Source organism: Rattus rattus, chromosome 2, assembly GCF_011064425.1.
Source record: "Rattus rattus isolate New Zealand chromosome 2, Rrattus_CSIRO_v1, whole genome shotgun sequence".
NCBI lineage: Eukaryota > Metazoa > Chordata > Mammalia > Rodentia > Muridae > Rattus > Rattus rattus.
Genome location: NC_046155.1, coordinates 9,284,834 through 9,342,510, shown reverse-complemented (window position 1 = coordinate 9,342,510; position 57,677 = coordinate 9,284,834). Strand labels below are relative to the sequence as shown.

The 57,677-nt window shown below is 47.7% G+C and overlaps 2 protein-coding genes across 2 annotated transcripts; both read left to right on the top strand.

The window, feature by feature from the left end:
• Window positions 1-3,200: 3,200 nt before the first annotated feature.
• On the top strand, window positions 3,201-23,749 carry Slc22a8 (solute carrier family 22 member 8). Its single transcript, XM_032891582.1, has 12 exons — window positions 3,201-3,360; window positions 4,888-4,967; window positions 5,590-5,946; window positions 16,655-16,758; window positions 17,256-17,410; window positions 17,940-18,108; window positions 19,830-19,953; window positions 20,140-20,255; window positions 21,118-21,332; window positions 21,648-21,756; window positions 21,893-22,096; window positions 22,183-23,749. The coding sequence occupies exons 3-12, from the start codon at window positions 5,614-5,616 to the stop codon at window positions 22,262-22,264; spliced, it is 1,611 nt and encodes a 536-aa protein (XP_032747473.1). The 5' UTR covers window positions 3,201-3,360; window positions 4,888-4,967; window positions 5,590-5,613; the 3' UTR covers window positions 22,265-23,749.
• A 5,477-nt stretch (window positions 23,750-29,226) lies between these two features.
• Slc22a6 (solute carrier family 22 member 6) lies at window positions 29,227-37,367 on the top strand. The gene is made up of 9 exons (XM_032895345.1): window positions 29,227-29,595; window positions 29,975-30,078; window positions 30,294-30,448; window positions 32,232-32,400; window positions 32,826-32,949; window positions 33,080-33,195; window positions 34,378-34,821; window positions 36,510-36,713; window positions 36,981-37,367. The coding sequence occupies exons 1-7, from the start codon at window positions 29,227-29,229 to the stop codon at window positions 34,652-34,654; spliced, it is 1,314 nt and encodes a 437-aa protein (XP_032751236.1). The 3' UTR covers window positions 34,655-34,821; window positions 36,510-36,713; window positions 36,981-37,367.
• The last annotated feature ends 20,310 nt before the right edge of the window (window positions 37,368-57,677 follow it).

The following is a 57,677-nucleotide window of genomic DNA, read 5'->3' as shown; positions in this document are numbered from 1 at the left end:
TGGACACAGGCCCCCCACCCCTCTCTCCAGCTCTTTATGCACACCCCCCCTTCACACACACACACACACACACACACACACACACAGGGGGGGGGGAGTCTGACACAGTCACAAATAGTCACACACACACACAGTCTGACCCAGCCAATTCATTCACACACCCTCAGTTCCTCAGCTTTGAAGTCCGCCAACCTTAGCCTACGGCCTTTGATGAGCAGAAAACGGTGTTGGGGGAACTGAGATGGCAGCATTTGGCGCATCACCGTGGAGCTAAGTACCTCAGCCTGGGATCCCCTCACTTGAGTTCTTTTTGCAGCAGTGGTTATTTTTGCTATAGGTTGCTGGTGATTCTTCAGTGTGATTTGTTGTTTGTGAATCTTTGAAGAGGAAGGTTTGGGTGGGGGAGTCAGGGGCTTGCTCTTTCCATTTGGTTGGTTTGTCATTTTTGAGAGTCTCGCCATACAGGTCAGGCTAACCTCATCCTCCTGAGTGCTAAGATTACTCGAGGGCAGCCCTCACACCAGGTCCTCTCTCTCAACTCCTCAGGGTGCTTGCCCAGTGCAGGAGCAGTCCTTACTCCCTCCAAACCCACACACACCCGTGCTGGGCAGCCTCCATCTTCACGGAAGAAGTGCAGTGTGTGATGGAAACCAGAAGGGGGTGACTCTCCCTGCCACATCTTTGGAGTTGCCCATAAAAAGTTACTCCTAGCCTCGCTCAGCCACCAGGCTCCTGTTGTAATAACATGATCTCTAAGAACGCAGGTCCAGGAAGAGTCCTGTAAACCTGCACTGTGCCAGCTGAGGTGACAGCTGAGGCCCAGAGTGCTTGGTCACATGGTGGACTCAGGAAGGAATGGCTGGGCCAGAGTCTATTTCTTCCGGGTGACTGGGAAGACCTCAAAGGCTCCAGTCTGTGCCTGGTAAGGCACCACTCTTGCCTACTAAGAACATTTTCTTCTCTCATTCTATGTAAGGCTCAGCTCTCCTGGGACCTGTTTGCTCAGGCCTGACCCTCAAACTGTTCTGTGGGTTTGGTTCTGTGGGTTTATATACTTTACATAAGACCCCAATTGTAGCCCCATCTTGCAGATAAGAAAATTGAGCTTTATTTGGTTGGTTACCCGAGTCCGGCTAGCAAATGGTAGTGTAAACCCATAGCTTGCCCTGTGAAAGCTTTCGTCCCTGGACTGTCTCATCCCCAGGAAGACGACTGTAAGATGGGTCTGTGGAGGGGAGAGGAGTTGGCTTTTAAGGACAGAGAACATCCTTTTACCCAGGTCCAGCATGAAGACTCTACACACAGATCACTTAGTTTTTGGAGCTGCTCCAGGGCAAGGGCTGAGTTTGGGGATCTCAAATTAGTTAGCGTTCAATCCCAGGACTGAGAGGCTCCCGCTCAGCCACTATAGAAATACAGCCCCCAGCCCTTGGGAGTTTAGCCTAACCACCTTCACCTATGAACATTCTAAGCAGCCGTGCAGGGGATGTACATGCTAAGTCCTGGCCTTAAACCTCTGAGTGGGTGGAACAGGTAGGCAGCAGCTAAGGGCAGCTGATCTGCCCATAAGATAAACACAAGAGGCAAGACACCCAGATGCTGAACTAAGTAAACTTGGGTACCACTGAGCTTGGCTCAGTCAAGTCCTCCTACCCTGATTCTTCATAGGATGCAGGCTTCTGACACTCTCCCTCTCCCACTCCTGGAGGACAGAAAAGTCCAAAGGGTGGCCAGATCCTCTGAAACTGTCACAGAGACATCCTGGCCCTGAGGTCAAGGCCACCACATTAGATAGAAATAGAGGTTCTACCCAGATGAATTCGCTCATTTCTCCTCTTGTTACCCACAACCACCCTATCCTCACTGCTCTCCCCACCCAAGTCTATCTATTGAACTCACTCTCTCCAGTCACCGAAGCCTGGAGATGCTGCCACCTCCTCCAGACAGCCCATTCCGATGCAGTTCTCCAGTCTGGTCACCTTAGACATTGACCTCCCTGGCGCTGTGATGATTTTTCTGACATGCTGTCCACTCAGAGAAGCATATGGGAGCTAAGTACAGCCATAGCATGGGGCCTCAGATGTACAAGCTCATGGAAACGTGACAGGAGAGAGAACTAAGTGAGTCCAGGTTGACTTAGTTCAACACCTGAGTCTCTCACTCACATGGGCATTTTAGCTGGCTGGCTGGCTGTAGTGGCTGCCTACCTGTTCTGTACCCACTCAGAGGTTCAAGGCAGAGAACCTCTGCATCCCCTGCTTGGTCACACATCTGGCCACAGACAAATTGGTGGGATCCCTACTTCCTTGTTCAGATTTCCTTGTCAGCAGTTCCCCTGCCTCAGGGAATTTAGATTTAGAAAAGTGACAATGAGGCTGGAGATCCAGCCTATGTTCCTTTGCGTTGGACCTCAATTCCCTCCCCCCAGATGAGATGAGGACAACGGACAAGTCCCACACCCCTGATGCGACCTGACAGGTAACAGAGGAACCTGAGCTCAGCTTCAGGTTAGAGGAGACTAGAAGAATTTAGATAGAAATGAAAAAAAGAAAGAAAAAGAAGAAGAACAATCTATTTCCATGTCGCAAATTAAAAATACATTGAATGTGTAGGATTTCTTAAGTACATAATTTCTTTTTTAAAAAAAGAAGTCAGTTTGAATACATTGAATTTAGGATCACAGCAGAGGCATCCTGGGACAGAAGACAGCAAGGACAAGAGTGAGTTAGAAGGTGATGGGGACACTCATTTTGGCTGCCATTTCTCCCTCCCACTTTAGCTGGAGCACCAACTCTATTATATACGTATGTACTCAATATACTATTAACTCAGAGGTTTCCGATGCTTTGCTTTTTTTTTTTTTTTTCAAGGCCACTTTAACTAATGAAGAGAAGAGGCCCAGGAAAAGGTGTTTTTCACGGAAGGTCATACAAGTCCATCATGCAGCAACCCTCAGTAGCTTTGATTCAGGGATCAGGAACCCATGCACATCCGCTGGGGGCCGGGGGCGCTGCCCGGATACAGCGGCCCCTCGCTGAGCTGTTGGGCTCTGTGTACTCTGGCTCAACCCCACAGCCTCAGGGAAATCACCAGGCGCCTTCAAACAACATCCCACTGGGACAGGAACAGACGGACAGCCCAGGCCAACTAGGAACTAGAAAAGAACATCTCTGTGAGGGTGAACACCCAGACGAGGGGGTTAGCCGCAGCAGCCCAGCTTGCTGCAAGCCTCCCAGTCGAAACCTTCCTAAAACAACCCTTTGGCGGCCTTGGAGTATAATTTAATCTTCCTTTGATGACTCCAGATCTCACCCTGCCTCAGGCCACTCGGAGAACATCAATAATTGCTGAGTCCAGGTGGTAAGCCAAGAGGAGGGGCTGGGACAGGGTTCATCAGCTGACCTCGCCTTGAGGTAGAGGGAAGAGCTGGCAGGCACTGCAGCAGGAGGATCCCAGCCCTAACTTGGAGGCTAGATGCCGTCTTTAAGAAAGGGGCCCAGGAAGACAATGGGAGACCTCAACCAGACAAAGCAGAGAACTCCAAGTGGTCCCTTCTCTGACCCCACCTCCCAGAGCAGGTGGAATAGGGCATCTCCCGGGGGTCCCTGGAAATAGTGACAGTCGGCTAAAAGCAAGCCAGTCATGGCTTAAAAGGCAGTACAGGTTAAGCAACTTTGTTAAGAAAGAAGCAGACTTCATAGAAAACTCTGACTCAAACCAGAAGCATGAGTGAATGCTGGTAATCCTAGTACTTGAGAGAAGGCTAAGGCAGGAGGATTGCTGTGAGTCTTAACGGTCGGTCTGAACTATGTAGTGAGATCTGGACTCAAACACCCAAAGAGGGGAGGAAGGTGGAGAGAGGAGAGAGAGAGAGGAAGAGAGAGAGGGAAAGAGAGAGAGAGAGAGAGAGAGAGAGAGAGAGAGAGAGAGAGAGAGAGAGAGTTTAGATGCTTAAGGGCAGAAATGGACTTGAAGCCACACCTCTGACCTACTTCCTGCTGAGGACCCTAAGCTAGTTAGTGCACAGCTCCCTAACTGCCAATGCTAACAGTAGGACCTGCCGTAAGTGTCTACCAAGTTTCAAGTTGGCTACTAGATCCTGCCTTAGACATGTGCGTAGGAGAAAAGACAACCACATACACAAAACTCTGCCTAGGTAGGCTCTGGGGTGAGACTGAATGTACTGATTCAGTTTGTGTTGGCTTGTTAAGGTTTCTGTTTTACACAAGAAGTGCACATTATTGGGTAATTAAACTATACTCATAGAAATAAACAAAGCCAGAGGGACTGTAGAGAGAAGCCAAAGAGCAGCTGGGGGCAGTAAGTCCACAGGTAGACGGAAGAATGGAGACTCAGGCAGGGATGGCCCTGGGTTTTCCTCTACGACCATAAGGATCAGTGCTTGGGACTTTCTGTCTGAGTGTGCCCTAACATTCTCCACGAACCTACTCGGGAGCTGGGCAGGAAAAGATGGTGGGTGCATGGCAGGAACGGTGCCTCCCATGCCCAGAAGCACCACTCTCATCGGTTGCTCTCAGCTCCAGGTCTTCTGAATCAGCTTGGAGGCTCTCTGGACCCTCAGACTCAATTCCTTCCCAGATTCTCTCTTAGGAAACATGCCCTGGGCTACTAAGCCCTTTGTCCAGCCAGCAGCTCTCTAGGCTCAGCCACACTCCACTCCCCAGCCCCCTCTCCACCCTCTCAACAGCCTTGGCTGAGGCAGCCCTTTCGGGAGAGCTGGGCTTGGTGGGTGCACAGCATTCTCCCTGCCGGATGTTAATCTTCCAAAGAAAGTCAAACATTAGCCCAGGAAACAGCTTATGCCTTATATAAGGCACCCCAGGGGAGACACAAACAGCTTGTTAGAGCTGAGCTGTCCTACCACAGCAGCCGCCGGACCCTAGGACAGAGCACGGGCCACCGCCGCATCCACCTCCAGTCCAACTGGATCCAGCTCCAACCACCAGGTGAGACGGGATTGAAGGCCCCCAAGTCTAGCACCCAAGAACACCCCAAAGCCGGGCCCTGCTTCCTCACTGTAACACTGTAATTGGTCAAATCCCTAATGCCTTCAGGGACCTGCTTGGACTCTACTGATACTCCAGCACAGGGGACTTACCCCAGGGAACAGCAAGGAGGCTTTGAGCTTGAGGAGATCCTTCTTAGCCCACATGAAGCAATCAGGGATGTGTATTATCCTCACCCTCCCCCATATCCAGCCTGTGCATCCCAATCCGGACCTTTGATTCCTACTATGTGGCCCTGTGCCCACATACCTATGACCTACAAGCACAGGGGACACATGCCTGCATTCACGTGGCTTTCGAGGCGCAATTTAAATGTACACATACCACTGCACCCACACTGGTATCCCATATCCCTCCATGCAGCTGGGTACAGCTTTACACATCCACACACCAGAACCCTCCCATCTTCACACATGCACGAAACATGTCTCCACACATGTGTTCTCACGTATGCAACTAGGTACATCTTCATGCATGTGGCTCTATGATGCTCCACAAGCCTACATATAACATACACCCACATATACACACACCTCTTCTTGGCCTGATGCCTTGCCTACAGTTTTGGTTCATCTTGCCTGGTGCCATGACCTTCTCCGAGATTCTGGACCGTGTTGGAAGCATGGGCCCCTTCCAGTACCTGCATGTGACCTTGCTGGCCCTCCCAGTCCTCGGAATGGCCAACCACAACTTGCTACAGATCTTCACAGCCACCACCCCTGTCCACCACTGTCGCCCGCCCCCCAACGCCTCTATAGGGCCCTGGGTACTCCCCTTGGACCCAAATGGGAAGCCTGAGAAGTGTCTCCGCTTCGTACATCTGCCAAATGCCAGTCTTCCCAATGACACCCAGAGGGCCACCGAGCCGTGCTTGGATGGCTGGATCTACAACAGCACCAGAGACACCATTGTGATAGAGGTAGGTCTGGCACCCTCTCCCCCTCCCCTCACCTTAGATACTACCATACATTGTGCGCCACTTGTGGATAGAAAAGGCACAGGGGCCTAGGTTTCCTTGGATTAAAGGACAGGGAACTGGGCAAAGAGGTAGGGTCCCAGCGCTAACACACAAGAACTGAGTGGTTTGATGACTTCATGCTCAGAGCCCAAGCATTCTTTCAACAATCTACAGCATGGTATTGAGCTCCGGGGATTCAAAACTGTACAGCCCCTCCTCCTACAAGGGTGTTATTGAATGACTTGTTACCTGATGCTATGCAGTGACCTTGGACTGTGACCTTCCATCCTTGGACCAGTTATAGGGACAAGAAAGGAGGAGCTTGGGATGAAAGCTCTCTAAAGAAGCATCCCTGGAGCTGAGAGTGGAACAGCAGGCAAGGGGTTAACCAGACTAGAAGAGGAACATTCCATCCTGTGCAAAGCTTTGCAGGGCTGGGGGTTGGGGAGGCTGGGTAGTAGAGGGATTTCACATTGCAAGGGTTGAAAGGTTCCTGGGTAGATCCAGAGGGTGTCAGTCACCCACATAAGTGTCTTTAGGGTCTCACTTTCCAGTCACCCTCATGCAGTGGCTGAGACTCTCACCTATCATTTCCAGAAGTAGAGTTAAATCAAATCCTCCAATGAACCGACAGGCCAGTTAGGAGACTGTGATGGGAGGAAGATGGGGAACCCAGAACTGGTGTTTGCTGAATGTCAACTGACTGTCAGGCATATCTGAGTCTCTCCACAGGGCTCTCTGGTGTGTGAATGTGTAAGGCTGTCTTTTTTGCTGTTGACGGTTAGGCTCCCAGAGCCAGGGAAGAGAGGTGACCGTTCAGTGTAATACAGTTTCACAGCTGGATTTTAAAGCAAAATATCCCCCAGTACAAAGTTCAAGGGGAGCTTTAACCAAAAGATCCCAGGGAGGCTTCGTAAAGGGACACCCTGTGATCCCCACAAGTGCAGGATCCAAACATTGCTTTATTAGAAGACCTTTGCCTTGCAAATACAGTCCCGGGTTATCACCCTATGGGCCTCAGCTTCCCCAGGGAGTTTGGTCCCTTTATCTCCACTTCACAGATGAGAAAATAGAGGCCAGCCCTGAGTTTCTTCTGTGGGTAGAGGTAGGATTTGTATCCCAGACCATCTACACCATCTATATAATTATCTGTGTAGTTAACAAATATTTATTCTCTATAAAGCATTTATTATACAGCAGACCCTGTTCTAAATGCCTTGCAAATACTACCAGTTTTGAACTTTTTGATAGCTATAAAGTAATGAGTATTCAAACCCCATCTTTCAGATGGAAAGACTGAAACCCAGAGAGGTTAGGTCACACCATGAGTAAGTGGGGTTGGGTCTGAGCATGAGAGCTGAGCATCAGAGCTGGGCTCCTGAGTACAGCATTTGTTACATTCATGTCCTCTAGTCCATCTCTCTTCCCTGATACATCCATTATTCTTCCATTGTCTTTCTCCTCTGTGCCAATCATAGTGTTCAGAATACGAGTATCCAAAACATTAGGCACATTAGTGTTACAGTGTAGAATGTTGAGGCCTCAAAGGCAAAGAAGCCATTAGTCTCCCAGATGCTTACCATCAGAGGGGCCACGGGCACTACCCTGTAGGGGTCTGCAAGTTTCCTGAGACAGGACTTGCTGCTGTGTCCCCAGCACCTGGAATAAAACCTCGCAAAGCGGGGGGGATAAACTTTTGTGGAAGGAATAAATAAATGTTCCGTAATCTTAAGTTTCTGAAAACCCAGCAAAGAGGTTTCTAACCAGCACAGGGGTAGGAGGTCCTAGAGGGCTTGTTGGAGTCAGCCATGCTTGCTCTGAACATAAAAGAGAAGGGGGAAAGTAGAGAGTGAGTCCCAGTGGGCAATGTGCCCTGGATAGGAAGCTCAGAATGCTAAATGCAAAGTCACGGACACATAAAGACTGAAGAATAGAGACATGGAGGCTACTGGACACGGGACAGGAGAGAGCAGCAAGAGGGCCGAGTGCGGTCGCTAAGGCAAAAGTGTGGCCTCTCTAACAAGGGAAGAGGAGTCTTTAAGAGTGTGACAGGCTCGCTCAGGTGACCTTATGAAGAGCCTCACTCTATGGGACACAGAGTGGCCTGTAGAGACAGTTTTAGTCTAGCGGCAGCATATGCTGGTAGCGAACTGCATAGGACTCCAAGATGGAGGTTGCAGGTAGATGGAATGGTGGGTTTAGACAGCAGAGAACAGGGAATTGGAATTTATGGACCCTGGTGGCTAAACAGATGTGGGAGGTAAAGAGCAGATAGGAAATCAGAGACTTGCCCATAAGTTTCCCAATGTATGCATGACTTGCTGTGCATCTGGGAAGACAGTGCAAAGGAATAAGAAGCACCACCCATCACTTCCAGAAACATAGAACATAGAACAAACAGCCTAAAGAAAAAGGCGGGCACAGTGCCTCCGGTAGGAGATTGAGGCCAGCCTAGGCTAAATACTTCTAGGCCACCCTGGGATATACAGGAAAATCCTGTCCTGGGGGTGGGAAGAAGGGGGAGAAGGAAGAACTGAAGAAAGAAAAGGGCAGATTTACAAGGAATCGTGAGATGTTCTCATCAGGAGCATGGTGTGTGAGCTCCTAGGTACCAGAAGGGAATAGGTGCACCCATGAGTTCACTTAAATCCTCACAGCCCTCAGAAACTGAAAGGTAGATCACTAGCCGAGGTACAACATTCACACAGGCTTAAGTAGAGAATTCAAGTCTCTAAAGTAGGACTCCAGAGGCCATGCTCCTGAAGGCTACACAGGACCTGATCTGTAATCCATCCACCCTACACCCCACTGAGGGAACTGGGTGATCTTGACTTGTCCACAGATGTCCAACCTCACCCTACAGTGACTCCTCCAGGACAGGGACAGTACTCTCCCACCTCTATCTGCCATCACAGGACTAGGTATTCAGTAAGTGATTAAACAATGCTAACCACAGGATAAGCTCCACCTGCATCTACAGAGACACTGCTGACCACTGGGAAGCAGCTTCCTTTCCAGGTCACTCCTCAGGTGAGCTTCTGGAAGCTGTGCCAAGAGCAGAGGTTAGGGGCCCTCATAGCCAGTCAAGCTTCAATTCACCTCTGTGCCAGCCAAATTCCCAGTCCCCATTCCATTCCTTGAGATGATATGAGTCTGCACAATGCAAGGGGTCAGCAAATCCTCAGGGGGCTGCACCCTTCTCCATGTCAGACCTCGTTTAGCTCTGTATTAAGCTATAATTCCCTGAGGACCCTGCCATGGCAAGCCTATAAGAAGGATCTCTGCCCTCCCCACCCACTGGAACATTAATGACCAAACAGAACTAGAAGAGCAAACACAGAGCACCCTGATCTTTTGCTCATTCAGCCATGGCAAATACAGGTTCTGCGTGCTTAGGATGGGGTAGAATGGAGTTCTGCCTCCCATGTGAGAAGGGCGATCAGGACTGTTCAGGAACTCTAACTAGGACATCAGGAGGAAACAAAGACCTTTCTTGTATGTCTGGAAGGCATGAGAACCTGGATGCTGAGCCCTGGATTCCCTGGAGCGCAACTCACATACACTGAAGCTCAGCTGGTAGTCACTGGGCCTGAGCCCAACCTCAAGTGAGCAGAGCGCTCCCTTCTAAAGCCCCTGGCCTTCCTCTCTGGGTCTTGTACCTTCCTGTCCTCCTCCCAGTGCCACAAGAAGCCCATGATCTCTACCCCAAGGAGAACCCTTGCAGGACCCCTGTTCAACCACCTCTGACCACCCCCATCCTCCTCACTCAGATTCAGGACATGTATCCATCTGTCTCTTGTGTTCAGCCCCAGTCCTGTTTCACATCCCCACTGGCTGCTTGCCACCCTGCTTCGGATACTCTCTTCTCCTACCTTTTTCTCAGCCTCTGACCTAACTCCCTACTAAAGACTTGGGATTTCACTCTGGCTACATTTCTGGCCAGCCTGACCCCAGTGATAGCCACTACGTAAAAAGCTCCTGATCATCTTCAAAGCTCACTCAGTGGACACGTACTGTGCGCAGGCCCAGAGCTACTGCTTCACTTCCCACACTTTTCACTGTGAGCAAGTCAGGTATTATCCTTACCAGAACTGTCTATTGCATCATATGTCACATGCCATTGGGCATATGACAAAAACAACAACAGTAACAATCAGTAATAGTAATTACCGTGAGTTGAGTGCACAGAGTCTTCCAGATTTAGGGCTAGGCGTCCTTTCTTCCTTAAATCATTCACAGATCCAAGAAGCAGGCATCAGGTACCTACAAAAACAGCTGAGGACTCTGACCACATAGAACTTAAATATCTTTCCCAGGGCTGGAGACATGGCTCAGTCAGTGAAGTGCTTGCCATATAAGGGTGAGGACCCGAGTGCCATCCCAAGTACTGACATTGAAAAGCTGGGTGCAGCAATTCTAGCCTGAAGTCCCAGCATAGGATGAGACTGGAGGGTTCCCTAAGACTAAGTAGTCAACCAACTTATCTGACTAGGAAGCTCTATGTCCAGTAAAAAGCCCTATCTCAAAAAAAATTGATGGAGAGCAATCAGAAAAAATACCTCTGATTTTCACACGTGTCTGCACACATACAAACATGTACACCCATATAATTGTGCACTGGAGCACACATGCACACATCAACACACACACACACACACACACACACACACACACACACACACACACACACACACACACACATCTATCCCAAAATGCATAACTCCTAAGCAACACAATTTGTGTCCAAAGATACTTGGCTTGTCCTCTTTGGTCCTCACGGCCCCCAAATAGGTTCTATCAAGGACGTAAGGTGCACAGGTCCATGCAACAATATTCCCTAAGGTCTGACCTGGCTCCAAAGGTAAAGGTAAACTGTTTGATTCCCTAACGCCGATGGATAGGCACATTGTTTGAAGTCTTGGTTGAATCGGCTTTCTCTACATGCAGCAGGAAGCCCATTCTTTGTTGAATTATAGGCTGCCTCCTGAATGACTTGTGGTGACTATCATCCAGTCTCCTTACCTGCCGAGGGACTTCCTGGCCACTCTTCTTGCTGCCCTAACTCCCAAACCTGTATCTTTGGACCTTGACCAGGCAGCCTAGCAGGCTCTGACCTGAACACAATGCCACGGTTGGCTATGCTGTCTCACAGAACAACAGCTCCCATGTTTAAGCCTTCTTTCTGGCAGCCCAGGGCTTAGAACACAGTACACAGTGGGGCTTCTGGGAGTTGTGGTCCTGGTTGAGGACATCAGTAGATCTTGCAGACCTGAGCTGGAATCACTGCCTTGAAATGAACCAAGCTACGCATGAGCAAGCTATCTTTCATGGGGGCCACAGGTTCTCTGTGAAAATGAGATCTTAGCAGCACCAACTTTGTGATGCCGTTCTGCCTTGGCTTGCAAAGCTGCCTCCTGGGCAGAGTAGCCCTTCTCTTTCCTCCCTACCATCTTCCTGATGGACTAGGTCGTGCAGAAAGACAAGGCTGAGGTTTCTGTCCTTTTCTTCTGGAGCCAGCTCCTTGGGGCTTAGTTATGCTCTAAGACTGAGGAAAGAAATCCACTATAGGACTAGGCTACGAGGAGCAAGTGAGTAGGCTATGGAGAACCAACAGGAGCTGATGGAAATTACAAACCTAGGCCAGGCCCAGGGCAGAAGAGAAGCACTAAGAAGCTAATGTCTGTTTTCCTCCAATTAGCATGTTACCTTTCCCTCTCTGGGTCTCATCAGTAAAAGTATGTATAATAGACAAGCCTTTTTTACTTATTCATTGATTATTCATTAAACAAACGCTAATATGTATTATAACCAACTATTCTGACAGTTGCCAGGGATAAAAAGCAAAGTGAGATGCCTTCTGCCTCCAAGAGGCTACAGCAGGTAGGAGAGGAAGACAGACAGATGAACAGCTAAGATGCTTCATAGCACTGGTTCCTAGTAAAAACATCTAGGGAGACAAGGAACACCTTAGCTACCCTGGGAGTCAGGCTTCTCAGACATTCACCTCACACATGAATTGGCCACCCGGAGAAGCCCCTGACACTCGGAAAAGATTATCAAAGAACAGACAACATTCCTGAGTAAGGGGATCCTAACACATGAAAAACAGCAAAGGAATCGTTTTTATAGACTCAGAGTAAAACATGACGAGATCCAAGGGCTGCCCCAGCCTTTGGAGCCCCAGTCAAAGGCAGCACAGAAAACATTCCCGGTGTCTTGAATATTCGAGCCTTCTGCTACAGGCTACACCAGGACCCTCTCAGGGGCTTTGCTCATGAAGTCCTACAGAACGCATCCAGGATGCTCTCTAAACGCTTCCTCTCTCAGAAACTTGGGTGCCTTTAAAAATCCACCCTATCGCTCCACGCCTGCCTCCCTCATCTATCCCAAATCCCTCTCTCATCACTGCCTATCAAGCCTATAGATGTTTCACACATAGCAAAGACACAGTTTATTCATTTCCAGCAAAATTCCCCACAGGAATTTTGATCACAGAGAGGGCTCTGTGATCTCTCCCCACACTTTACTTCCAGACCCGGTAGCTTAAAACAACAGATTTTATTATCTCACAGATTTGGAGATTAGAACCCCAAAGCCCACAGGATCGGTGTGTGCTCTACAAAGGCCCTCCAGAGAGTCCTCCCTAAGTCTTCTAGTTTCAGGCGGTTGCTGGCAAGCCTCAGCATTGCTTGGCTTGTGTGTCCATCACTCTAAGCCCCGCCTCCATCCTGTCCTGTCTGTCCTCCTCTTCCTACAAGAGTCTACCCTGCCTAGTATTGTCTCACTGCCCCCCCACAGTTTGTGTTGCTCTACAGGGCAGTGACAGCCACATTTTCCACTTCTGATGAGCTTTGTCACCCGTGAAATCTCTGAAAACAATTTGCAGTGTAATTGAAGTGTGCTTTATTTTTAATATTTAACCAGTAGGTCTTTTCTTTAAAATTTCCTGAAAAGCTTAAGACAGAATGCCATAAAGTACCAGAAGCCTCTCTAGACACCCCGCCGTGCTTCTCTCCCTCCTGTATTCTGCCACTTCCTGCTATATTCTGTTTCCTCCTCTGCCTTCATGCCATACCATGTAGACTCCCTTCCCTGTTAAAAATGTTAGTGGACTTGTTGGCTCACTTGAAGCTAGCCGGGAGACCTGAAGTTCTCATCCAACCTCCTCCTGACTCACTTCCAGAAGAAAAAGGTAGAAAAAAATAAAACTCTCCTGGGGCTCTGTGATCTCTCCCCACACTTTACTTCCAGAACACTCTTGGAAGGCATTTGTCGAGAACATTCTTCACTTCATTACACAAGCAATTCAGGATGTCTGGAGTGAAGAATGTGTGCTGGGATTAGCAGGAGATTAGAGCAGACAGGTTGACCAGGCCAAAGCATAGCAGGTCTTAGAAATCTCTCAGCAGGGGAGTGAGTGTCTTTACCTAGTGGACCAGAGGGAACCAAAAAATATTCTTAGCACAGTAACAACCTAAAAGCCATTCATGTCATTGGAAAAAGAATGGGAAAGACTGGTCATGAGCCTGTCACAGTAGTCTTTTCTGAGACTGTTTTCTCCCCTGTGAAATGAATGTAGTGTGGATTCTGTGAGGGTTGGAGAAATTAAAGTATAGAAAAGCTTACTTTTAGGACAGTGATCCCTGAGTAAACATCAGTGGTCACTATTCATTCAAGGGCGAGATGATGAGGACTATATTAAGGCAATCTGATGAAATAGAGGGGCTCAGCAGTTGAGAGCATGCCCCTGCAGGAGGACCTGGTTTCTATTTCCAGAGTCCCCCTGGCAGTTCACAACCATCTATCCTTAGCTCGGGTTCCAGAGGATCTGACGTCCACTTCTGACCTCTGGAGGTCACACATGTGGTGCATACACACATATGCAGACAAAACACTCATACATATAAGATAAATAAATCTTAAAAAACAGACAAATCCAGATTCAAAAACAAACACACTGGGTGTGGTGGCACCACCTTTAATCCCAGCATTCAGTGGGCAAATGCAGGTGGGTCTTTGTGTGTTCTAGGCCTCATTTGCCTTTGAGTTCCAGGACAGCTGGGGCTATGTAAAGAGACCCTGCCTCAAATATATACAAACACAGGGCCAGCAGAGTTTTGATCTGTGTGAGGCAAGAAGGAAATCTACTTCAACACAAATCAGTAGTGGGTGTTGGGTCAGATTTCTAGATCAGACCCCAGACAGTTTATCCTAAGCATATTTAAGTACATAAAATTTTGGAAACTTTTTCTGGTGACAATTAACTCAACCTTATGCAGGCACACTAAAGATTAAACAATGACTACATCTAAACTCTTTGCAAAATACATGGGATCTCTTCCATAAAAATGGGTTCTTACAGGGGCTGGAGAGATGGCTCAGAGGTTAAAAGCACCAACTGCTCTTCCACAGGTCCTGAGTTCAATTCCCAGCAACCACATGGTGGCTCACAACCACCTGTAATGGGATACAATGCATTCTTCTGGTGTGTCTGAAGAGAGCTACAGTATATTCAACATACATAAAATAAATAATCTTTTTAATTTAAAATGGGTTCTATAGATTGAGAAACAATGTTGAAGACAAGGGTTTAGTACTGAGGTTCCCAGCCTTTCTTTAATACAGTTCCTCCTGTTGTGGTGTCCCCCAACCATAAAATTATTTCGTTGTGATTTTATCACTGTAATTTTGCTACTGTTCTGAATTTTAATGCAAATATTTGATATGCAGGATATCTGCTTTGTGACCTCTGTAAAAGAATGTCCTTTGGCCCCCAAAGGGGTCATGACCCACATGTTGATAACCACTGGTCTGAGGAAAAGGAGTGAAACAAGACAGAGTGTCTGGGGAAATCAGGCATGGCCTGGCCCTGCAGACAGCACAGGTCACTAGGCTATCAACTACATACATTCTCAGCCTCCTGGGTGGAAAACGGGTTCTATATGTCTTCCTTTGAAGAGATAACCCTGCGTGTTTAACATTCCTAGATTCTCTAGTGCATATCTGTGAACACAAGGATACCATGTCCTGTACAGGATGGGAGGAGAGGAGGAGGAGTAAAAAGAGCTATACCAGGCATGCTCTTCTATGTGGAATCTAAAAAGGAAAATTCTCCAAATAGAGTATAGAACCATATTTGTCGCAGGCTGGGGACCGAGGACATTGGTGTGGAGTGGGCACAGAGAAGTTACTCATCAGTGGATACACGTGTGGCATTTTCTTTTTCTTTTCTTCTTTTTTTTTTTAAAGGTTTACTTATTTTATGCATGTGAGTGCACTGTCATTACCTACAAGCACACCAGAAGAGAGCATCGGATCCCATTACAGATGGTTGTGAGCCACCATGTGGTTGCTGGGAATTGAACTCAGGACCTCTGGAAGAGCAGTCAGTGCTCTTAACCGCTGAGGCATCTCTCTAGCCCTACACATTGTAGCTGAATGAGCAGAATAAGCTTTGAGTTCTGTTGCACAATGGTGTTACAATGGATTGAATATAAAAACTAAAAGAGGAAACTTTAAATGTTATCAGCACAAAAAATATGAATTAGGAAAAGGAATAGTTAGGTTTCCTTAGCACAATTTAATCACTGCACATACATAAAAAACATGGCAGTGTTCTCCACACGAGTAACATAATTGTGACTTCATGGATTGAAAGTCATGCAAATTGCAAAAACAAGTATTTTTAAAAGACAGGGCCGCTATTTAGTGCGAATGGAAGCTTACAAAGAGTAAAAGGACAAGTCCTGTGAAGTCTGAGATGTTCATGGGATGTGATCCAGGGAGTGTTTTTAAGAAGGCTGCAGACTGATGGTGTAAAGGCCAAAAGAGATGTGCTGCAGAAATCGATTTGGGCTCTTTAGTATAAAGTGTCATCTAAGCCTTAGAAATAGGTGACATTGTCTGGGGAAAGTCGATGGAGAGAAGGATCTAGAGGGAGTTCTGGAGAGGCCATACAGTCTAGCCAAGGAAAAAGGAGCCAGGGATGGGGATGCAAAAAGCAAGAAGAAAAAGGAGCGAGATGGACGGAAGCTGCCAAGGGTCAGGTCAGGTCAGGATGCAGAAGGTCTGTGGCGTGTGTGACAACGAAGCTGTAACGGCTTCAGTTCATTGGTCGGAGCAGAACTGAGAACTGTGTGGAGGATGGGCAGCAAGAGAATTTGAGGGAGTGGAGACAGGAAAATGAATGCAGAAAACTGATGGAGAAGCAAGGAGGAGAGAGAGAGAAAGGAGGGAGAGACCAGAAGATTAGACCTTAAGAGGAGGAGAATTGATGTCAAGGATATAGGTGGAGGGACTAGCCTTGGATATATGGGGGGAAGGAAGATGCAAACCGTGCTGCAGGACACAGATGGACCTTCTGTGGAAGAGCCTAAGGGCAGGTCAATTGAGCAGTTAAGCAGCCTTTGTAAACCACACAACAGGTCACATACACTTGATGTTGTCATCACACAACCATGGGTCAAGGACCCAAGGAATCCCCACAGGCAGAAAGAACTGGTGCTTAACGGTCAAAGACCATGCTCAGGGAAGCCAAGGGTGTGTGTGTGTGTGTGTGTGTGTGTGTGTGTGTGTGTGTGTGTGTGTGTGTGTGTGTGTGTGTGTGTGAGCATGGCTGGGGGAACTGGACTCAACTGAACTGAGCTGGCCCTGACTTGCTTTTGTGCAGTGGGACTTGGTGTGCAGCTCCAACAAACTGAAGGAGATGGCCCAGTCGATCTTCATGGCAGGCATACTGGTTGGAGGACCTGTGTTTGGAGAACTGTCAGACAGGTAAGGGTTGGAAGCACATTCCACATACATCCCCTCTTAACTCTGCTCTACCCACATTTCCCCAAAGAAGCAAAAGCTTGGGGAGATGGGAAGGGTGTGCAGACACCATTTCCTTGCCAGGCCATAGCCTTCTCTTTGACCCAAAGTCCCCACTTGAATCATCTGGCTTCTCCACACAGGTTTTTAAACACAGTCTCGTGGCTACATAGCGTAAACCTAGGGCAGATGGGTGGGTTAAAGATATGTGGTCTTTTGACCTCTGCTCAGTCAGCTAAGCTGAAATGGAAGAAATAACTCATTAACCCAGTGCTCCTTCTGCAGACGTGTTGGATAATAGCAATTACCAGCAAGGCTCTGGTGAAGGAGTTATTTGCTCCACCTGGCCCTTGAGGAAGGATTGGGGGTTGCCTTCAGCCCTTTGCCCCAAAGCCTGCAAAGTCACTCAATTTGGCAGATGCACAGGACTAACCTGGCCCTTCCTCTCTTCTGAGCTGCAGGTTTGGCCGCAAGCCTATCCTGACCTGGAGTTATCTCATGCTAGCAGCCAGCGGCTCTGGTGCTGCCTTCAGTCCCAGCCTCCCTGTCTATATGATCTTCCGATTCCTGTGTGGCTGCAGCATCTCGGGCATTTCTCTGAGCACCGTTATCTTGAGTGAGCCACAGTGGGAGTCTAAGGAGCAAGGGTTTGGGGAGCACCAGCCAAAAGCTGAGAGAGTAGGTTTGAGCCAACCCAGAGACCCTACCTCTGGTTTCTCAAGATCCTTCTGAATTTAACATTGCGTGCTCGCTTCGGCAGCACATATACTAAAACTGAATTTAACATTGCAAACATAATGGCAGCAGCTGTGAAGGACTTGCCTTGGGTCTGGGTACCTTACGTAGGCATCTGACCCACTGCAGCACGTACACAGAAGTGAGGGACACGATGAAGCTGAGGCACGAAGCAAGGGAAGTCACTTGCCAATAGGAAGACATTAAAAATGGACTGGGGAGGAGAAAGGCCCAGGTTTGAGTCCTATGTCCTTGGGTTCCAGGGGCAATCTCTACACAATGGTGATAACTGAACCCTTGGGAGCAGATGAGGTCAGGTAGCTACTGGGAGGAAGAAGCTGATAGCACTTCACAGAGAGGTGCCTGGCACCTGACAAGACCCTAATCTGGTCCTTGGGCTCCTCCCACAGATGTGGAATGGGTTCCCACCTCGATGCGGGCCATCTCATCAACATCTATTGGGTACTGCTACACCATTGGTCAGTTCATTCTGTCCGGCCTGGCCTACGCCATTCCTCAGTGGCGCTGGCTACAGTTAACCACGTCTGCTCCCTTCTTCATCTTCTCCTTGTTGTCCTGGTATGTGGCCCTCTGATGTTCTCCTCTATCCCCAATTCCACTGGGGACAAGTTCCATGCCTAACCTGGCTATCCAACTCCATCTGTTCCCAGCTCCCTATGCCAGAGTCAGGAAAGGCCCTCTGGGGTTGCAGGGTTACGTGGGCTGAAGCACATGCACGAGAGAGCAGGTGTGGGGAACACTGGGGGCTGCCTGCAGCTCAAGAAGGGCATGGGTTGAGATGGATGGGAGGGGGCTGGCCCAGCATGAGCACAGAAGCCTCAGCTTCACATGGAAAAGCATAGGTGTCCATGGGGATGGCCTAAGTTCTATTTGTGAAGAAGAAAAGAAATGGTCCAAACATACGGACCCTGTGGTGAAGCTAAGGACAGAGGCTATGCAGGCCAGAGGATTCTGAGGGATGAATGTAAGAGATATTTTAAGTTTCCTCAGGTCTGGGAGATTTTCAGATTTAAAGTACAAAAGAATACCCAAAGTAGAGTCCCAACTTGGAAACCTGTGAAAATCAAGGTGGTTTGGTGGGAGACCCAGAGGAGGCAGAGAACTCATTATCAACCCGTTCAACCCAAAGCCATACAGAAAACCAGGAAATTAGCCAGCATAACTCACTACTGAAGCTTCAGAGGCCACCAACATTCCAAGGAAAAGCTGTGAAGTTGTAGAGTAACTATTTATAAACTATGCATAAGACCCCAATCTGGACAGTAATTAACCTTCTCTCTGATCTTCTGGCACCTCTATTTGATGGGAGCATTAATGTCCCTATTCAAAGATGAGAAAACTGAGGCTCAGGGAAGGTGACATGGAAAAATACAGACCTGAGATGGAACTTGAACTAGGACATGAACATAGAATTGTCAGAGACAAATGGCAGTCTGAAAGTGAGATGGGAGATGGGACTGGCGTGGGGGCAGAAACATGTACACAAGCTGGGGTGGGAGCAGACAGAGTCAGGAGACAGAATAGACCGTCAGCAGAATACAGGTGAGAGCTCAATGCTCTTTGTCCTGTGACTTGGGGCAGGTCGCACCCACTCTGAGCATCAAGATTTCTCCATGTAAGACGAAGATGATATTGCCGATTACCCTAAGTTTTATAGGGTTGGCCTACAGGAAGGCTTGTTATCTGGGAGCCCTTGTGTCTGACCGTCATTCTCAAGAAGATAAGACTAGAGTCCTGGACTCAGCCATGAAACATGAGAGAAATTCCTTCACAGTCTTGGTGGGAGCAGGCTCACAAGACTGTCAAGGCAGAAAGGGAAGCTGTAAATCCATGAGAAACAGACTCAGAAAGCTGAGGGCAGGGGTCTGAGGCCAGGTGACCAATGTCCATCCTCCCAAGGCCCTGAAAGAATCCAGACCAAAGAAAGCTAGGGCAGTAGAGGTGAAGAACGGCCTAGCTGCCCAGCCTCAGGTTTGCCACTCCTCCCTAAGCTGCACTGGCCTTAACCCAGCCCCTGGGGCTTTTTGCTAAGGAAGACACTCAACAACAAGAAACCTAGGTTGAAGGGAGAGAAAGGCTTTTTAGAAAAAAGGGGAAGAGTGCTGGATTTTGTCCTAACAAGAAGCAGCCCACAGACAAAGATGGGCCAATGTGAAGCTCCACAGAAAGTGCTTTAGTCACCTCAGGCTCTCAGGGCCTCCTACCCCATGGCTCCAGATGCAGATTTCTCAAAAGGGACTCTGGAATGGGAGCCACTATGTTTTGACTCTGGCCCCCAGGTGGGTACCAGAGTCCATACGCTGGCTGGTTCTGTCTGGAAAATACTCAAAGGCCCTGAAGACACTCCAACGGGTGGCTACCTTCAACGGCAAGAAGGAGGAAGGGAAAAAGCTCACCATAGAGGTAGGTGAGAAGGGGTTGTAGCTGGGGCAGGACTACATATCTGCCTCTCTTGCCTCTCTTTCCTTGGCTTAGAGCTATATCCCATCTGTTCCCCTAATGAATCTTCTAGAAGAACTAGACCTGAACCTCCTTCCCTTCCACAATCGAGGCCCACTAATAGCATCCATCCTTCTCCTATGTCCAAAGGAGCTGAAGTTCAACTTGCAGAAGGACATCGCCTCAGCCAAGGTCAAATATGGCTTATCTGACTTGTTCCGGGTGTCCATCCTTCGTCGTGTGACCTTCTGTCTCTCTCTGGCCTGGTAACCTGCCACCTCTTCCTACTCATGCCCTGCACAGGGCTGATGAACAAGGAGGTATCCATCAGGGCAGAGCTTAGGGTACCTGCAAAAGAAATCAAGAGAATGCCTCCTGGGGGCTACTAAGGCCAGCTTCCATCCCAGACGTCCCACATTCAGCTGAGAGGGCCTGCCTCTCTGAGGTAGCACTACACCACACAGATCATGTGCTCTGGACCCTCCAGTGCCATCTGGCGATAGCACTTTCCCCCCAGTCAGCCTCTCTGTCACTAAAACCCTCTAGCCTAGCTCACCTTCGGGAACCCCCCAGAGTAGAGATGACCCCGCAGGCTGCTGACTTGCAAGAAGCAATTGTGTGTCCCCCACGCTTCCTCTTCTGGCTGATTCTACATCTTCCCCAAAGTCTTTTTGTGACCTGGTTGTGAAACCATTCTCCATCCTAGTCTTTCCCAGTTAAATTTGTCCTGTGCTTTGAGAGAAAGGAGTCGCCTACTCACTGTTTATAGCTTGACTTTCACCTTTGCCTCTCCAGATAATCTACTTCTACTGAACAAAAATAGGTCATTTCCTGCCTCCTCTAGTTTTCTGAAAATATCTCCAGTCTTGTTATTCTATGGGCCCAATCTTGGGCAACTTTGCCATGAACACCCTAGACCTTTACCATGCCAGACATGACCAATCGATTCCAGCACTTTTCAATGAGCTCAGACACAATCTCACAATTGTACTCAAGCAGTATATATGAATCAGTCATAGATGCCACAATAATCAAAACTATTTTCATCCTGGTAATCCATAGATGGCTATGGGAAGAGACCTCAGCTTGGCTGGAGGTACTGACCAATGCCTCTCTTCTGTCTCTCAGGTTTTCTACTGGTTTTGCCTACTACAGTTTGGCTATGGGGGTAGAAGAATTTGGAGTCAACATCTACATACTCCAGATTATCTTTGGTGGGGTTGACATCCCAGCCAAGTTCATCACAATCCTCTCCTTAAGTTATCTGGGCCGGCGCATCACTCAGAGCTTCCTCCTGCTCCTAGCAGGAGGGGCCGTCTTGGCCCTCATCTTTGTGCCTTCAGGTGAGAGGTTACCCTAGGACCCTCTGGAAGAAGCTGCCTCCAGCTGGAAAGTGCGCCCTCCTCCAATTTACTGGGTTGGCCTAGAACAGATTCCTATCTTTTGTAGGGCTCCAGTTATTCTCCTAAGAAACAATTCAATTGGTCTACATAACAAAACATTAGGAGTCTTTACCTAAAAATATTAGGGTTTTTTACCTTCCACTTTTCATACGAGCTTCAGGAAACCCAACGTACGAAACCAAAGTTTGCTAAGGAGTGAGAGCATCCAGGTGCTTGTGAACACCAAGACCAATGCCCTAACCCCTTCCCATGCAGAAATGCAGCTCTTGCGAACAGCACTGGCTGTGTTTGGGAAGGGGTGCCTATCTGGCTCCTTCAGCTGCCTCTTCCTCTACACGAGTGAGCTCTACCCTACAGTCCTCAGGTAAGTGATGCACCTGGGTCAGAAGCTAACAGATGGGACTGTAGCATCCTCCTCCTGCCCTCTATGCAGGGGTCCCAGGATTGTCCTTTAAAAGTCTTCTACACAAGCTGCCAATCCCTTTTCTGCACCCTCCCAGGCAAACGGGTATGGGTATCAGTAACATGTGGGCTCGAGTAGGAAGTATGATAGCCCCACTGGTGAAAATCACGGGGGAACTGCAGCCTTTCATCCCTAATGTCATCTTTGGGACCACGGCCCTACTGGGAGGCAGTGCTGCCTTCTTTCTGCTTGAGACCCTCAATCGGCCCTTACCGGAGACTATCGAGGACATACAAAACTGGTGAGCTCTCTGCCTCTGGAACCCGTGTCTTCCCTTTGAGCAAACAGGCTAGAGCTCCAGGCTTTTCCTAAACTCTATGTCCCTAGGCACAAGCAAGTCAAGAAAACAAAGCAGGAGTCGGAAGCAGAAAAGGCATCCCAAACAATCCCGCTGAAGACTGGTGGATAGGACCCTAGCTGAGAACAACGGAATCCTCTTTCCTGGCCACAAGAGACTGATCCCAAGCAGTACCCTTCTGGAGTTCCTTGGGCACCTTGGGGGTTGGGGAAAGTTCTAGGTGGGCCCATGCTCTTGGAACAAAAACTTCTGAGAGTTCAGTAAAGGTGTTCTACCCTCACACCTCCACCATAGCCCACAACCCAGACCTGGCCTGCTCACAGCTCTAGCCATAGGCTTCCCATACTCACTCCTGCACCCATCCTCCCTGCAGCCCAGCCCTGCCATTCTTCTGTCAACCCTTGCCATATTGGCCATTTCCTCCATTGTCCCACCTCCATTTTCCTTGAGATCCCCTAGCAGTTCTAATGGTTTCTTCTTACCTTGCCCAAACTCTCTCCTTGGTGGGAAATTTCAATAAACCACAATGAAGAACTCAGGCCACGCTTCATGGGGAAGAGGGCTGGCCATGATGTGGACATGTGAGCACACACATGTCCATTTGTACCATATGAACACAGAGATATGGGAACTCAGCTGCACGCAAGCTGGCCTGCTATGAGCACATCCATGTGTCCTAGTCTGCTTGTGCAGGTATAACGGACTACCATAAGCTGGATTGTCTAAACAACAGAACTGTGCTGCTCATAGTTCTGGAGGCTGGAAAGTCCAACTTGGGTCAAGGTATTGGGCATTCAGTGTCTAGTGAGAACCTTCGTATTGTCTCCACAAAGCTGGTTCCCTCCAGTGTTTTCACCAGGCACCAATCCATTTCCCGAGAACAGAGCTGTGTTAGCTTTCTATCACCATGACAAAATACCTGAGGTAAACAACTTAAAAGGAAGGTTTATCTGGGCTCTCAGTTCAAGGTTTTGGTCCATGCTCACCAGGCATTGTTGCCTCAGAGCCAAGGCAGAGCATCATGACAGGTAGCACTTCATCCTTCTCCAAAGGTTTATATTCCCAAGGTCTGCTAATCAAATACTTCCAGAACCCTACATATTAGGGCTCCTATTGCTATAGTAAGGCATCATGACCAAAAGCCATAAAGGAGAAAAGGGTTTATTTCATCTTGCAATGTTCAGGTCATACTCACTGTGGGAAATCAGGGCAGGAACTCAAGGCAGGAACTGAAGCAGAGGCCACAGATTGCTTATTGATGGCTCCTCTTGGCTTTCTCAGCCTGCTAAGACCACCAGCCCAGGGGTGGCATCACCCAGAGTGGGCCAGGCCCTGCCACATGACAATCCCCCACAGGTTTATCTACATGCCAGTCTTAGGGAGGGCTTTTTCTCCATTAAGATTCCCTCCTCCTAACAGGACACTTAGCTTGGATCAGCTCTGTTCAAGCATTCAGCAGTGGCTATTGCGACTATATAGGACACGCCAACCTACTCTGTGGACTCCATTATCAACCACAGAGCTAATGACTGCTCTCAAGTGTGTACTTAGAGATTTGAGAGGGCGCTTAATAAACATGAAAAGGATTATATTGTACCCTGCCTCCACCTTCCAGTGATTTCTCACGGGGATAAAACTTCAACCCTCTTACCAGCTGCAATCAGGTCCCAACCTGCCTCGGCCATTTCAGTTTTAACACTTCAGTTTTACATGCTGAAATCCAGCCTCCACTCGCTTCTTTCTGCTCATAAACTGCCCCAGCTTTTCACTCAGCTGTTCCCCGTTGGGCTTCCACTGCGTTTGGCTCACCCACAACTTATCTTGGGGGGTCTCAACTTGTATGACTTCCTCCCAAAAGACTTCTGAGGCTCCAAAGCCTAGATTAGGCGCCCTACAGATTAAATAATGAATTGTGGTCGCAGTTGCATCTTGGCGTAGATTTCTCCAGAAGTAGATCCCAAGACAAGGATCTGAATGAAAAGTAGTTTATTGGATAGGAGAGTCAGGAAAATAAGCAGTGTGAGGGGGTGAGTCTGAGAGAAGAAGTAAGAGCCAGGAGGACAGGGCGTGAAAAGGCAGAAGGATCCCTCTGCTACCCACCCTGAACCCCGCCCACACCAACCTGCCACCCAGCCTCAGGGGAAACGACATTTACACTTGGTTTGCATGCAGGAGTCTTCCTTGCCAACCTTTAAACAATTTGGGGCTGGTACCCAAATTGGGGCTGACCTTGGAGACCTGACTTTTACCGTGAGGTTATCAGGTTTCATTTTAGAACTTGACATCTACTAATGGGGTTTCAACTGCAGAGCCTGGTACCGCGCTCAATGTGAATCACTGCCCACTGCCTTCTGCCCGGCTATTATTGGTCCAGAATCCAAGATGGCTCCCGGCATGTCCCAGCCATGACCCTTCCTGCACTGCTCCCGGGTGTTGGTTGCTGGCACACAGTGAGGGAAAGAAAGATGTCCAGAAAGCTCTTCCCACTGTTGCTGACAGGATTCAGGGTGAAACAGCCATCCTATTCCTCCTCCTTGCCATCGCTGCTGTTGCGCCTGCTTCCTCCATTCCATCTGGTCTGTCCCTGAGCAGGAACAAGTGCTTCAGCGAATTGCCAACCAAAACAGAGCACCCTCTGGGTCGTCTCACAGGTGAACGATCTCACATCTAGTTTATGAGGTTTGCTGTCTCGCTGAGTCTCATGTAGCCCAGTTTGGCCTCTGACCCGCTGACTAGCAGCTGAAGATGGCCTTGAGCTTCCGATCCTGAGTACTAGGATTGCTTATGTGCCACAGTGCCTCATGCTATGTGGTTCTGGGAATCAAGTTCAAGGCTTCCTGCATACCAAGCAGACACTCAATCATCGAGCTATAGCCCCAGGTCAAATCTAGCTTTTAAACTATGGTTTTGGAAGGGCTTATACTGCCTGATGGTTGGGGTAGCCAAGAACAAGGCACAAGGTTCACTTTGGCTCTGAAATTTCCAGTTCAGATGATGGCAGGCAGCTGGAGTCTTCTGAACTCTCCGGGTCATTTCAACCCCATGCTTCCAGAACATAGTTTGAGCCAAAGTGTCTTCTTTGATCTGTAAATTATTTATTTGAAAGGTGTCACAAAGTAATAAAAATCACATGTAGTCTCACACTTTGCATCCCATTGACTTAACAGACTGTGGTTAGACAAAGTCAGCACTTATCCCAGGAAATCTAGCCTATGCGACAGCAACTCGCACGGTAGGGAGAACAAAAGGAGCCAAAAGAGCTGAGTTTGAGACTTGCGGTCGGTTCATCGGGCAACTCGTGCTCCCGTCTGAGCCTCAGTCTCATCTGTGTCGAGAGATGTTTTTAGCTGAGTGACAGCGCTCAGTTCCAGTGATAAGCGGTCCCGCAGGGGCAGGTGGAGGGAGCTTCCGCCCATATCCAGACCCCCAGGGCTGACACCTTCCACTGAGAACAACCAGATTTAAGCCAATGATCCATTTAGCACAGAGGAGCCCCATCCCTGAATTTTTAATGAACCACAAGATCAACAAGGGACAGTCCCTAGATCTGAAAATCTTGGGATCTTGCCACAGTTCAGTTCCCGGAGTCTCCAATGGAGCCTTTTATAGACTTAGCCAGACTAGGGACTGGGCAAGAGCTGTGCTGGCTAGTTTTCTATCTACTTAGCACAAGCTATGGTCATTAAAGAGGAGGGAACCTAATTAAGACAATGCCTCCATAAGATCAGGCTGTACACCAGCCTGGATGGCATTTTCTTAATTAGGGATTGATGAGGGAGGGCCCAGTCCTCTGTGGGTAATGCTACCCTCTGAACCGTTGGGTTTGTGTGCTATAAGAAAGCAGGATGAGCACACTGTCAGCAGTAGGCCTGTAAGTATCACTCCTCCATGGCCTCTGCTCAACACTATTTCCAGGTTCCGGCCCTGTTTGAGTCTCTGTCCTGATTTCCTTAAGTAAGGACTTTGATTGGGAAGTGTAAGCAAACAAACCCTTTCCTCCTCAGGTTGCTTTGGTCACAGTGGCAATCACAGCAATAGTAACCCTAACTAGGACAGCAACTAAGAAAGAGGTTCTTATCCAGAGGGGGATTAGGCACAAGCTTGGAGAGGGAGGGGACTTGCAGGAGAGCGCCACACTCCACCTACTCTGCCAGAAGAGCACTAAGTCTTGGCAGGGAACGGACCCCACAGCCTCTACGCTGTTTGTCCAGCTGTCCTCGCCTCCCCAGGCCACAGGTTCTTATATACCTTGGCCTGGAAAATGTATCAGGCATCTGGACACCCATGGAGCCCAAGCTAGAATCAACACACGCTGGGAGGGGGAGTCTGGGATGAATTACAGCCTCCTCTGGGTTGCTTCTCTGCAAAGTTAGCTTACCTCCAAACCCGTTAGCTTGGCAGCAAACGTCTCCAGAGCCACAGGTAAGAGTTCAGCTCTTTGGCCAAACGTAGTGGATCCAGGCCTATAATGCCAGCACTTGGGAGGCTGAGACCAGAGAGTCAGGAGTTTGAACCCAGACTGGGATGTATAATGAGACCCTGTTGGAAGAGAAAGAAGAGGAAACCAGCTTTTAAATTATGGCCCTAGACTAACACCTCGAGTGTCTGAGAACCTAAGTAGACAATAAATCCCATCCCAATTTAATGCATAAAACTGCAGTCTGAATAAGCATAGTATCTAGATTGTTTTTCTTTCCTGGTAAGAGATTCTTTAACCCAGGGTCTCACGAAGTCCAGGGTGCCATCAAACTCACTCTGTAGCCAAGACTAAGCTTGAAGTATTAATCCTCCTGCCCAAGCTGATTTTGAACTCCTGGGCTCAATCCTCCTGCCTCAGGCTCCCCAAGAGCTGGGACTACAGACAGAGACTTGCACGCTTGGATAAAGGATTCTTTACCTATGTTGGCTCATTTAACCCTCCAAGAACAAAATTAAGGAGACATGAAAATCATCCCTATCTTGAAAGAGGTAGACAGGAATTTAATAACTTGCTCTTGTCACACAGTATGAGAATATGGAAAGAGAACCAACTCACTCCAGGACTCAGTGTTTTGTGTCAGATGCACCTTACAAACCAAAGCCATGGAGCAGCAACCTGCCCTCAACCTCCTTAGTCTGTGATCCAACCAATCGAATCCAACAGAAACATCCAATTAGCGTTAACATTGCCTCTGGCTGTGAGTAACCAGGGCTCACAATCCAAAAACTGTTTAAGGAATTCAAGTCAGGTCCTAAACTTGAGGCTAAAACTGAGATAGGTTCGTGCTCATTTAAGAAAAATAAAAGTTAGCCAGGCAGTGGCGGCTCACACCTTTAACCCCAGCACTCAAGAGCCAGAGGCAGGCGGATCTCTGAGTTCAAGGCCAGCCTGGTCTACAGAGTGAGTTCCAGGACAGCCAGGGCTACACAGAGAAACCCTGTTTTAAAAATAAATATATAGGGGGTTGGGGATTTAGCTCAGTGGTAGAGCGCTTGCCTACCAAGCGCAAGGCCCTGGGTTCGGTCCCCAGCTCCGAAAAATAGAAAAGAAAAAAAAAAAAAAAAGAGTTGACTTAATGGTTAAGAGCATTTGCTACTCTTGCATAGGATCCCAGTTCAACTCCCAGTACCTACATAGTGACTCACAGCTGTGGGTAATGCCAGTTCCACAGAATCTGACACCAGATTGGTACCAGGCATGTATATGGTGAACAGATATACATGCAGGCAAAACACCATTACATATGAAATAAGTGAAATAATTTTTAGAAATAAAGAACACAACAAGGGGGAAAAATTCAACCAAGACGATTAAAGAAACAGGGGCCAGTGAGATGACAGGCAAAGGCTTGCTGCTAAGTCTGATGACATGAGTTTAATCTCCAAAGCTCATATGGTAAAAAGAGAGAAACTGTTCCTACAAGTTATCCTCAGACCTCCATGCACAAGTTATGGCTCGCACGCGCACACACACACACACACACACACACACACACAAAATCGATAGATAAACAGTGTAATGGTTTATACTTGTAATCCCAGCATCAGGGAGGTAGAGCCAGGTGGAGCCATACAAGACCAGCCTTGGCTCTGTATTGACCTAAAGGTCACCCCGAGCTATGTGAGACGCTTTCTTCAAAAACAAATAAAAAAGAATAATCAGGAAGGTGAAACTGAGACTCTAGAAGAGGGATCCCGCATTGTGTCTGATTTTTCCCTTGGCCCCCACACCTTCAAGAGCAACCTCTGACCTCTGTGTTTCTTTCATTTGTACAAAGTCAGACACCTGTAAGATGTGAGTTGTTTGTCCTCAGAAGACCAAAGATCAGGGTTGCTCAATTTAGCAAATATGAATACATGATTCCCAGTCAGATCAATTTCAAATCAATGCATGATTTTGGATAGAAACATGGTCTGTGCAATCTTAGGGCTATACTTTAAAAAAAAAATTAACCGTCAATATGACATTCAGGTTCAACAGGACTTGCTATGTTTTCAATGGTGTTACTCCAGAAGATAGACTATGGTATCCACAGAATCCCTTCAGAAGGCCACCATATTTCCCAGAGCCCAGACTACTCGATGGAAGAAAGACAGGAGGTCCCATCTCGTCCCCTTCTGCATCCTGCTGCCCAAATGGCCTCCCCCAGTAAACCCACTCACTCTCGGTCTCATCCATCCTCCCTTGCCTTCACACCCACTTGGAGAAATTCTACTGACACAAGGAATACTCACAGGGTTAATCCTCCTGACACCAAGTCACACTTTAACTCATTGTCTTCAGGACAAAGATTAAAAGCTGCCTACGTAAGAGTCAGGGCTCCAGCAGACCCTGAAAGCTGAGCTGTCCAGACCCCCGAAGTGAAGAAAAGAGGCGAGGGCAAGGGAGGGCCAGAACCGAAGGAGAGAGAAAGGAGGGGCAGCCCACCAGCCCGCTGTCCTGCCACAGAACCGGCTCAGCTCCAGCTCCAGGAGTCACTCAGCTGCAGAGGCAGTGGCAGCCCCACTCCTCAGGCAAAGGGCAGCAGACAGAGAGACAGAGGTCCTAGGACTGGAGGTCCTCGGTCATTGACCACCCAGCCTGGCCCAGCCCCATGGCCTTCAATGACCTCCTGAAACAGGTGGGGGGCGTCGGACGCTTCCAGCTGATCCAGGTCACCATGGTGGTTGTTCCCCTACTGCTGATGGCTTCCCACAACACCTTGCAGAACTTCACTGCCGCTATCCCCCCTCACCACTGCCGCCCAGCTGCCAATGCCAATCTCAGCAAAGATGGAGGTCTGGAGGCCTGGCTGCCCCTGGACAAGCAAGGACAACCCGAATCTTGCCTCCGCTTTACTTCCCCCCAGTGGGGACCACCCTTTCACAATGGCACAGAAGCCAATGGCACCGGAGTCACAGAGCCCTGCATTGATGGCTGGGTCTATGACAACAGCACCTTCCCTTCAACCATCGTGACTGAGGTAAGAATCTGGGGCTTTCTCTCCATGTGACACTACTTTACCTCCTACACAGACAGACAGACAGACAGACACAGAGAGAGAGAGAGAGAGAGAGAGAGAGAGAGAGAGAGAGAGAGAGAGAGAGAGTCAAGTTTCTTGGGGGCCAAGATCAGAAGATGAAATTAAAACATTGAAGAGGATGGTGTTTATAGAAAGGGTGGGTGAGGAAGTTGCTGAGTGTTGTAAGTGTTCTTATCTCCCAGGACTGTGAGACAAACTACAGAGAGAAGTCTTACTGGAAGAGGGTGACACGGACCCTGCAGACCTTCCTGGAGGGGGTTGAAGGGCTTCCCTGCCTCGGGCTCTTCTGTGCCCAACCCTGGCTTATCTCTCCCCACAGTGGAACCTTGTGTGCTCTCATCGGGCTTTCCGCCAGCTGGCCCAGTCCCTGTACATGGTGGGAGTGCTGCTGGGAGCCATGATGTTTGGCTACCTGGCGGACAGGTCAGTCCTGGGTAAGCCAAAGAGCTGGGCTAAACTGGGATCGGTGGTTTTAAGGCAGGGGTGGCTGGCTTAAGTGCAAGGGTCAGGATTCTTCTTAGCTCCTGAGAAAACTGCAGCCTGGGGCATCACCCTAGGCACCTACTCCTCCTCTGTGTAGCTCAGCCTGGCTCCCAGTAGTCCTCAGGCCCCTGACACAAGTCTTCCCTCCCCCACAGGCTGGGCCGCCGGAAGGTGCTGATCTTGAACTACCTGCAGACAGCTGTGTCGGGAACCTGTGCAGCCTATGCACCCAACTATACTGTCTACTGCGTTTTCCGGCTCCTCTCGGGCATGTCTTTGGCTAGCATTGCAATCAACTGCATGACACTAAGTGAGGACTGCTCGCCATGTCCCCTCTCACCGCCCAGTCCTGCCAGCCTCCTCCTGAAGCCCTCACCTCCTGAGCCCCACCTCCTCTCAACCCAGTATCTCCCTTAGCTCTGCATTTCCGGTCAACAGTAACACTGCCTTCCCCAGCCCCCAGCTCACACCAGCTTGATCCCTTACTTGGAATGAGATTGCCGACTCTGTGGTCCGTGTGCCCAAGACAAGCCAGGCACGGGAGACCTTAGGAGTAGTGAAGAGTGTGTCCAAGGAAATCTGAAGGCTAGTGATACAGGCAAGGCCTGGTAGCATGTTCCCACAATCCCAGTGCCCGGGAATCAGAGGCAGGGGGACTGTCCCAAGTGTGAAGCCAGAAAGGTCTATATAATGAGTTCTAGGCCAGTCTGGGCTAAATAGCAAAGAAGGTGTCTCAGTGGGTAAGGACACTTGCCACCAAGTCTGATGACCGGAGTTCAATCCCCAAGACCAACATGGTAGAAAAAAAAACCAACTGCTACAAGTTTAGTTGTCCTCTGACTTCCACACACTTGTCATGACATAAGCACACAGACAGACAGACAGACAGACAGACACCTATGCAGAAAAGATAGAGAGTGAGAGGATAAATAAAAAATGTACTTTTTTTTAAAAGAAACATCCTATCTAGAAATACCAAAGGCGCTCCCAGCCAAGAAGTCTGATCTCACTCTGTGTTCATTGGTATTGTTTATTTGTTTTGTTTTGATACCTGGTGTTACTATGTAGTCTCCAACCCATAACAGCCTCCCCCACCCAAGTGCTAGGATTACAGGCAACACTACCACACCCAATCGCTCTCAATTTTTAAAAATAATATAAAATATCTTAATTATTTTAATATTGTGGTTAGTCTAATATTTCTAAATAAGAATGAACCAGCATCGGGGTTGGGGATTTAGCTCAGTGGTAGAGCGCTTGCCTAGCAAGCGCAAGGCCCTGGGTTCAGTCCCCAGCTCCGAAAAAAGAAAAAAAGAAAAAATGAACCAGCATCATATGCACCAAACACACTTAGTGACTGAGAATAGTCTATTAATAAACCATCAGTGTGTTTCCTCTAGTAGATTTTACACACACACACACACACACACACACACACACACACACACACTCACACAATTTCCCAGATAATCAATCTGAGGGCTGAGGAGAAGAAAAGAAATGGACCTGCAGTCATGCCTCAAGCCCAGAAGAAATTCAGGAATTCACAGTTCTCTAGATGAATGGAACTAGGTAGGCCTGAGATAGAACTAAGATATGCTTAGGGCTCCAAAGTCGATATCAATATTCAAATGTATCCCAGTAGCAGAATCAGAAGCCCACCAGAAACCCAGCCCTTCCTCTGGAGACCTTAGCAGAGTAGTGGTCCCCTCCTACCTGGACTGATGTTCCAGGATGGAAAAAAGTAGTGCTCTGACAGCTGAGGGTGAGTCCAGCCCAGGACTGAGAGAAAGGCAGTGTTTGCTGCTGAGAGCAGACTGAGTGAACAGAGTAACTCTGCAGGGAGAGGGGCTGTAGTCAGGCCCTTGGGGCAGGGCCAAAGAGCAGCAGGAACATGGAGAGGGCAGGTCCGGGGAATCCTGAATCTAATTCCCAATACTACTCCCACTTAATGTCTCCATTCTCCCTACCCTAGCACCCAACCTCACAGATACATCTTCTACAGAGTTGGGCAAGAACACACTTGGGAGAGGGGGGTCTCTTCCCATCCAGCAGCCCACTTACTCGCAACCCTTCTACTCTAACCCTTTCAGATGTGGAATGGATGCCTATCCACACCCGTGCCTATGTGGGCACCTTGATTGGCTATGTCTACAGCCTGGGCCAGTTCCTCCTGGCTGGCATCGCCTATGCTGTGCCCCACTGGCGCCACCTGCAGCTTGTGGTCTCTGTGCCTTTTTTCATTGCCTTCATCTACTCTTGGTATGTGGGATCTGGAGTGGGAAGGGTTGCCTGAAGTCTACAGGGCTACAAGGCACAGGCCATCTCCCAGAGCTTGGCACAAACCTCCCCAGAGAGTCCATCAAGCCATAAAACTGACCCCAAGCCAATGTTTCTGTTGAATAGATTCTGAAGCCAGCGCTGGGGTAGGTGTTGCTTTGGGGAAGGTGGCCATTCTCTGGCACCCTACAGTCTGACCTGCCTGCTGGCACCCCTCTACTCAGCACCCAAGAGCTGGGCTTCTGGGTTGGGTCTTTATCGATCTGGCCACTGCTTTGTCCTTAAGGGGCTCTTGGCAAGAGCTCTGGTCCCCAAAACATAAATAAAACCCTACTGCATACCTCTGACCCAGAAGACTCAAACTGAGGCTGTGCCAACATCCGCCCTCTCTCCACCCTCACTTCCAGGTTCTTCATTGAGTCAGCCCGCTGGTACTCCTCCTCAGGAAGGCTGGACCTCACCCTCCGAGCCCTGCAGAGAGTGGCCCGGATCAATGGGAAACAAGAAGAAGGGGCTAAGCTAAGTATAGAGGTAAGTAAGACATGTCTGTTCCTAGACGCCACTGAGCTCCAACCCAAGTACCAAGACCCAAGACCCAGAGGTTGGACCCTAAGGGTCCCCTAGGAAAAGCTCAGGCCCTGAGTCATGCCCATCCCAACAGGTGCTCCGGACCAGCCTGCAGAAGGAACTAACTCTAAGCAAAGGCCAAGCCTCAGCCATGGAGCTGCTGCGCTGCCCCACCCTTCGACGCCTCTTCCTCTGTCTCTCCATGCTGTGGTAGGCTCAGACAGACACACTGGTGGACAAGCAGGCTGATCAAAAGACACAATACAGGCTGGGGGAAGGCATGGATGAAATGGGTGGAAAAGGGAGGGAAAGGGGAGGAAAATCAGCAGATCTGCTATGACTAATAGTGAGAGCCTCAAAGAAGCAATCGCCCTCCAGCTCAACCCAGTCCCTGGGCTCAAACTGGTCACTAAGTCTCCCAGCTTCTCTCTCCCAGCCCTGTTCCAGTATAAAAGACCTCACCAAGACCAATGGTTTCCAGAGCCCACAAGCTTACATTGTGAGGTCCGACCAGTGTGCTTTGAAAGCTGCTCTGAGACTTTATTGCTCTGGTGGTGCCTGAAGGGAAACCACAGGCATTAGAGAACCGACACATATTCCCCACTAGTATGCATTACTGTGGTGATCCCATGACAGCTAAGTAGGGCGTGGTCAGAAGAACAATCTTACCAAAGGATTCTTTGCTGACACTTTGGGGTTTATTCTCTGTAGAGGATTCTATCCCCAAACCTGAGCTCTGTGAACCCCTAAACAATCATCCCAGAAGGAAAGACAGATAAATCCCAGAGGATTCCAGCCCTTAACAGCACCTTGACGTAGCTTACACAGTAACCTGTCCTCCCTCAGCCCAGCAGATAAGATAAAGACTGAATGTGTATAAACCTTACTTAGCAACTAAATGAAAGTTCCCAGCTCCGTGGGGTGTCAGGTTAGCACAGGATTGGAGGACTGCCCAGTACTGCAACTGTACAGTTGGAATATGCAGTTGTTATGTGTCTACAGAAGCAATAGCCAAAGCGGTCCCACAGCAGGACGCCCCACGCGTCACTGTATATATGGAAGAGCATCCTTGATTTTTGTTCTTCTTTTCTTTTCTTTTCTTTTCTTTTCTTTTCTTTTCTTTTCTTTTCTTTTCTTGAGTTTTCTTTTTCAGGGGTAGTTAGTTGATTTAGATTTGGGTTGGTTTGGTTTTAGCTTTTCAAAACAGGGTTTCTCTGCGTAGCCCCAGATGTCTTAGAACTCACTCTGTAGACCAGCCTGGCCTCGAATCCAGAGATCCACCTGCATCTGCCTCTCGTGCTAGGATTAAAAGCAAACGCCACCACTGCCCAGTTCTGAGCATCCTTGTTTAAGCCCCTCTAACCAGCTCCACTTCCCTCTCCCTTGCACCAGGTTTGCCACTAGCTTTGCCTACTACGGGCTGGTCATGGACCTGCAGGGCTTTGGGGTCAGCATGTACCTTATCCAGGTGATTTTCGGTGCCGTGGACCTGCCTGCCAAGTTTGTATGCTTCCTAGTCATCAACTCCATGGGCCGCCGGCCTGCACAGATGGCCTCCCTGTTGCTGGCAGGCATCTGCATCCTGGTGAATGGCATAATACCAAAGAGTGCGTACTCACCACCAGTATCTTGGCTCTCAGACCCACCCACCCTACCCCTTCAGACATAACTCAGTGCCTCCAACCTCAATCCCCACGTTCCTCCTTTCTCCAATCCTTTCTCTCTAGGCCATACGATCATTCGCACCTCCCTGGCTGTGCTAGGGAAGGGCTGCCTGGCTTCCTCTTTCAACTGCATCTTCCTGTACACCGGAGAGCTGTACCCAACAGTGATTCGGTAAGTGGGAGCCCAGTGCATGGAGGGTCTAGGGAAGGATAGTCCCTTGCCCACATTAAAGTCAGAACCCCAGAGTATAGCCTAGTACCCAGAACATCTCCAAAAACCATTCACTGGGGCAAGATATATAGGAACCACTCAGTTACACATGTCAGGGTCTGGCTGACAGAGGTGTGGCTGTCCAGTCCTCACCTAATCCTAGAGGAGATCTAGAAGAAGTTACCAACTCGAGTAGGGTAGAGAGCCACGTCTCAAAGACAATGAACCGAAGACTCCAGAACACAAGTTACAAACTGTGACCATATCTAAGGTCCATCTTTAACCAAGCCATATATCCGAAATCAAAGACCCAAACACATGTGCAACTTCCTACAAGAACTACAAGAGCCACATGAGCAAACTCAGCACCACTTTACAGTGAGATGGGAGAGACGCTAAGAAATAAAGCAATACGTCTACCTTAAAAATTGAGTGTGAACATCGAACATCACATGAACTGTCAAAGGTCTGAGAGGTCACAGTGCTGGGATGAGAACCCTGAGGCATCTTGGATACCACTCCATGCCTTTATGATTTCTAGACAGTGTGTACTATGTACCAAGCACTCAGGGGAAAAGCATGCGCTGTGTGCCAAGCACTCTTTTAATCTTTTCACAAATGTTAACTCACTAATTTCTCAAAGCAGGTCAAGGCAGACATTATCATTCTCCTTTCACACGTGTAAAAACAGAGACACAGAGAAGTTAGGTGTCTTCTCCAAGATCACACATCTTGTGTGTGAATGCAGTTGCCTCCTGAGTCGATATTGTTAACGTCTTCTTTCATAAAGAATGTTCTCGGTTATGAGGATTTATTTTCAGACTTATTTATCTTTATTTAGTGTATGTTCTGCACACATGTATGTACATGTCTGTACATATACCATGTGTGTGCCTAGTGCCCACTGAGCACAGAGGAGAATGTCAGATCCCCTACAACCAGAGTTACAGATGGTTATGAGCTGCCATGTAGGGACTGAAAACTGAGCCTGGGTCCTCTACAAGAGCAGCCAGTGTTCTCAGTCACTGAGCCATCTTGCCAGTTTTCACAGAGAACGAACATTCTTAACACACAAGCAACATGCAGCTCCCAGGTCCCGTCCCGTGGGGATCCTAACTAAGAGGTCTCTGTGAAATGGACAAGTAGGATTCATAAGTTATAGCTCGGGAGCAGAGCAGTCGTCTCCTGGGTTCGAGGTCCAGAGTTCCATCCATAGCACAGCCAGGAAAGAAAAAAAAAAAAAGGAAAACAAAAACATTCCAGGATCCCTGCTCTTACCCAATGGTCACATGACAGCTGAAAACCAAAGGCCGCAGACTGTAAAGAGCTCGGCTGAAGGTCGCACAGCAGCTCAAGGACAGAGGCAGAACTCTGTTTCAAGTCTCTCGATTCTCTGACCACAGCCCCTTCTCAATTCCCCTTTTTGTTTTATAAGTCACCACCAGGGCCTGGGGGTGCCAGTAGTAAAGAGGCTACCTGGTCTGTGCAGAGCCCTGGCTTTGATTCCAGTACAGATAACAACCAAACACAAAGATGTGGAATCATTTGCTGATCAAGTAGGAAAAGGGAGGCACAGATGGAGCAAAAGGCTCCAAGTGTGGCCTCTGGCACCCATGCCAGAGCTCTAACCAACACCTACCTGACCACAGGCAGACAGGCCTGGGCATGGGCAGCACCATGGCCCGGGTGGGCAGCATTGTGAGCCCGCTGGTGAGCATGACTGCAGAGTTCTACCCCTCCATGCCTCTCTTCATCTTCGGCGCTGTCCCTGTGGTCGCCAGTGCTGTCATTACCCTGCTGCCAGAGACCTTGGGCCAGCCGCTGCCAGATACAGTGCAGGACCTGAAGAGCAGGTAGGTATACCCCAAAGAGGGTCATTGACTTACTCCAGGTCACCAACCCAGGCTGGGGCAGCACCGAGGCTCAGACCCAGGCCTACTCTTCCACATCAGAGCTTTGTCCCTTTGTCTCCAAGTGGAAGATTCTCCCATTATCCTTGGGGCTCCAGGAAGAAGTGGTCGCCATTTGAGAGCAGATAGCAGGTGGCTAGTCACAGCTGAGGGGAGAGCCTGTCCCATCTCAGGAGGTTGCAAACCTGAACATCTGCTTTCCTTCCCCAGGAGCAGAGGAAAGCAGAATCAACAGCAGCAGGAACAGCAGAAGCAAATGATGCCGCTCCAGGCCTCAACACAAGAGAAGAATGGACTTTGAGAACAGAAGGGCTTCACACAGCACTAAAGGGAGTGGGGTTCTACAGGTCCTGCCGCCTACATGAGGAGGGGGAGTGAGTAGAGGGACTGGACCATCCAAATGTGGAGGCTGCCATTCAGAGAAATCCCTCCCCAAAGGTCACGTCAGTAGACCCACTAGGAACAAAAGCTCTGACTATGTGCAGCTTCTTAAGCAGAATGTTCTCGTCACCGGCCATCTTCCTGCTCATGGTCACTCCGCCACCTCCAGGACCTTGCAAAGAATCTCAGACAATTAAATGAATCTCTTCTACCTTGGTCCCTCTCTCTTCTTCTCTGCCCCCACCTCTCCTATCCAATCATTTCTGTTTTAGCTACAGGCCTCATGTCCCTTCCCTTCCCGGAAATCAGAAGTCAATGAGAAACTGAGATGGAAACAGCAGTCAGAGGTTCTGCTCTGGACTCTTCTCCTGCTGTAAGAGCAGATGGAAACTTCTAGCAGCAAAAGAGATAGAGGCTCATAGATGTGATGTCAGGACTGCCCCCGCACGTTCAGACCACTAGCCACCCTAATCTTCCCTGTGTTTGATGGGTTTTCAATGTTGTTCTGCTTCCCGTGGGCCCAAGGGCTGGTGGAGGGGTGAGACAAGGAACACAATTGAACAGCCAGGGAGACCCAACACTTGAGTGTTAATTCTGTGCCAGGCGGTGTCTTCACTCGGTTTATCCTGTCAGTCACCCCCTGGAGGTAGGCACTGTCTGCAGGCAAGCCTGTGTGGGGCAGGTTCTTGATTAATGATTGATGTAGGAGGATGCAGACCACCGCCGGCAGTGCCGTGCCAGGGCTGGTAGTCCTGGGTGCTATAACAAAGTAAGCTGAGCAAGCCAGTAGGCAGTGTTCCTCCATGGCTCTGCTTCAGTCTCTGCCCTGACTTCCCACAGTGACAGCGTGACCTGAGAGCCGTAAGAGGAAATGAACCCTTTCCTCCCCAAGCAGCTTTTGGTGATGGTATTTTTGCCACAGCAATGGAAATCTAAAGCAGGGTCTTATCCCTGGCTGGCCTTGACCTTACTAAGTAGCTGGGGATGAGTTTGAACCTTGATCCTTCTGCCTCCACCTCCCAAATGCTAGCATTGCAGGTGTGCCACAATGCTCGAATCTGAAAATGGTACAGTTTTACTCCTGTCTTAGCCTCTTTTCAGTCAGTGTGTCAGGGCCCTTGTAGCATCTTCTGTAACCTGACCAAGATGGAATATTCCAGAGAATTCTCAACTTCCTGGCCCTGGTAGAGTTCTCCTCATTCTCTGGGTTTCACCACATCATGCCAGGTCCCACTCTGGCTTTTAGTCCAAAGCCCCTCCTCACAGGGTTTTCCCCTCCAAAGAAGTTTCATGACCCCAGAGAGATTTAGAGGACAGAGGCTTCCCCAGTGAAGCTTCCTGTCCTATAGCAGGCTGCACAGAGGAGCCCTCGGGGATGTCTACACCAACTCCTTGGAACTTGATATGCAGATATGATTAAAATAAGGATTCTGAACTGAGGAAAGCATACTAAATTATTTGGGTTAGCCCAATGTGATTGCAATGGCAGTTAGAGAGGCAGATCAGTGGCAGCAGATCTAACAAACAGAATCAAGAGGGTGGAATGATTCAAGAAGGAATAAAAAATAGAAATCAGTTCAAGGCAAGACAGAGACAATAAGCTTCAATTAATTGTTACTAAATTAAAGTGACTTCTGATCATTTTCAAAAAATAGATACATTTAACATTATCAAATAGATAATTAAGTGGTGTGGGCCTCCAGGCCAAGGAATGAAACTTCCGGGAGCTGAAATGAGAAGGAAATGGATTCTTTTTTGAAGCCACCAAAAGGAACACATCCCTGTTGACATAGCAACCTTCAATATCCAGCCTCTAACTATACAAGAAAAGAATAACCGGGACTGTTTTAAACAGTCTTATGAACAGCATTAGGAAACTGATAATGTCTTTTTGATAGTTTCCTGCAGGAGAACCAGTAGAGACTCTATTTTCCCACCTGGTGTATTTTTGGTTGGGGTGGAACTGTAATGCCTGGGTAGGAAGAGGGCCCTATTATCAAATTCACAGGGTTTGCCTTACCCCCACTTCCTATAGATACTTTGCAACTCGTAAACTCCCCTCTGCTAAATTCTCACCTGCCTATCCCCAACCCCTTAGCCTCCCCAAACCCCCTGCACAGGTGTTTCCAAACTGTCTTTATCATAAGTATAGGAGCAAAAGAAAAAGACTGCCCTGGAGCTGGAGACAGATGTAGCTCAGCTCGTGGAGCACTTGCCTAGCAGGCAGGAAGCCCTGAGCACTAGTCTCAGTGTCAGTAAACCAGGCACGCTGGTGTGCACCTGTAATTCCTGGACTCAAGAGGTACGGGGGGAAGAGCTAAATGTTAAGGTCACCCTGGGCCTCGCAGTGAGCATGAGGTCAGCCTAGTACTCATGAGGAAGAAAAAAATGAACAGAGGTAAGAAAAGGGAAGGGAAGGAAACCCTGTGTGGACCTGTGCTCCTGGACTCCCCCTCAGAAAGCCTTCGGTGATCTCTGAGGTCTGTCTCCGTGCAGCTCAGGTTGTGGCTACACACCAGTAGCTGAATCTGTTGTGAACCAATAAAGTGCTAAGCTACATGATCTTGAGGCTCCATTTCCTCCTCCAGTTCCAATCCAGTCTCATCCGGTTTCACTTAAATTCCTCCTCACGAGAAGCCCATTGTGATATCAGTCACATATGTAAGGACCCAAAGCAGCTGCAGCTTAGATGCAGGTGGTGGATGATGCTAGATGTTCCGATGGGATATCTCAAAGTACAGCAGCCACTAGGGACGACCTGAACGCAACCTAATGGAAAGGTAGAACTGCCCCTGGGCTTGATGATATATCCTGGGCATATAGATTTAACCGAGCCCAATGCCACTTACTGACTCTACTTGAACTCTCCACCTGCAATTATACAGGGAACATGGTTGTTGTTCTAGAAACAATGAGAATGGATGAGGAAACAGTTCCAACCATCAGGGAGCGCAGGATCTGAAAGAACCCTTCTACTGTCAATGACTAGAAAGCTGAAGGAAACTGGACACTAGGAAGCTCCAGGCCATACTTGCTACGAGAAAGGGAACAAATGGTATGAGAGCTGCCCTCATCCAAGCTCCCTTCCTGGGAGCAGATTATGGGCCTCAGTACAGAAGCAGGGTCCAAATAGAGCCAGGCGATCCAATGCCTGAGGAGAACAAAAGAGACACCCAAGGTGGCCAAAGCAGTTTGCAGAACTGAGAACTATAAAGCTTCTAGAGATGACGGAGGTGTGCAAGCACCGGGCACCATGGGTTTGCAGAGTCTAAAGAGGTGTCCCAGCAGTGGAGATGCAGCTCAGTTGGTAGAGGGCTTATCTACCTCAGTACTGCAAACAAATCAAGTGTGGTGATTCATGCCTGCAATCCCAACACACAAGAGATAAGAAGTTCAAGGTCATCTTCAGTTATGTAGAGAACTCAAGGCCGCAGAAGACCGTCTCAAAAAAAAAAAAAATAGGGAAAAGAATCTCTAGGGTCAGTGAGGTGCTCGGTGGGTAAAAGCACTGGCCACACAAACCTGACAGCATGAGTTCTGTCCCTGGAATCCACTTTGGAGGACTCCACTTTGGAAGCAGTGAACTGACTCCTGAAAGTTATGTTTTGACCTCTATATGCAGACAGAGAAAAATAGAATGAAATTTTAAAAGAAGAATTCCTAGAACTTGATAAAAAGAACTCGAGCACCCCAATTCAATTACAGCCAAAAATCCATAAAAGAAGTTACAGGGACAGGTAATAGGCACGAATAATTATCAGCCTCAATAGATGTGAGGAAAATCAGACCACGGTGGGATGCTGGTTCACATCCATACAAACAGCCAACACACAATATTCTGGATTCTGTGCAGCCATGTGATGCCCTGGGCAGCCACCTTGGGACTCTACAGGATCCTCACCAGCCTGAAAACTCTCACCAGATGTGACCCCTTGACTTTGGACTTCCTGCCACTCCATGTGACCAAGATGCAGCCAGAAGGCTGGGACTCAGCTAGTGAGACCTATCCACCACGGACTTTGATTCAGGAGACAGTGACTTGCAAATGTATCCCAATCAAATACTCCCACATGGCAGTAGGTCCACAGCTCAGCTGCAGACCCCAGAGCGTCACCAGACTAGCTTGTGGGTCATACTACTCAAGTTGAGTTTTCTCAATAACTCCCCCAACTGCCCAATGGGCTATTGATAAATGTGTTCTCTCCTTGGAAAATAAACTGAGACCAAGCACCGTAATGTGCTGAAAAGAAGAAACAGAAATCCAGTTCTGGGGGGGCGGGGACCCTAGGTTTGTAGCCATTCATTAGCAATGGCAGCAGTAGTGAGCCGAAGTAAACCTTTGCTCTTTGTAAGTTGATTTGCCTCAGGTATTTGTCACAGTGAGAGAAAGCTGACTAGTATACAGAGTTCCAAAACAGAATACCAAGGACTAGACAGCTTACTCAACAGAAAGCACTTTCTCACAGTTCTAGAGGCTGAAAGTCCATTGTCAAAGAGTCAGCAGGTGTAAGCCTCTTCCCTTGGCTACTTTCCCACCGTGTCCTCACATGGTCTCTCTGACACACACACACACACACACACACACACACACACACACACACACACAGACCTGCTGCTTCTTTTTATAAAGACATCAGATGTTTAGATTAGGAACTTACTCTTATTTTAATAAAATATGTTTTTATTGTTTGACAATTCCACACATGCAAATAACACATGCAAGGTTCCTCCCCCCACCCCCCGACTCCCACTTGTCCCAGATAGCCCTAACATGTTCCCCTCTCTTTCACTTTCTCAACTTCAGTAAAGACAGGAGACCTGGAGGCCTGGCTGCCTGAGTCCTGCATTCTCTTCTCTCCTCCAATGGGAACAATCTTTTCCCAATAACACAGAGGCCACAGCACAGAAGTCACAAAGCCCTGTACGGATAGCTAGACTTTTTTTCTGAGGTGAGGAAACCTGGGCCACTCTCCAACCTCCTTGCTGCTCCTGTGTCAGTTACCTTCTTCAGTACTGTGTCAGGGTAACTAACAAAAGAGAAAAAAAGGTTTATTTTGGCTCCAGAGGGGATACAGTCCATCACGGTAGAGATGCAGCAGCCTTGGGTAGCCGGTCACGTGGCACTTGCAGTGAGGAGCAGACAGAGCTGACTGACTGTATTCTACTTTTCTCCTTTTCATTCAGTCAGGAACACAGCCCACTGAACAGCGCCGCCCAGATTCAGAGTGGCTCTTTCCACCTCAGTCAAATCTTTCCGGAAATATCCTCCTTGATGCATCCAGAAGTCTATCTGCTCCGTGTTTCTAAATCCTGCCATGATACCCATCAAGATCCCTTCCCTGCCCCCTCTTGCCCTCTCCACATACACACCCAGTCTGAGTGATCTGACGAGTTTGTCTGAAGTGGGCGACCATACCGATGCTACAGTGTTTGCCCAAAACACAGAGGTTTTCAAGTTGAGAGGCTCACCCAGGAGGAGACACAGTAATCCCTGCAGGAAGCAGCTCTCTGCCCATCCCATACCAGAAAGAGGAGCCCAATGCTAATCTCCTCAAAACCAAAAGCCAAAAGACCCCAGGGAATCAGACAAGTTCCCAAGGTGGGTACAGAAGAAAGAGAATGGAGGCTGGAGATTCTGAGCTCAGAGTTTTAGAGACAGAAACAATTTCCTGTCTTTAGAAATTGCTCCCTGTAGCTGGGCTAGGAGATGGAACACAGCCAAGGAGCTAAAATGGGATGGGAAGGACAACAGGGCTGTGGGATTCCTTTCATCTTAGCCACACACATACACACACTCTCACACACTCACACATACTCACACTCTCTCACACACACTCACACATTCACATATACACACACTCTCATACACATTCACTCACAGACACTCTCACACACACTCACTCACACACACACACACCTTCACACACACGTACACACTCTCTCTCTCTCACACACACACACACACACACACACTCACACACATTCACCACAGACACTCACATACACACACGCCCTCGGACACACATACCTTCACACACACATTCTCTCTCTCTCTCTCTCTCTCTCTCTCTCTCTCTCACACACACACACACACACACACACACACACACACACACACACACAGTTGGATCATGATGATGGCCTGCTGAATGGCTCGTTAGGCTGCATTCTGAATCTCACAGCCGTAACACTAATCATGTTCGTCACCTCTGTTCCAGTCAAGGGTCTTTTGGTCAGAAAGAACAGACTCTCTCGAGTAAGCCAGTGGGAAGGGGGACATAACTTCAGGTATACAAAAGATCAAAGGCCTGAAGAGATTGCTTAGAAATTAGGCACTCAGACCTGAAGAGATGGCTCAATGGTTAAGAGCATTGGCTGCTCTTCCTGACAGACCCAGGTTCAACTCCCAGCACCCACAGGGCAGCACACAACTGTCTGTAATCCATCCAGCACCTCACAGAGACCATGCAAGCAGTACACCAATGCACATAAAAGTGAAAACGAATTTAAAAGCACCCGCTCCTCCAGAGGGCCCAAGCTTGAGTCCCAACACAGAAGTCAGGCAGCTCTCAACCATCTGTGACTCTGGCTGCTATGGATCTTCCGGGATCTGCCAGGATCTGCCATCTCTGGCCTCTGTAAGCACCAGCACTCATGTGCAGTCTCACATTCCACCCTCATGCAGATACACCTACATTATATTCAAAATGGACTTTTTTTACTGACTTCAGGAACAAGCGATAAAGCGTGTCCAGGACTCATGGAAACTGGAACCAAGAACTGGAACACCAAAGGTATTTCTGTATGCTCACCCTGCTCCTTCTCCACTGCCAGTTTCGTCTGTGTGCTCTTCTTGCAAAATGACCACCGACCCTATCTCCGATCCATTACCTCTCAGGCTTAGGCTCAACACCAACCAGAACATTTCTGTGAGCTTAATTCAAAGTCTCAGGAGAAGTTCTGCTTGGCTTAAGGCAACAGGCCTTCCCCTCTGCGCTTGGTTCGTAGGCACCCTTTAATAACTGCACTTTATTGCTTACTTTTTATTGCTGTGATAATACCTCACAAATGTAATATGAGGAAAGAACGGTTTGTTTGGCTCCACAGTTTAAGGATAAAGTCCATTGTGGTGAGGAAGCCACAGCAGCAGGAGGTCGAGGCAGCAGGAGGTCGAGGCAGCCGGTCACATGGCCTCTACAACCCAGGAGCAAAGATGTAGTCCGCTCACTCTCTCCTCCTTATTCTCTCTGGGACCCCAGCCCATGGATAATGCCCCCTAAATTGGGAGTTAGGCTCCCCCTCAATTAGCCTAACCTAGTTAACACCTCACAGAAAGGCCCAGAGGTTTAACCTTCCTGGCACGAAGGATGAGGAGAGTGAGTTATGCGGTTCATTGCCATCAACCTGTGCTATGCAAAGAGAAGAAGCCTTGAGAAAGAGCTGTGGGTAAGCATAGACCCAGTCTTTGCTCACATAGCATCTGTCTGAAACGGATAAAAGGTAAATTGTGTTCTTACTGGGAAAACCTTACTGGAAAGCTGTCCTGCAGAAATATCAGGTGACCAGCATGGCATGGCTAATCCTTCCTCCCTGTCACACACAAGTGCCATGTGCAAGGCCCTCTAGGCGCAGTTATAAAGACTTTCTTTTTTTCTTAAATATATATCCATGCTTATTTTATGTGTATGGGTGTTTTTCTGTGTGCGTATATGTATGTCTCCTATGTGCACGCAGTGCACCCAGAGGCTGAAAGAGCGCATCCCAGCCTCTGGGACTGGAGTTGTGACATGGAGATGTGGGTGCTCTGGGAGGGCTGCAAATGTTCTTTATGACCAACCTTCCCTACAGCCATTTCTCCAGCCATTCCTACAGCCATCCCCCCCCACAGCCATCCCCTGCAGCCATTCCCCACAGCCATCCCCCCACAGCCATCCCCCCCCACCACAGCCATCCCCCCATCCCCACAGCCATCCCCCACAGCCATCCCCCCCAGCAGCCATCCCCCACAGCCATCCCCCTGCAGCCATTCCCTACAGCCATCCCCCCCTGCAGCCATCCCCACAGCCATCCCCCCTACAGCCATCCCCCACAGCCATCCCCCCACAGCCATCCCCCTGCAGCCATCCCCCTGCCATCCCCCCCACAGACTTCATCCTCCTGCAGCCATCCCCCTGCAGCCATCCCCCCAGCCATCCCCCAGCCATCCCCCCCCCTGCCATCCCCCCAGCCATCCCCCCAGCCATCATCCCCCACAGCCATCCCCCCTACAGCCATCCCCCCTACAGCCATCCCCTGCAGCCATCCCCCCATGCCCAGCCATCCCCCAGCAGCCATCCCCCCATCCCCTGCAGCCATCCCCTGCAGCCATTCCCCCCCAACCATCCCTACAGCCATTCCCTATAGCCATCCCTACAGCCCTCTCTCTCTCTCTCCAGCCTGGGGATTTCTTCTTTATTTTCAGACCCAAGATCTCAGACATTCTTGTCTACTCACTTCAACATATCTTATCAATCTTCCCAATTCTGCTTTTCCTTTACTCTTCTTTTTTTAATTTTTAAAATTTACTTCGTAGTGTGTGTGTGTGCGTGGTGCAGGGGAAGAGGAGGGCACATGTGGAGGTCAGAGGACAACTCTGGTTCTCTCCTCGCTTTGTGTGGGCTCTGCAGGTCAAGCTCAGGTTATCCTGGGAAATGCTTTTTACTTTTATTTCTTGTGCTCCCTTGCCAGCCCCTCCTCCTCCCTTACCCCCACCTTTTCAAGCCAGGGTGTTCACTTTGTGGAGTCTGCTCCCAAGCTGACTCTATTCCCTAAACTGCCAATCCACCTGCTGCTCTTCTGTCCCAAACAGCAGGCAGTTTGATCTAAAAGCTCGGGTTCCTTATCACCTAAGGAATCTGAGTAAGTGAGCATCTTGGATTCCCTTATAAATGAAGACGATACTAATCTCCTCAACATTTTTTAGATTTAATATCTGACCAAGAGCGATACACGGTTACCTCATTCTCTAAATCAATCCCAAGAATAATCTTCCAATGGACAGGGTAGATGGGGCTCTCTAACACCACCACATGGTCCACTACAAAGTCTGTTTTATAAACACAGTTATGATACTTTTTCCTTAGGTCAATAATACCGAAGGCTGTGGCTGCCTCCCAAGAACATCTCATTAGGATAATAGGCAGCTAACACGCACAACCCAATGTGAAACTGGACCTTCTGAGATGTTAAGCAAATGAAATGGCTCACAAATCAGCAGGGACTACTTAAACAAGAAACGTAATTGCAATAAGACGTTTCACCCAGGACCACATGGCTGTGTCTGGTAAGCACAACAATCCAGGTTGTCATGCAGGAAAGACAAGTCCCAGAATGCCCCTTGAGAAGAACTCCTAAAGATGCCACAACCAAAAGTGACTCACCAGTCTGTGTGCAATGCAAAAGATAAATAAATAAATAAATAAATAAATAAATAAATAAATAATAAAAATTTAAATTTTTTTAAAAAGCCCTGGAGCCAACAAGAGGGTTCAGTGTTAAAGATGTCTGATGCCAAGCCTGCTGACCCATGTTCGATCTGATCTCTGGAATCCACGTGGTGAAGGGAGAAAACTAACTCCTGTAAGTTGTTCTTGTAAATTAAAAATGCTAGACAAGAGGCTAGGGAAATGACTCAGTCAACAAACATGAAGACCAGAATTGGTCAAATATGGATTATGGACACACACACACACACACACACACACACACACACACATATTCCAAGTGCTAAAACGGAAAGATCCCTGGAGCTCATTGGCCATTGAGTTAAGCCCAATTCAAGTTCAACGAGAGGCCCTGACTCAGAAAGAAAGAGAGAGAGAGAGAGAGAGAGAGAGAGAGAGAGAGAGAGAGAGAGAAAGATGGAGCGATAGATAGTTCACTGGTTAAGAGCCCATACTACTCTTCCAGAGGACCTGAATTTTATTCCCAGCATCTACATCAAATAGCTCACAACTGCCTGTAACTCCTGCTGTAGAGGACCCATCCCCCTCTGCTAGACTCCACAGGCACCTGCACTCACACATACACGTACCCTACACATAAGCATATAATTTTTAAATAATTAAAATAAAACGTAAAATAAATAAGACAGGGTGACAGAAAGACACCCAGTGTAGTGAGAATTCTGGAATTTTGGTTTCTTTTTAAAAACACAGAAATATGTTTTCATTCCAATCCCAGGTGTGGGATATGAGGCTGCTTCAGATTGTCCCCGGCAGCTGACTATGATCTGCCTCATGCTGTAGCAGGGGAGTGATTTTTTTCAGCTGTAGAAAGTTTCTGCAATTGTGTGACATTTGGATTCCAGGGACTTTTGAGAGAGTACATAAAGAGCCCTGAGCTCCGGGTCACTTGGTGGGTTATTGGTTGCTTTATTGGTAGGTTGGTGATTGGTTACTGTTGGTTATTATTTGTTACTGTTAATCATATTGTTTGTTAAGTAGTTGTGCACAAAGAAGGAAAAAGAAAGTAGCAACCCTGATGGCAAAGAACAAATGCCCCAAGGATCTCAAAGCCCCTAATCAGCAGGAAGTAGTCTAACAATAATGTTGCCCCCTTTCTTTCTAGCCTTTTCTCTCTCCTATCTAGTGTTAGGGGGTTGAAAGACTGGAAAAAGAGGTTGAGAAGAGTGGAAGAGAAAAGAACCCACAAAGTAGCAAAAGATCGGTTACAACTCAGTGTCAACTTCTGGTCTCCACACACAGGTATACAGGTATGCACGCGCACACACAAGCACCAGAAAAGTTCTGGGCTATACACAGCAGCTTTTCTGAACCTTTGTTGGTAGAACTCTTCTTGATTTATACATGGTTCTATGACAATTCTAGCTATTTTAAGCATAAATGGGATATATAATGCTCTCATAATCAACCACAAAATGGACCAAGCTGAAACTTCCCTAGGGACAATGGGGACGGGAACCAGGACATGGATGTTATCAGCATTCTTGTTGGCCTTCCTCGCTGCTTGTCCTGCATGCTGGGAACATCTACTGTACACAAGTGCTCTGTGAGGTAGCCTCTTGTCATTCTGGTGTCATCCTTATCAACTTTATGACCAAGGCAAAATGGGAATCCTGTAACCCAACTCTCTCTCCTCTCCCTACCCCACCCCCTGTGTGAGTGTGTGTGTGTGTGTGTGTGTGTGTGTGTGTATTGTATATAGATAGGTATACATGTACACATGCGTGTTTAAGTGTGTGGGGAGATACTATGTGTGTGTGTGTGTGTGTGTGTGTGTGTGTGTGCATTTCTGTGTACACATATACGTGTAGAAGCCAAAAGTTGATGTTGATGTCAGGTTTCTTCCTCACTTTATTTACTGACACAGGGTCTCTTGCTGAACCTGGAGCTCATAGATTCAGCCAGTCTAGCTAGCCGATAAGCCCATCTCTACACTCCAGTGTGGGATTATGGGTTGTCCCTCCACACATACCCATTGTTTTGTGGGTACTGGCAATCCAAACTCCAGTGTTCATGCTTACATAGCAAGCACTTTATCCACTTAGCCATCTCCCCAGCCCCAAAGCCAAGACTGATAGTCGGGTTTGTGTCCCTCCCCACTAGTGTTAGGGCAGAGAGACACAAATGATTATGAAAGACCGAGTCTCCTGCCCACTCCTGAACTGCAGATGAACAACTGTACCACCTCTCGGCATCCTGTGGTCTCTCTCTCTCTCTCTCTCTCTCTCTCTCTCTCTCTCTCTCTCTCTCTCTCTCTCTCTCTCCTTTTCCTTCTCTTTCTCCTGAGGCCAGTCTCAGAGCATCTGTCATTTATGTGAGGTTTTATGCAGTCAGGAATGCAGGCTTGCCTTAGGCAGTAATTCTCTTAGTCTCTCTTACCTCACCATTGTATGTTCCTGGACCTTGGCTCCCGTTATTGATAAAAACAATTCTGTATGCTCAAGGCACAGGAGCACATAGACATACTTGATCTCCTGGGCTTTCCGGTACACATGAGGAGAACAGAATAGTAATTGCTAATGATAATACTGAGATGGCAGAAGTCCCAAGCAACTGTTGCTCTGATATGTACAATGCAAATTAGAGCAGACAAGAAGCCAAGGGAGGTTTTTTCTGAGTCCTCTATATTTAGAGACACTGTCAGGCACATAATCTAGAAAATCTAGACCGCATATAGATTTTAAGATTTGCTTTTATTATTACATTGAGAGAGAGTGTGTGTGTGTGTGTGTGTATGTGTGTGCGGACTACACGTGGGTGTCCAAGGAGACAAATAGATGTTGAGTCCCTTGAAGCTGGAGGTTCAAACAGCTGTGAGACATCCAACAAGGGTCCTCTGGAAAAGCAGCAAGTGCTCTTAACCGCTGAGCAACCTCTCCAGCCCTTCTTTGTTTTATTGTATGTGTGTATGTATGTATGTGTATGTGTATGTATGTATGTGTATGTATGTATATGTATGTGTGTATGTATGTGTATGTGTGTATATATGTATGTGTATGTATGTATATGTATGTGTGTGTATGTGTGTATGTATGTATGTGTATGTATGTGTGTGTATGTATGTATGTATGTATGTATGTATGTATGTATGTATGTATACTTGCAGTTGTTTCTCTTCTTCAGCCACGTGGGTTCTGGGGATCAAATGCAGATCGTCAGACTAGAAAGCAAATACCTTTCCCCTCTGAGCCATGTCTTCCACCCCAGATTTTTTTTTCTTATTTTATCCCTCTGACTTCTTACCTTTGTCTGATATCCTTTTGATTTTTATCTTTTTGTTACTCTGCTTCTGTCCAAAACATCATTAACCCAGTCTCCACAGTGTGTTCTAACATGTATTTCCACAGAGACACACATTGTTCCATGCAAGTGCTATTCAAATTGACTCTTAGTCTTCTCTGACATACCACCACAGCATATTTTAAATAAAAGCTGTATCAGACAGTATGTAGGCTTATATAACAGTAGCTATTTCAATAAAGTAGAAAACAATCCCAGCGGTTTAAGTATTCATGGGTTCCTGGATCCTGGTTGGAGAGGTCGTGGAACTTTTAGCACGTGTATCCTGGAAGAAGACGTCCTTCACAGTCGGGGGTGGAGGGGTTGAAGGTTGTTTGAAGGAGCTTAGCTCCACTTCCTGTCTTCTCTGTTATTTCCTACGTGAGGATGAAATGTGCTCTCTCTGCATTGTTTTCCTCACAATTATGGACCCAATCTCTCTGAAGTCATAAGCCAAACAAACACTTCCTTCCTTAGGTTACTTTTTGAGGTGATGCTTGACTGTGGCAACAGAAGAGGAACTAATATAATCCCATCGCTCTTTGAGCAAAGCATGTAAGCACTGATGTCCCAAGTTCTGCATTGTATGATATTTGCATCCACAGGATACTGAAAAACCCACAGTGGGGCTGGCGAGTGTACATGAACACCTGAGTTCAGATCCCCAGAACCCATGTAAACACTAAGTGTGGCCAAGCACATCTGTAACTCCAGCACTAGGACAATGGGGAACAGAGACAAGATTACTGAGGTTTGCTGCCCAGTTAGCATAGGTTTAAAAAGGCAAGCTCAAGGTTCAGAGAGACGCGTCTCAGAGAATAAGGTAGAAAGTGACAGAGCAGAGCACCCAGCATCCTCCAGATATGCATGTGTGGACACATATACGCACACATATATAACACACAAGAAGTGTGTACATCACACAATTAATTAATTAATCAAATCCCACAATAAAAAATTTTACAAACAAGGATTTCCCTCCAAACATATTAAGTCCATCGTTTGCTTGAAGGGTAAATTCCTCTGGACATGCAACAGCACATCTAATGGGGACGCAGGCTGCCCTGCTCATTCCAGATCCTTTCAGTCTTTCCGTTCTTTGTGGACCTTTGTTGTTTCTTTGAGACAGGGCCTCACTATGCAATCCCGACTGATAGAGATCCACCTGTCTCTGCCTCCCAAGTACTGGGAGCCTTGTCCTTTTGTCTCTTGGCAAACGAAATGACAGTTTTCCAACCTATCCAAAAGGACACAAAAGCAAGTTCTTATTTTAGAAAAAAAATGGCATGTCTCTTCATCATTTCAATTTAAGGGTAGTGGTGTGTCCTTCCGCAGCGGAGTTATCTGACTGCACCTAGAGAAGGAATAATTTCAGAAGGAGAATTCTTTTCTTATCTTGACTTAAAAGAACAGCAAAATTATTCAGTGCTAAAAAGATCTGAGCTACCAAGCCATGAAGAGCCATGGAGGAAGCTTCAATGCATATTACTCAGCAAAAGAACCACTCTGAAAAAGCTATGAACTATATAGTTCCATATATATACATGTATATATGTATATGTGTATGTATATATATATATGTGTATGCATGTGTGTAAGTGTACATATATACATGTATATGTGTATATTTACATATGCACAAACATATATATGTATATATGGAGTTCTTGTCATAGCTAGATTATGCTTCTATATTTTTCTCTCCCTCTTCCTCGTCTTTCCTCTGCCTCCTTTGTCTCCTCCTAGTCTTAGTGCCTCATTCTCTCTCTCCCTGTTCCCTCTCCCTCCAGTGCGCTCTCTCTCTCTCTCTCTCTCTCTCTCTCTCTCTCCTCCCCATCTCTCTCTATATCTTTCTCCACTGTACACACACACACACACACACACACACACACACACACGAACTATACAATATATACAATATATAATATATATAGCTTTTTCCATATGGCATCCTTTTTGAGAAAGTGCCTCACCAGGTAGCCCTGGCTAGCCTGGAATTCAGAGATCCGACTGACATGACTGGCTATATTACATTCCTTTTTTTAAAGGCAAAATAATGGAGACAATAATAGGATCCATGATCTCACTAGCTTGGTGTTTTTGTGGGACTCCTAACACTGGGGTTGGGGGTGTCTCTGACCCTCTCAGAACCCTTTTCCTCCTACTGGGTTGCCTCACCCAGGCTTGATAAGAGGGTCTGTGCTTAGTCTTATTGTATCTTGTTATGCCATAGTTGGTGGATATCCCTGGAAGCCATGTTCTTTTCTGAAGGGAAATGGAGAAGGAGTGGATCTGGGGGAGAGGGGAGGGTGAATGGGAGAGAGGGAGAAACTGCAACCTGGATATCCTGAAAATAAAAAATTAATTAATTAATTTTTAAAAAGGGAGTAGTGATCACCAGGGGTTGGGGAGGAAGAAGAGTCAAACGGACAGGGCACAGAGACTAGGGGGACCATGAGTCTAGGCTTTCTGGCACTATACGGGTGAATAAACGCCATTACACACCTGCCAGACTCTATAGACTATAAAATGCCAAGCATGAGCCATAAAGCACACTACAGGCTCTGGCAGCGCTGGCGTGTTAGCACAGTTACTCTTTGTGAGGAACGAAGCCCACACTGTTGTGGGATACTGACACAGAGAAGTTGTGTATGTGGTAGGAGTGTGCGATGAATCCCTACTCCTGGGATTAGTTGCTTACCTGCTTGGTAGTTTTGTTTTTGTTTTGCTTTATTCTTTTTTTTTTTTTTAGGATTTATTATTTTATGTGTACTGACCAACGTTATGCCTGCATGCGTGACGGTGTGCCATGTGCATGCCTAGAGCCAGTGGAGGCCAGAAGAAGGTGTTGGCTCCCCTGACACTGGAGTTACAGTAAGCCACCATGTAGGTGCTGAGAATCGAACCCGGATCCTATGGAAGAGCAGTCCATCCTCTTAACCACTGAGCCACGTTTTGATCCCCTTGTATTTTATTTCCGGTGGTGTGTATCTGTGCAGTATGGTACCTGGGTGTGAGGTCACATATGAAGGCCAGAGGATGGTGTCAGGGCCTTTCCACTACCACTCGCACTTACTCCTTTCAGACAGGGTCTTTCAATGAACCAGAGCTGCTACATAAGCTGGCCAGTAAAGTCCCGGGATCAGTCTATACCTCCCCGTTCTGGGGCATTGGGCACCTGTGTCCACCTCTTTATGTGGACACTAGCAATTTGAACTCAGATCCTCAGACTTGCATAGCAAGTGTCTTTGCCCCCTGAGCCATCTCCCAACACTGGTTTCAGGTTTTTGAGACAGGGTTCCATAGTCCAGACTGACTTGAAACTTGCTGTGTGTTAAAAATAACTTGAACTCTTGCCTCTGCCTCTCAAGTTCTGGGATTACATGAACCACAATGCCAGGTACCTTAAAACTGTTATAAATAATAAAATCGGTTATTCAAAATGCACTTTCTATGAGAACACCACCGTTTAAGTTATTGGGTGTGGGCCCCATTTCTATTTATCTCAGGGCTGCAAAAGTAGGGGCCCGGGGGCCAGGAAGCTGGACTCTCCTCCTGTCAGGTGCAGAATTTCACCTTCGTTTTTCTCTCCCTTCTCCTTCTCCTCCTCTTCTTTCTCCCCCTCCTTCTCCTCCAACTTCTTTTTCTCCTCCAAATCTTAGTGCCTCATTCTTCTCTCTCCCCCTCTTCCCTCTCTCCCCTCCCCATTCCTCTCTCTAGTTTTCTCCACTGTACTTTTACATTGGCACGAATTTGGCCATCCAGCTCCAACTTTAGATGTCCTTACAAGTCCTACTTGTCTGAGTCACATTAGAATATTCATAAGAATATAATTCACTCAGACCAACCCTGGAGTCAGATGTCTTCAGTTGTGTCTAAGAGAGACGGGTGCGTTGGTATAAGAATACTGCAGAGGTCCTGGGAGACTGAGCAGTTAGAGCTCAGAAACAGCAAATAGGCTGAGAAGACATCCCAAAAGGCATTTTTTTCAAGCAAATTATGAGAAAGATCTGTGGCAGTGAGGAGGGAGGTACTCATCGAGGGTTAGTTTTAGAGCAAGACCCTCAAGTCCGGTCAGGGAAGAGGGAATGGGGATTTCCTGTAACCATCTCAGTCTCCAGGACCCCAATTCTTCCTCCCTGACAGGGGACTCTTGTGTTTGCACACCACATTCCCCTGAACTTGTTTCTTAATGATTCACATGAGTGGATTCTCTATTTCAAGTATTTAATGCTGGCCTGGAGGGCAGGAGCTCAGGAAAGCTGGCCTTGCCACCTATCTGCTGGGAGGTGGTAAGGGCTCAGGGAGATGTCCCCACCTCACCCCCCACCACCTGCAGTGCTCTAACCCAAGTTCAGTTCCCAGCACCTAGTTCGGGCAACTCACAAGGCCTATAACTCCTAGAGGACCCCCTTCATCCTTCCCAGGGCTGGAATAACAGGCGTGTGCCACCATGTTCAGCTGAAAATGATCACTTAAATATATTGTTTCTTTTGAAAATAGAAGCTCTTTTATTACTTTATATAATTGAATCTTTCCTTTTCCTTTTTTTCTTCTTCTTCTGATTCTGGGAAGTAAACCAAAGGCCTCCTGCGTACTAAGCGAGTGAACTGTCCCTGGGCTGCATCTCCATCCACATCGCTTTAACTTTGTTTCTTCTTCCTTCCTCCTCTTCCTCCTTCCCCTTTTCCTCTCCCCCTCCTTCTCCTCCTTCTCTTCTTCCTCTCCCCCCTCCTTCTCCTCCTTCCCCTCTTCTTTCTCCTCCTCCTCTCTCTGGGCTGTTAAACCCAAGGTTAGGTAAATGTTCTACCAGGTAGCGACAACCCAACTTATCAAGAGAGTGTCTCACTATTCACCCCAGGTGCGCTTTAAAACTTCAAAACTTGCAATCTTCCTGCCTCCAGCTTCCACTACAGGTATGTGACATCATACCCAGCTTTTTTTTTTTAAAAATTCACCTTCTGAGTTTCAGGTTATACTCAGAAGGCCTTTCCAGGGTTGGCAACTTGGTAGAACATTTATGTAAGGCCCTGGGTTCGAGCACCCAAAACAAAACAAAAACACAGAAAGAAATTCTCCTCCCCTTGAATTCAAAACTATTTACCCACACTTCCTTCAAAAAAGAAAAAAAAAAAAAGCACATTTGAGGTTTTAGGTTTTATCACTATGTAACTATGTATATGAAATTTAGCACAAAGTAAAAGAAACTTTGTTCTTTGTTTGCTTGTTTTGGCTTTGTTCTGTCGAAGTTACTTATTTGTTCCAAATCCATTTACTGAGAAGCCCCATGATTCCTGCCTGGCATAAAATGCTACCTAACACAGTTTCTCAAATTCAGCCTCACTGAGCAGGACGTCTGCTGCAGAGTCATGCAGGACTCTGGTGGCGTCTGAAAGGGCACCTGGTGTGAGTGAAGACGCCTCTCAGACTTTCCTTTAAGTGTTTATTCGGGAAGGGATGTGGCTTATATAAGACTGTCTTCCAGCCACAGCTTTTTGCTATGCCCTCTACCAGCCCTGAGGCAACGAATAGTCCTTCCTCTTGTCAAAAAAGAGCAAGTCCGTCCCACAAATGTCACTAAACATCATTGACTTTGCAGGACTCCACCGGGAGACAAAGGAGATGCGTGCAGCATTATCTGCACAGCGAGAATTCGCTGAATAGACATTTGTGTTCTCCCTCAGAGCCATCCTTGGAAAACAGCCATCGAGCCTTCTCCTCTCTGTCCTCTCTCCTGCAGTAACCTCTGAAGTCTCCTCCATTGCCTAAAGATTCAGGTACCTATAAATCTACAAATATGATTTAGAAACTCAAAAGCCCTGTAACAAATGAAGTCTTTATTAGAATTCATCAACTGTTACTTGAGTCTCCTAGAAGGAGGCAGGCAGACATCCACGAACCACCATCCCCACCTACCACCAAATCACTAATAGTGTAAGGGGGGCCTGGAGAGCTCAGCAGCCAAGAGCACTGGCTGCTCTTGCAGAGGAACAAGGTATGGTTCCCAGCAGCCACAGTCTTCTGTACCTCCAGAATAAGAGAGTCTGACACCCTCTTCCGGCCTCCTAGGGCACCAGGTATGTTTACACACACACACACACACACACACACACACACACAGAGAGAGAGAGAGAGAGAGAGAGAGAGAGAGAGAGAGAGAGAGAGAGAGAGAGGTGGGTGAGCCATCCAGTTGAGCATGGAAACAAAGTCCAAGTGAGACTGCCTGTGTATATCTTCAGCAGAAGGGCCAATCATCTGACATGAGACTAGGGGCTTAACACATACGCCACCTAAAAAAAAATACAAGAAAATTAAGGATTAAAACAGAAGACTTTAAAATGCCATTACTTAGAAGGAATCTGATCGCTTACCTAGTTAAAGCCAAACAAAATCAATAAACGACCAAAAGTAATGAAAAAGCCACACAAGGATACTGGATTGAAAAACCAAATGATCGAAACAGCAATAGCAACAAGTTGGAACTACTTTGTTAAGACCCAGTTTTGGGTACTAAGATACTACAACAGTACCCAAAACTCAATGGCACTTAGGCAGTTAAGGATAGCCAAGCTATCCCGAGAGAAAAACAACCGTAAGATTCTTCTTCGGTCACAAACATTATCTCGGTAGATGGGAAACATTTCATATGCATCTTTGGAATGACTTCCTCCTCAAATTTAATGTGCTATCATCGGAATTTTACTTGGGATTATGTTTAGGAATTCAGAAAATTTTACAATAAAATTTAAAATTTATATTGAAGAATAAGGAACCAAGATCATTGAGACAATTTGAGCAGAAAAGTAAAAAACAAAAACACCAGCCAGGTGTCCAAGTGTTGTGATTTCTATGCTCATTAGCCCAGTGTTCGAGGGTAGGGACAGGGAGACCGGGCTGGGCCAAGGAGTTCAAGGCGGCACTGAGCTATAATTCCTCTCAACAAAGATAAAGGAAAGAATCAAATGGCAATACTAAAGAGTTACTAGTACTATTGCTGTTACTAAATGTCTATGTGGGGGTGTGTGAGTGTAAGTGCTGAAGTCCATTGAGACCACAGATGATGGGTTCTCTGAAGCTGGACCTACAAGGCTGTGAGCCACCTGATAGATATAGGTGCAGGGAACCGAATTTGGGTCCTCTGGAAAAGCAGCAAGAGTTCTTACCACAGAGCTCTCTCACCAGTCCCAACTCCACTCTCTTTTAAGACATGGGACACGACTTGGCAATCAGAGGCAGCCTTGTACCTCTGTGAGTTCAAGGCCAGCCTGGTTTCAGTAGTGAGTTCCAGGACAGCCAGGGATACATAGAGACACCCTGTCTCAAAACAATTAAATTAAAATAAAATTATTATTGACCTGGATGTGTTTAACGAAAAAAATAAAAGTACTATTAAGAGTATCATATTGGGCCAGACATGGTGGCAAATGCCTGTAATTCTAGCCCTCAGGAAGGAGAGACACGGAAGCCTTAATTCAAGGGCTCCTAGGCTATCAGCAAGACTGTCATAAAAGAGAAAGAGGGAAAGACTGAAGAAAAGGAAGGGGAATGGGGGCAAACGCACAGTAGCAGGACCGATGACAAGCACCCTCCTGAAGCTGAGGCAGGATTGTCAATTCCTGGTGGCACAAACTATAATTCTGTCACTCGGGAGGTGGAGTTGGGAGGACCAGAAGCTCACGCGATCACTGGCTACATAGTAAGCTCAAGGCCCTTCTAGGCAACATGAAACCCTCCCTCAAACGAA

Bases quoted from the DNA above. Each gene is read 5' to 3' on its own strand.
- Slc22a8 (XM_032891582.1), top strand. From the start codon at position 5,614: ATGACCTTCTCCGAGATTCTGGACCGTGTTGGAAGCATGGGCCCCTTC. The intron at 20,256-21,117 runs GTAACCTGCCAC...TCTGTCTCTCAG, and splicing joins TTCTGTCTCTCTCTGGCCTG to GTTTTCTACTGGTTTTGCCT. The intron at 21,333-21,647 runs GTGAGAGGTTAC...CTTCCCATGCAG, and splicing joins CCTCATCTTTGTGCCTTCAG to AAATGCAGCTCTTGCGAACA.
- Slc22a6 (XM_032895345.1), top strand. From the start codon at position 29,227: ATGGCCTTCAATGACCTCCTGAAACAGGTGGGGGGCGTCGGACGCTTC. The intron at 32,401-32,825 runs GTATGTGGGATC...CCTCACTTCCAG, and splicing joins ATTGCCTTCATCTACTCTTG to GTTCTTCATTGAGTCAGCCC. The intron at 32,950-33,079 runs GTAAGTAAGACA...CCATCCCAACAG, and splicing joins GGGCTAAGCTAAGTATAGAG to GTGCTCCGGACCAGCCTGCA.